The following is a 70,259-nucleotide window of genomic DNA, read 5'->3' on the forward strand; positions in this document are numbered from 1 at the left end:
CATGGCTCAGTGCTGCCATCAGTAAATGCCAGTAATGTACTGGCATTTACCTATGAGAAGTTTGGGATGATATCCCTCAATTCCAAGAGATCCTTCCTCACTATTCTAAGGGAAGCTGCCTTTGCCTTATGGCAGGGCAGGCCAAGGTAAGTCTGTGTCCCATTGGATCCCAAGGAAACTTGTACATGGCCTGTGCTGCTTACCTGGACTCCCCAATGCTGGACAGAACTCCCATGAGGAGAGAAGGCTAGCACCTTGCTTGGTCCAAGTATGGGAAGTAGAGGGACTGTCTGTCAAGGGTACCATGCTTACCAGGAAGTATTGCTTTAGAGACACTTGTAGGTCCTTCTCTGATAGATGCTTGAACTGAGAAAAACCCCACAGACTGGCCCCATATTACTTTCCTTTCTGTCTATCAATATGATAAAACATTGACAAAAACTTTGGGGGGAAAGGGTTTTTTTTTTTTTTGCATTTCAAGTTCCAGTTCCCATCCTTTACAGAGCAAAGTCAGAGCAGGGGCAGAGGCAAGAACAGTCAAAGGCCAGCTTCGACATCCAGGGTAAACTGAGGCAAGGCGTAGAGTTGGCGATTGATCACTCAGCAGGTTTCTCTCTGAGGAAACAAAGCTTGATTCTCTGAGGCTGGTGAGAAACTCTCTGGGGCTGTGCTCTCTGGGGGCTGGTGGAAAGGGTGAGGGAACATGTACACACACACACACACACACACACACACATGCACACACACACACATACACACACACACACACACATACACACACACACACACACACACATACACATACACACACACATACACACACACACACACACACACACACACACACACACACACACACACACACAGCATATTTGGTGAATGAAACAAAGCTCCAAGCAACTTTATTTTTTCCTCTTAGCCTTTTCATACCACCTAAGACAAAAATTGTCTATGGAAGAAAAAAGATTAGCTCATAGCCACAAGTGACATATTCTATAGAAACAATCACCATAAGAACATATTCTTTAAGAGCAGACTAAAATCATTACACAAAAGGAAATCACAATAGGATTATTGCTTATGTATTCTTCTTTGAAACTTATACTTACCTAAACATCTTCCATCTATCTTTCTCTCATTGTAAACCAAAACAATAATTCTTTTGTCATTAACAAAGTTTAAGCAAGTCAGCCTATAGTAGCAAGTTTTTGCCTCTGTGTAGCTGATGACAATTTGTATTTATGAAGAAACAGATCATCATCTATCTTACATCTTATTTTTGAAGCCTTGTTCAGCTAAACTGGCTAATGTTCTATTCTCTGTTCTTCACTCAGAATTATTTACTCTTTACTCATAACCCCATCTTTCCATGGTGCACACTGATCCCTGTGGTCACAGCCACAGACCACAAGATCCAGGAACTCTGTGGTCACATCCACAGACCACAAGATCCAGGAACTCAAACCCAACCTAGAATGAATCTTTCTTTGATTATTAACTTGTTCCAAGCCTATTTTTTCTTCCAACTACAAATACATGTTCGTAACGCATGAAAGCTTACTGGACTCCTTTTCTAACCTATACAGCTGTAACTTTAAAGTTTTAAAAGCCTACGTCAAAAAAAATGCTGAAGCAGATACAGGAGAGAGGATGTTCTGCTAAAGTAAGCGCGTGAAGGGACACGTGATGAAGGATTCCTTGCTAACAACACGCATGTATTGGTCCACTTTACATTGTGTAGCTGAGCCGCTGATGTAGCAATGATGTAATGATGTCAGCTGAGACAGACTCACACGGAGTTTTGCTAAGTCAGACTCATGGGCTGAGGTAAGCGGTGGAGGACACATGATGTTTGGAGGGAGTATAAGTAGAACCCAATGGACAGTGATGGAGGCTGAGCTTGGCTTGATGATAGAGCTAGTTGTACAACGCTCGTTCTTGCATCTTCACATCTTCACTAATCTTGGCTTCTCTGAGAGAGGCACAGCCAAGAACTTCTGGTGTTCCCATTGGCTCAGGTCCCTCCTGCTGACTCCTGCTGACTCCGCTGAGGCCTGGCTGTTTCTGCTAGGTCTTGCCACCACTGCTGCTATCCTGACATTACTGAACTGGACTGCTGGTATATCCCCGAAGTGTATATGAGTGGATGGAGCTGCCACTGCTAACCTGTGAACATAACTGCCAATTTCCAGACAACACAATCCTTTCCTTTCCACTACCTCTGTTAGGTGGTGGGCTAAAAGGGGGATTAAAGCATTTAAGAACCATTATTAAAAGTAGACTTTGGGGGCTGGTGAGATGGCTCAGTGGGTAAGAGCACCCGACTGCTCTTCCAAAAGTCAGGAGTTCAAATCCCAGCAACCACATGGTGGCTCACAACCATCCGTAACAAGATCTGACTCCCTCTTGAGTGTCTGAAGACAGCTATAGTGTACTTACATATAATCAATAAATAAATCTTTAAAAAAAAAAAGAAAAAAAAAAAGTAGACTTTGGAAAAATTGAAGTTATACTATCACACCAGACTATAGGCAGTGAGGGTCTCTCCTCACCTAATCACACCATGTTAGATACATTAAGAAAGTAGCAATGCCCACATGAGAAGGCACAGCAGTAGCAAGAGGCAACCCAGAGACAAGCCCCCCACCCCCTCTCTACCCAGGCAGGGTCTCTCCGGGTATATCCATTGCAGCTTTGCAAAATGGGGGCCTATCTCCAGAAAGCTTCCTTGCCTACTCTTGTTCCTCCTGCATGGTGTCCGACAAGGAACCGTGGAAGAAAGTTGCTTCCTGGCTTGCTCTCCATAGTGTACTCAGCCTGCTTTCTTACACAATCGAGGACCACATGCCATGTACAGTGGACTGGGCAGGCACTCCCACTTCAACTGGTAGTCAAGAAAATGCGCCACGGATTTGCTTGCAGGCAGAAATAAGGGAATCCCTCTATGAAGGTTCCCTCTTCGAAGATGATTCTAGGTCTGTCAAGTAAACAACAGAATACAAACAAATACACGAAAACCAAACCCTCACGAGCCTCTAAGCAGGAGTGGACTACATTGGAGCACAAGGAAGAGGGGATGGAGAGAACATTGTAAGGTCCCTCTTCAGGTCTTTACACATTGGGCCTTGCGTTTTCCTTTCCAGCTGTGTCCCTTCATTCATTTGCACCCTTTCCTTGTTCTGCTCTCAGCCTTCCTGTACACCAGTGGTTCTCAACCTGTGGGTCGCAATCCCCACAGGGATATCAGATATCCTGCATATCAGATATCTACACTACGATCAATAACAGCATAACTACAGTTACAAAGCAGGAACAAAACTAATTTTATGGTTGGGGGTTACCACAACATGAGGAACTGTATTAAAGGGTTGTGGCATTAGGAAAGTTGAGAATCACTGGCTTTTACTATAACCGTACATCATGCTCTCCCTTCTCTATCTTCTTCACTCCCTTCCTCTCCAGGTACCTTTGTCCTCTCCTGCCTCTGCCTTCCTTGCAGAGCTGATGGTTCTCAGCAGTGAGGTTCAGGCTGGATGATGACATTCTCTTGTCAAGTGGATCCAGCCAGCCCATCTATACACTGGGTCCATGCAGCATGTGCACACAGCAGGAACTGTGATGTAAACGTAAGTCAGATTCCTCCCACAGTGACTTCCAGTCTAGTTGGGAAGGGAAAGCACAGCCATGAAAAGGAAATGAGCAGTTGACTGCGGTGGTGCACGCTTGCAATCCTATCCTATGGGAGGTAGAACAGTTTTCTACCAAAGACTATATCAATAGATGATACAAAATGGAAGCCAGGGCCTTGCAAATGCTAGGCAAGTCCTCGACCACTGAACTATATCCCCAGGATGCTAAACCAGAATTTTGAACTCTGCAGGATCCCCTCAGAAAAAGAACAGGGGGAAAATATGTTTCCATATTCTTCTAGCCATTTTTGAAGAACTATAAATATCTTAATACCAATTCCAAAGGTTATTGAAATGCCATTCATGATGTATTAGATGCTCATGCAGAGATGGCTGTTTGACACTTACCATGTCAGGAATTTTACACGCCTTGGCTTCTTTTTAAAATTTGTATCTGTATGAGTGCTTTGACTGCATGTATGTCTGCACACCATGTGTATGCAGTATGTAGAGAAGGCAGAAAAGGGAATTAGATCCTCTGGAACTGGGTTACAGACATTTTTGAGCAGCCTAGTATTGGCACTGGGCACCAAACCCAGATCCTGTGTAAGAGCAGCCTGTACCTGTGCCCTCAACTGCTGAGCCACCTCTCCAGCTGTCTCCTGGTTTTCAGCTGTAAAAATGACATTGCTCGTTCTTGACTATTTTAATTTCTGTGGATGTGTGTGTGGGTGCCCACAGAGGAGTCGGATCCTCTGGAGCAGGAGTTTCACACAGGCAGTTGTCAACCTCCAGGTTTGTGCTTAGAACTGAACTTGGCTCCTCTGAGAGAAGCACTCCTTGTGGTTTAGCAATCTCTCCAGCTCTAAATGCTTGAGCTTATACAGTTTTGTTTTGTTTGTTTATTTGTTTTGGTTGGTCTTTTGTTTGTTTATTCCAGATTTTATTTCAGATAATTTCCCATGAATTGTGCTCTTCATTCCAGAGGTTTAAAAAAAATGCCTTTACCAAAAGTGTGCCTTTTTATATGTGCATGAGTGCTTCGTGTATGTCTGTGGGCTACTTGAACGCCCCGTGCTTCTGTAGGCCAGAAGAGGATGTCAGATCCTCCTAGAACTGGAGTAAGAGGTTGTAAGCTGTTATGTGGGTGCTGGGAATTGAACCTGGGTTGTCTACAAGAGCAGCCAGTGCTGTTAACCACTGTGCAACCCCTCCAGCCCCTACCTTAGGTTTTGGTAATTTACCAACAACTTGACTATCAGATATCAATAATAAAAGGCCCTGCTATTTTTTTTTGGTATTAACCTTAAATCATAGTAATTGTTTATATTTGATGTCTTTATGATGATCACACAGCCACATTACCTTCAAATAATGAAACTTCAACCTCTAAGTTCATACCTGTTCATGTACTCTGTCGACCAGGCAGGTTGAGACTTACAAAAAGCTATTGTGTAGATGAGCAGGTAATATCACTGAGTTCGGCTGTTCATGTGGAAGGAGCTTTTGGGAATCAGTTTTTCTTTGTTTTAAGGCATGGTCTCCTGGCAGTAACCCTGCAGCAGGAGGAGTTGCAGTCAGTATGGGAGCATGAAGAAAACAGCTCACCTGTCAGCAGAGCCACTGTGGGTATACCTTTGATAGGCAGAGCCCTGATGGTTGGGTCCTGAAGACTCCTCATTATTGCTAACCTTTACTGCACTAGTTGCTGCCTTGGTCACTCTGGTCTTTTCTTTTTCTTTTCTTTCTTTCTTTCTTTCTTTCTTTCTTTCTTTCTTTCTTTCTTTTCTTTTTTTTTTTTTGCTTTTGCCTTGTATGAATATTCTTGGGGGCGGTTTCTAATTCCCCACTGGGCAATGCAATCACAAAGCATAACAACAGTGATGATTTCCCAAAAAAGCATTACCAGTCAGAGAGTTTAATAATTTAGCATAAGATTTCTGAGAAAAGGGCTGGTGAGATGGCTCAGTGGGTAAGAGCACCCGACTGCTCTTCCAAAGGTCCAGAGTTCAAATCCCAGCAATCACATGGTGGCTCACAACCATCTGTAATGAGATCTGATGCCCTCTTCTGGTGTGTCTGAAGACAGCTACAGTGTACTTACATATAATAAATAAATAAATCTTAAAAAAAAGATTTCTGAGAAAAAAAATTAAAATATGTATGGTTAAAAAGATTAAGGCAAGGTGCTTTTTATGTACAATTAATTAAATCAGGTAAGAGTGTTTTGTCAGCTGCTTTGTAGCAGGGAACATAAAACATTCTTAGTTATTGAATGAAAGGCGTGCTAAGGTTAGGAAGCAAAAACAAGGCAAGTCCAGTTGCTAAGGGCTCATGAGTTTCACTTACAAGGGACAGGCTAATGATCAAAGAAGTAATTGAGTTTCAGTGCCCACTATTTAGATTGAGTTTCTGTGTCCATTTGTAAAATTTGGTTGTTCTAGTTTTATAAGTATAAGTTTGCTGATGAGTTCTGGTGTGCATCTTGAGGACTTAGTGCTGTGCAGCATATAGACTGGATAGATTCTTCTTTTCCTGTCCTAAAGTTCTCTAGACAACTATCCATTTGCTTTGCAAACAATTTATATGAAAACGATATAAGAACAGGTAGAAGGTTAACTGTGTCAGATGAATAAGAATTGTGTTAAGTTAGAATAACATGACGTTGGGCTGGAGAGATGGCTCAGTCGTTAAAAGCTAGGCTCAACAACCAAAAATATAAGAATAACATAACATCTACTTCCTTGCTTGGAACTGCAAACTGCTACCTGTCAGTACAAGATAAACTGGCTGTTAAAAAGATTTGGCTTGCTCAAATTCTGTTAATTTATAATAGAAAAACTATTACTTTAGGACCTAGATGTGTTATGGGGGAAAAATCACATGAGAGGCTGAGTGATCAGATGTAGGATTTAGAATAACTTGTTTTTTAAAAATATAAAACCTGGGGGCTGGAGAGATGGCTCTGTGGTTAAGAGGTCCTGAACTCAATTCCCAGCAATTACATGATGGCTCACAATTATCTGTAATGGGATTTGATGCCCTCTTCTGGCATACAAGTGTACATGTGTGAAGTCTGATTGTGATTTCTGCTGTTAAACATGTTGTTATGCAGAGGGGACTGGGGTCTCAGCCAGATCAAGTGCCCTACATTCTCATCTGGGAAAATTTAGCGCAGGACCCCCCCATCCTGGTTGAAGCCTTGGGTTCAGAGGAACAAGCCGGGCTCCCGAGTCTTGGCTCTCTGCCACTCAGAGAAAAAAAAAAAAAAAAAAAGATAAAAACGGCGGGGGCTGAACTGCAGCCCTTGGCTCCTCCCAGGATCTATCCAGAGATAGAAGAACCTCCAGAATGGCGTAACACCCCACCCCCATATCCCCAACTAGTCCCCTCCCAGATCTCTTAACAGGGTGCCGCTGGAGATGGGGAGGGACCAGCTGCTAGAACCTGAGGCTGGCGAGCTCGGAGCCCAGAGGGACCAGACTCAACCATCGTGCTGCCTTTACGTACTTATGACCCTCCTCCAGCAGACCCTGGACAACTGCAGCCCCTTCAGTACTGGCCTTTTTCCTCCTCTGATCTTTATAATTGGAAGGCAAACCATTCCCCCTTCTCTGAAAACCCCTCTAGCCTTACTAATCTAATGGAATCTCTCATGTTCTCTCATCAGCCTACTTGGGATGATTGTCAGCAGCTTTTACAGGTTCTTTTCACCACAGAGGAGAAGGAAAGGATTCTGCTAGAGGCAAGAAAGAGCGTGCTGGGGGCCAATAGACAGCCGACACAACTTCTGAATGAAATAGATGCAGGCTTCCCTATGACACGTCCTGACTGGGACCCTAACAGGCCTGAAGGTAGGGAGCGGTTGACAGTTCTCCGCTGGGCTCTGGTAGCTGGACTGAGAGGAGCTGGCAGGCGCCCCACCAATTTGGCCAAGGTAAGAGAGATCCTACAAGAGGAAAAGGAGCCCCAAGCAGTGTTTTTAGAGCGCCTCTTAGAAGCATACAGGTGTTACACTAACTTTGACCCTACGTCAGAGGGCCAGTAGGCGGCAGTGGCCATGGCTTTCATCGGGCAATCTGCTTCTGACATTAGCAGAAGGTTACAGCATCTAGAGAGTCTGCAAACATTATCTTTATAAGATCTGGTTAAGGAGGCAGAGAAAGTGTACTATAAGAGAGAGACTGAAGAAGAAAAAAGAGAAAGAGAAAAGAGAGAGGCTGAGGAAAGAGAAAGTAGATGAGATAGAAGGCTGGAAAGAAATTTAACTAGGGTTTTGGCTACAATTGCAGGTGATAAGGAAGTTTATAGAAAAGGTGGAAGAAGTAGGCAGACAGGGTACCTGGGCACCACAGGGGCGTGAAGACCTCAAAACTCCAGAGGACCTTCACGACCACCTCTAGGTAAGGACCAATGTGCATACTGTAAAGAAAAGGGACACTGGGCAAGAGACTGCCCCAAGAAAGAGACAGATACCAGACCGCCCAAGGTCCTTACCCTAGAGGATGAGGACTAGTGGAGCCGGGGCTCAGACCCCCTCCCCGAGCCTAGGGTAACCCTAACTGTGGAGGGGACCCCCACGGATTTCCTTGTTGATACCAGAGCAGAGTTTTCAGTCCTGAAAGAGCCACTGGGGAAATTGAGGAACAAAAAAATAAAACTGTAGTAATTGGGGCTACTGGTCAGAAACCATACTCTTAGACCACTGATAAGAAAGTTGATTCAAGAAGCCAAGTAACTCATTCCTTCCTCGTCATTCCTGAATGCCCCACCCCACTGTTAGGGAGAGACTTACTATCAAAAGTAAAAGCCCAAATAAGCTTCTCTTTGGAAGGAACTCCAATCTCTTGGCAAGCCCCTATCTCTATAATTTTAGCTTTAAAATTAGAAGAAGAATATAGATTACATGAGCCTCAAGCCCCATCAAGAAAAGTACTAGAAGGGACCTGGTTAGAGAGATATCCTCAAGCCTGGGCAGAGACTGGGGGTATGAGAGAGACAAAGATGGTGCCCCCCATCGTTGTGACGCTGAAAACTGGTGCAACTCCTATTGATCCTTTTGATCCCTCGAAAGGTAAGGTCTAGGTCCTTGCTCAACATAGAAGCCTCAGAAGTTTCCAGCCCTTTGCAACCCTTAAGGGATCAACATTTCAGAGTAGGAACATGAGGCAGGATAGAAAGGGACAATTATAGGGACATAGGAAAGAAACCCCTCCCCCTGGAGTCTGACTGAAGCCTCTCTCCAGTTGAGAAGAACTGCAGCACAATTAATAACTTGCTGTAAAAGTTGTCAACATTAATAATAATATTCCTGGGCTGGTGAGATGGCTCAGCGGGTAAGAGCACTAACTGCTCTTCTGGAGGTCATGAGCTCAAATCCCAGCAACCACATGGTGGCTCACAACCATCTGTAATGAGAAACAAATAATAATAATAAAAAGAAAATTCCTTTATATCTAGATATGTTAAGATAGCAATGAACCAGGTTTAAGGCCTAAATGTGTAGGGCCTTGAGTAGGGACTGAACATTTTCTAGAAATCTCAAATAAGACAATTAACATTCAGAGTGAAAATCGCCTACCTAGACTTTTACCTTACCACTGTAATCTGGATGACAATCCCCCCAGATATGTTATCATTTATGTTTCTTGCAACCTTTAAAGATAGCAACTTCAAACCCTACTGTACCCTAGCTTTATGCTGACTTGACTCAGGCTGGAGTCATTAGAGAGCCTCAATTGAGAAAAATGTCTCTGCAAGACTGAACTGTAGGCAAGCCCGTAGGGCATTTTATTAGTGATTTATGGGGAGGAGACAGCCTATCATGGATGGTGCCACCATGGGCTGGTAGTCTTGGGTTCAATAAGGGAATGGGCTGAGCAGGCCATGGAGAGTAACCCAGGAAGTAGCACTCCTCCAATGGACTTGGTATCAGCCCCTGCCTCCTGCCCTCACTGCTTTTGATGAACTGTTATATGGAACTGTGAGTGGAATAAAACCTTTCCTCTTCAAGTAACCTTTGGTCAGGGTGTCTCATAAAACCAACAGTAACCCTAAGACACCTACCAAAATCTTATATATGACTATTGTAACAGAAAAAAGAAGACTCTTTGAGAAGTCTACACCCACACTCTCAGATGTGTCTTCGTTTCTTCAGAGTGCCTCTATTTTTCTCTTAACCCTCATGTTTATGCCTATATCAAATTATCTTTATTAAACCCTTACTTTACTTCATAAAAATAAAAATGACTTTAGATTTTTTAAAATTTTTTATTATGCATTTCATAACATGCGCATAGTATATAATATGCTGCATAGCCTTCTAACAGGAACAGATGACCATAGCTGAGTAATTTCTTTTAATCAGCCAGGAAAATGCTTCCTTAGTCAATGTTTTCCAGGCCCTGTAAAACAGTATGAAAAGGAGAATGTGAGGATTCTGTTCCCATCAAAATGTAGCATGCTGTTTAATTTCCAGTGTCACAGAATGGCATTCTGTTATTAAAACAAGCGATTTCACATCCCACAATTCTCTAACTGCAACAACAGAAACTAAATTGACTTCATAATCATTAAAGAATGGCCACTAAATGACGTCGCCCCCGACCCCAGACAGGTTCTTACTCCATAGGCCTGGTTGGCCTCAAACTCAGAGATTTACTTGCCTCTGCCCCTAGAATGTTAGGATTAAAGGTGTGTGACACTACATCATGTCTCGTGTTTTTGTTGTTGTTGTTGTTGCTTTTTGACAAGGTCTCATATAATCAAAGTTGGCCTTAAACTCCCTATGTACCAAAGGTGAACTCCTGCCTCCACCTCCCAAATGCTAGGATTATGGGATGCACCACTGTACCTGTTCGTTTCCTGACAGCAGCAAACATATTATTATATATGAAAAGACCTTCCCTTCACTCTAACTGGAACTACAGTCAAGTAATTATTTACCTCCTGGGCCCTCATACACAGCCCCTACCATGGATCAGAGGGCCAAACAGTAAACTGTCTCACACAACAGCACTGAACACAAGGTGAACACCGAATCAGTCAACGTCTTCAGAAGGTGATGAAATAGAGAAGAAGTAAGAACCAAAGAAGTTAGAAACTGTTAGATTCTGTCTCAAGAAGACAAAAATCACTTCCTTAAGTCAGTCAAGTAGCAGCAGAGCCAAAGTATCCTAACTCCAAAACCTTTGCCCGTAAACATCCAAAGATCTAAAGTGGACATAGTATTGCACATCTGTAATCCTAATCCCAGTGAGTATTCAGGAGGCAAGTTTTCGGCTACTAGAGGCAAGGGCAGGAAGTTTGCTCTGAGTTCAAGGCTGCTGTAGGCTACACAGCAAGCTCCAGACCAGCCAGGCTTATGTAACAAGTGCCTGCCTTCAAACAAAAGCAATAGTCCCCTCTCCAAAAAACCTCACTCACAACCAAAAGCTTAAGACTCTACTAGAGATAAGTAATGGCATTCCTTCCAGGTATGAAAATACCATAGGGTAAATGAAAGCATGGAACAGCGAGGCACAGGCTTTTTACAAGGCAGCTACTTAATCTCCCCTCATGTACATGAGATGGATTCTCACACAGCACCGAACTGAGCCCCATGCTCTATCCATGTTTTCCTATCTAGAAAACGAGCACAAAATTTACCTAGGTTCACTGTGGGGTATCCATGAGGTAGGAGCAGCTATTAAGTGATTTATGAAACTTAAAGAATTATGAGGGTGAGAGGCAGAGAAATGGCTTTGCATGCAGACTTGTCAACCTGAGTTTGATTCCCAGATCCTACAAGGGTTCCCAGATCCAGAAGTGACTGCCTTCAGATTGTCCTCTGTCCTCTGACCTCCACGCATAGCCTGCACTCACCAACTCAAACCACACACAAACATATCAAACTACATTAATTCTTTTTTATGCTTTGTTTGATGAGACAGTATCTTACTACGTGGCCCAAGTTAGCCTCAAACTCACAGATTCCCCCTGCCTTAGCCTTCCAGGGGTTAGCATTACAAGCACACGCTGCCAAGGCAGCTCTATCACTTCTCTAAATAAGGCACTCCCACAAGCTGTCTTCTGACCTCCACATTTGTACCATGGAGCCTGCATAGAACTAAAGACAAATTTAAAAATAAATAAGTTCCTAGGCCTGCTAGTGCACACATTTCATTCCAGCACTCAGGAGCCAGAGGTAGGCCAATTTATGACTTCAAGGCCAGCTTAGTCTACATAGCGGATTCCAGGCAAGCAAAGGCTAAATATTAAGACCCTGTCTCAATTACAAATCAACCAACCAAGTAAATAAATGGGTGTGCCCTCCATATGCACATGCATGAACAAGTGCACACACACATGTATGCATGCACACCACATACACTGAGCATCTATCTATATATGTATGTATGTGTATATATATATATATATATATATATATATAAAGTTTGTATACCACACTAGTAAAAACCATGCAAAGTAAATGAGCCCTGTATGACCTTAGGCAAGGCATTACCAGAAGCCACCACAATTCTTTTAGTCATCTTACCTTGGACACATAGTAGCGATTGACTCCAGAGATACGTCTATCGCGTTCCATCAGATACCACTGGTACTGAACACGAGCAACTCGTTTTTCCTTTAAATAAAGGACAAGGCAGTTTATAAATATAAGTGACCCAGTAAAAAGATATACCCCACAATTTTTCTTAAATGACATACTAGAGGCTGAAGAGATAGCTCAGAGGGGAAGGGTACCTGCCTGCTATTCTTGGGTGCTCAACTGGCTTCCCAGCACCAAGTTGGTTGGATTTTATTTGGGGGGGGGAGGGGTCATAACTGCAAGTCCAGGAGAGATTCAATACCCTCTTCTACTCTTCATGGGTGCACACAGACAGCAGCAGACACATACATAGATAGTAAATCTTGACAAAGTTAAAACAAAAGCTAAATGACTAATACAAAGCCAAAATCTCCTAAATGAAACCAGACCATGATGGCAACTGACTTCTCAGCCTTCTCCCTTTTTGAGTTGGGGGAGGGGACCAACACCACTGATTTTTTTCCTTTATCCTCCTCCCCCTCTCAACTACTTCTTTTTTTTTTTTTTTTTTTTTGAGACGGGGCTTCACTGTAGTAGTACCAGCTTTCCTGGACTTGACTGCTCTTTGCTCCTGCAGTGGACTGGATTCGTGGCACCCACTTCTGCTGCCTCCTAGCCTCCTTTAACTACTAGTTCCAAGAGACCCGGGGACCTCTCTTGATCTCCGCGGGCTCCTGCACTCAAAGGCACAAATACATCCACCAAAATCAATTAAACAGTGTCCGCAAGGAGATGAACGATGGGAAGGAGCGGGGACATGACTAACACCTTTCTCCCTCTGCCTAGGAACCAGGGCCCAACTCTTGTCATCTACCTTGCTAACTGCCGAATAGATTTTGCCTTTTGGGCCACTCCTCCTCAGCCCTCAAACTGGCTATGTTTTACTAAAGTTAAAAGGTGGAATCCCAAGTCTCCGCGTTCAGGCAACATTAAGAGGAGGATCCCCCTTAGATGGCTTCTTCTTCACAGAGCGAAGGCGCATCCAAACGGCCACCGTCCCCCACCATAAATGGCCCCCGTCCCCCACCGTCCCCCACCCGCGGCCGAGTCGGCCGCCTTACCTTGCCCCCGTTGGTGAATTTGTGGATGTACGCAGTGGACACCCCGGGGATGACCAAGCACACCCCCATAATGGCGAGGCCAGGGAGAATCTCGAACCACATCTCCGCACCGTTACTCGCACGCCAACCCGTCACCGGCTCCTCAGAGGTGACCCGGCTTTACCTCTCTTCCGGCAGCACGCGGGAGGGGCGGTGCCCCGTACGGCTCCGGAGGAGGAAGCGACGGTGGCTGTGGGGGCCCAAAAGTGACTGGCGTTCGCGGTCCAGCAAGCGTTCCCGGACAGGATTCTTTCTGTCGTCCTACTCCTCCTATCTGATCCGCTGCATCAGAGACCACCACGGAGTGTGACGACGCGAAGCGGTCCCGGACGTCGCGGCAGTTTCAGAACTTGGGGATCTCTAAATGGCGGAGCAACTTTCTCCCGGGAATTCTACCCGTCAGGTGTGCACGTTCCTCTTCAAAAAGCCTGGGCGGAAAGGAGCGGCGGGCCGCCGAAAGCGCCGGCTCTGTGATGCAGGCTCCGGGGACAGCTGCAGCAGCAGTGATGAAGGCAGCTCTGTGGTCCGCCCGGAGAAGAAGCAAGCGACCCACAATCCGATGATCCAGAAGACGCGTGGCAGCGCTAAACAGAAGGCAACCTATGGCGGCTTGAGTAGCGAGGACGAGAATGAACCGGAGGGTCTCGGCGTCGTCTACAAGTCTACCCGTTCGGCAAAACCCGTGGGGCCCGAGGATATGGGGGCGACCGCCGTCTACGAACTGGACACTGAGAAGGATCGAGATGCACAGTCCATCTTTGAGCGGAGCCAGAAGATCCAGGAGGAGCTGAGGGGCAAGGAAGATGACAAGATCTATCGGGGAATCAATAATTATCAGAAGTACGTGAAGCCCAAGGATACATCCATGGGCAATGCTTCCTCCGGGATGGTGAGGAAAGGCCCTATCCGAGCTCCTGAGCATCTACGTGCCACCGTGCGCTGGGATTACCAGCCCGATATCTGTAAGGACTACAAGGAGACTGGTTTCTGCGGCTTCGGGGACAGCTGCAAATTCCTCCATGATCGTTCAGATTACAAGCACGGGTGGCAGATCGAACGTGAGCTTGATGAGGGTCGCTATGGTGTCTATGAGGACGAAAACTACGAAGTGGGAAGCGATGATGAGGAAATACCATTCAAGTGTTTCATCTGTCGCCAGACCTTCCAAAATCCAGTTGTCACCAAGTGTAGGCATTATTTCTGCGAGCGCTGTGCATTGCAGCATTTCCGTACCACCTCACGCTGCTATGTCTGTGACCAGCAGACCAATGGCGTCTTTAATCCAGCCAAAGAACTGATTGCTAAACTGGGAAAGCATCGAGCTGAAGCAGAGGGTGGTGTTTCTGATTCTCTAGAAGACATAGAGGAGAGTCCAGTTTCCATTATTTAGACTTTCCATAATTCTCAGTCTCAAAATAAATGTTTTGTTGTTTCTTAAAATCTTTTCTTTCTTTCTTTCTAAAGGGAAGTGGCAGAGAAGGTAGGCGATGGAGTAGGGCTCCAGAGGAAAAGCTTCAAGATAGGTATTATCTGGAATTCTAGACCTGAAATAACTTCCATGACTATAGCATAGGTCATGTGGATGGGAGAAGTTCATGAACAATGCTAGGATTTACGTAAGGGAACCCAAGTCGGGATGACATCAAGAACTGATTCTATTATATCACATTTGAATAGTTTAGAAATTACTCTGATGCTTTATCTGTTGGTACAAGTGCTGTTTTCAAATGCACATTTGGAGGGCTTGAGTTGGTCCTCGATCTCTTTGAGGGTGTTTCTTGCAGTCTTTGGGAAATTGTCCATGCTCTCTTTGAAGCACCTATAGGTAACCCCCGTTTCCACTGACGATGGAAATGCTCTCTGTCGAGCTGTCCAGTATGCTAGATTCTATTCTCATGTGGCTGTCAGGTACCTGAAATGTGCAGATGGCCACTGAATTGGATGTTGTACTGAACTTGGAGATAGCGAAAAGCCTAATGCTTTATAATCTATAATCTGAAACTATCCCTGTCCTCATAGACTCCAATGGGACTAATCACACCTTGTTAAAATTAGTGTACCTGTATTCACAATTGTTTGGGATCTAGCTTAGTGCTTGGTATATGATAAGAAACTGATAAGAGGCAAACGTTTTAAGATGGGGAATTTAGACCAAATCCCACACTGAAGGAATCTCTAGGTAACGGGGGGATGAAAATGACAAATACATTTGGTTAACATTCCTGAGAGGCAGGGAGGACAGGCCAGAAGACCAGTCAATATTTTAATGGTAAAACTCAGACTGGGTTGATGTAAGAAAACAGGTAAATATAGCCGGGCGTGGTGGCGCACGCCTTTAATCCCAGCACTTGGGAGGCAGAGGCAGGCGGATTTCTGAGTTCGAGGCCAGCCTGGTCTACAAAGTGAGTTCCAGGACAGCCAGAGCTATACAGAGAAACCCTGTCTCGGAAAACCAAAAAAAAAAAAAAAAAAAAGAAAACAGGTAAAAGTATAAGTTGAGTTAAAAGGGGACTTTAGTCATACTTATTAATCTGTTTCAAGGTATTCTTTGAACGGACTTTCTTAAGCACTGTGTTTAGGATAGGGCCTAACATCAGTAAATAAAACAGACACAGGCCCCAACTTCCTAGAGCTGTATAGAGAGCAGCAAACATGGTGAGTATGGGAAAGGAGTGTACTGGGTTGATCTCAGAATTAACCGAAACTCTTGGGTGGTGATAGGGCTCAGTGGGTGGAAACACCTGCTGCCAAACGTGACCAGACCACGGAATTGGACCCACGTTGGGGAGGGACAGAGTTGACTCAGAGGTTGTCTTCTGATCTTCAAGTACACACAGAGAATAAAATAAATAAAATATAAAGGGGAAAATAAGAATGAACCCAGTCCTAGGGCTGGGGGAAGATGGTTCAGTGCAGAGCAACTGCCTGGAATGCTCAAGGTGGGGGAGGAAGAGAATTGAAACCCTGCTGAAGAGTTCACAGACATGACATCACCTTTTCTTAAGATTTATTTGGGGCTGGTGAGATGACTCAGCGGGTAAGAGCACTGATTGCTCTTCCAAAGGTCCTGAGTTCAAATCCCAGCAACCACATAGAGGCTCACAACCACCCGTAATGAGATCTGATGCCCTCTTCTGGTGGGTCTGAAGACATTATTTATAATAATAAATCTTTGAGCAGGAGCCAGTAGGAACTGAGCAAGCAGGGTTGACTGGAGTGAGCAGAGGTCCTAAATTAAATTCCCAACAACCAGATGAAGGCTCACAACCATCTGTACAGCTACAGTGTACTCATATGCAAAGAATAAATAAATCTTTCCTTTGAAAGCTAGAAGAGGGCATTAGATCACCTGAAACTGGAATTAGAGGCAATAATGAGTTCATATGTGATCCTCTGTGTGACTAGCAAGGGCTCTTAACTGCTGAATCATCTCAAGAGCCCCACGAGCTCACATGCTAGACTAGAATAGATTCTGTAGTAAAGAGTACATGGAACTGAGATATATGAGCAGCTTACTAGAAAGGGGGCTTGAGGATGCATAGAAAAGTAACATATAAGAGATGAGCAGAAGAAAACAGTTAAATAGGAAAGAAAAGAGGATATTGGAGGATACTGTAGAGAGAAAAAAAAAACACTCATGCAATGTTGTGTCCGGCCAGCAGACCACAACCTGGGTTCTAGCCTGGAAAGGCATTTTGGAAACCTGGAAGAGAAGAGGGGCTAGGTGGCGAGAGAAAGGAATGTAGCCAAGACAGTTACTCTGATCAAGGCTTAAATTTTATTGTTGCGACACTAGTTATGAAGGAAGGGGGAGGGGACCCGATTCCCGCCGAATAATCTCTGGTCTAGTAGAAAGGTGCACGTGTGTGGCTCCGCAGGTGTGGCAGAACGAATGAGCAGGAAGCTCCACCCCTGAGCAAGCAGGTTTCAGGCTGAGGGAGGGGAGACTACAATGCAAGCCAAAGGAGAAAGAAATAAAAACAACATGGCCAAGAAGATAATTCAATGGGTAAGGGTACTTGCTGTGAAAGCATAAGGGCCGGAGTTCAAATCCCAAGCTCCCAGCTATAAAAAGCTGGCCATGACTGCACATCCTTCAGCTTTGTGGGAACAGAGATGGAAAACCTAGGAAGAATCAAGCACTGGGAGATGACCTGGTGGCTATGAGTGTCTGCAGTTCAAGCCTAAAGACCTGAGTTTGGATCACTGGAACTCATGTAACAACAACAAAAACAACAACAACAACAACAACAACAACGATACCCAAAACATTGTTTATTTTATTTATTTTACAGCAGTGTGTGAAATAATGAAATGGGAGGTGGAGACAGAAGAATACTCCCGAAGCTTAGGAGCCTGCTAAACTGAAGTACATAGAGCAACAAGCAAGAGCTACTCTGCCTCAAAAGCAAGACAGGAAAGCTAAAGAGATAGTTCAGCAGTTAGGAGTGCTTACTATTTCAGATGACCCACATTGGGCAGTTTACAACTGCCTGTAACTCCAGCTCCAGGGGATCAGTGCCCTCTTCTGGCATGCCAGTGTGTAGATCTCTCTCCACAAGTATTGTCAATCGTATGTGCCTCCACACAGAAACATGCGCACACATGTACACACACACACACACACACACACACACACAGAGAGAAATAAATGTCTTTAAAAGATGGAGACTAATGCTTCAGTGTGCCACCCCTCAAACACACACAATAAAATAAATAAATAAATAAATAAATAAATAAATGTAATTTTTGAAAGGCTGAAGAAAGTCAGCAAGATGGCTCAGAAGGTAAAAGACGCTTGAAGTGAAACCTGACTTGGATGCGCCAGTCCTTCTGGTGGAGAGAGAGAGACGTTCACATGAGCACCATAACAAGCCATCCCATCCTCAGCACACAAATAATAAGTAAATGTAGTTTAATTATTTAGTGGTGGTGAGCAATACGGAAAACCACCTGGCGTCAAACTGATGGAAACACACACACACACACACACACACACACACACACAGTAATATGTAGTAAAAATAAAAGCTGGGCATGGATATGTAGAGAAACATTGTCTCAAGAAACAAAAATAAAATAAGCATTTTTTAATTTTTAAAAAATTTTTTTTTTGGCTAGGAAGAGCTCAGTCAGAAAGGTGCTTCAGACACAAGCATAAGAACCTGAATTTGATTCCCCAGAACCCATGTAAAGTGTGGTAGTATTCAATTGTAATCCTAATACTAGGAGGGTAGAGACAGACCCTTGAGGACCCGCAGTCAGTCAGTATAGCCTAATAGGGTGAGCCCCAAGTTCCTGTCAGAGATCCTGTCTTAAAACAACATGGTAGGTGGCTTGTGGGGAACAACAACCAAGGTTAACTTCTGGTCTACCTACCTACACACACACACACACACACACACACACACACACACACACACACAATCATACACTAAGACACATAATAAATATTTAATATTTATTTTATCTATTTATTGCATGTAAAAATATTTTGCCTGTATGTATGTATGTATGTATGTATGTATATATGTATGTATGTGTACCATGTTTATGTAGTACCTGAGAGGCCAGAGAGAGCATTGGATTCCCTTGGACTGAAGTTACTGATGGTTGTTAGCTATCATGTGGATGCTGGGAATTGAATCTGGATCCTCTGGAAGAGGGCTAGTGGTTTTAACCACAGTGCAATCTCTCCAGCCCAAACTAATGTTTTCTTTAAGTTTTTAAACTAGGGCCACTGAGATGTTTTAGTGTGTAAAGGGCCTTCAGTCAAACCTGATGTTCTCGGTTCAATTATTGGAACCTACTTGATGGAAGGAGATGGGTGACTCTTATTGGATGTCATCTGACTTATCAAACTGACGGAAACACACACACACACACACACACACACACACACACATGATTTTTTTAAGTAATGGTAAGATGTCGCAGCAGGTAAATCTTGAGGTCCTGAGTTTCATCCTCCAACCACAAGGCAGAAGGAAAATGTTCATTCTCTAGCCTTGCCCTCTTACTTCCTTGCCCAGGCAAACAAACACATGTGTACGAACACAGCAAAGAAATGTTTTTAAAAAATTATTAAATGTATTTATTTATTGGGGATGTATGGATGCCACATCATTCATATGGAGGTTAGAGCACGTGCCACGGGAGTCCATCCTGACCTTGCATGTGATCCCAGGGGGCAAACATAGGCTATCACTTTTGGTGGCAAAGACCTTTACCCACTGGACCATCTTGTCAGCCAGCCCAGAAAATGGTTTCTTTAAAAGTTGTTTTTTTTTTTAAAGGCCCAGTGAAATATGTAGGGCGTATAGGTCAGTATAGGTAGGTGCCTGCTACCAAGTCTGAACATCAGTGTTTGTTACATGGGGACCTATGTAGTGTGAGGATTGAGCTGATGTGGGTGAAATGTCTTCTAATTACATTGGCTTCATTTACCTGGATATATGAATATGGATGCATACAAAATAAGTAAAAAGACTTCATTAAGAAATAATTATTTATTTTTGTGCTTATGTATTATACACACCATAATACATGTATGGTAACTGCAGAGGCCAGAATAGGGTGTCAGATACCCTGGAACTGAAGTTATACAGATAATTATGAAGTGCCACATGGTTACTGGGATCCCAAAATGGGTGGAGATAGTAGAAAGTAGAAGCATTGTCCCAGTTGATGAAGCTATTAACATTAAGGGTTCATTGGCCCCGGACCCTTTTGCTTCCTTCTGCTCCTCTATATCCTTCTAAGTCTCGTGCTTTACCCTATGGGTTTGAATATAGAGATGTGCTCCAAACCTTACTGCCCTCAGGCCTGTACCAGGGAACTAAGGAAGCCAAGCACAGAGAGGTAATAGCTAGCACGAACAAAGCTCTATATTCCATCTTGACCTTTGCACACTGATGCCCAGTTTAAGTGTGTGGTTGTATTGGAGAAAGGAAAGATATGGAAGTTGACCTTTTGAGATAGGAATAGAGTTTACAGTTCTATACATGCCCTACAGCTGAACTTCCATGTTATCAGAAACAAGGGGAGTTTCCATTTCAAAAACTTGGGGTTGTGTAACAGAGGTGAATATATATATATATATATATATATATATATATATATATGTAAGAGAGCCCCCTCTCAAGGAATGTTCAATAGGAAGTTGTAATCCAATGGGCATAAAAATTAAACTTCTAGAAATTCCTTAAGAAAGATTTTGGCCTTTGGAGAACAGGGAGAACCCTACTATCCAGAAAAAAATGTGTCCTCTCCAGGTCTCTAGATCTTTGGGTTCTAACAAAACTCTTCTATCCATGCCAAATCCCCAACCAACTCTCCCAAAGAAACTATTTCACTTAACACACCTTGAACCAGAGTCCTGCTCTTCCTTGAACCAGTCTTCCTGCTGTCCTGAGAAGCTGAGTGTGGGGCAACGGGCTACGCACAGACGGCCTGGTCTCCAGTCCAGGTCTTGAACCACAGTGGAACCCGATGGGTGGCAATTCCCACTTACATGGGATGGTAGGTGTTCGACCATGTCTCCTGGACCCCTGGCTCCTGTCGAAGTTACTGCCCCCACAGCCCCCACAGCCCCCACAGCCCCCACAGCCCCCACAGGAGAGGCATGGCTATCAGCCACGTAGGAACCGCACCAAGCCTTCCCACATGCAAATAAGGTTTCCCCTAAACTCTCAGTTTAGCCAATGAGAGGTACTTGTTGTCAAACCCTGAATCACCTCAAGAACTGTATATATAAAAAGCCATGCAGGGTTCCTTTGTCTGAGCCTTTTGTTCCAAGAGCTGTATGTAACACTTGGGAAGAGATCTTCTCTCCGGAAGAGCCACCTGAGGTCCCGCTGCGGTTTAGAGCGGCTCAGAGTTACCAAGCGACCTGGAAGGCGTGGCAGAGACTTCCAACTTCCTGCCTGCGCAGGAACCCTCCCACCCGCCTAGACAGAGATCTCCATGGAAAACCTCTGGTACCCAAGCCCACAGCTGAGGGATTCTCATCCTTGTTTTCCACTCTTAACAAAGTCCATCACTTAGTTAATAATTATTCCCAGCTGGAAATAAGCCAGGATTTCTGCTTATGTTATGGTGTGTGTGGGGGTGGTTTTTTTATTTCTTAAGATTTATTTATTATATGTACGCTCAGACACACCAGAAGAGGGCATCAGATCTCTTTACGGATGGTTGTGAGCCACCATGTGGTTGCTGGGATTTGAACTCTGGACCTTTGGAAGAGCAGTCAGTGCTCTTAACCACTGAGCCATCTCTTCAGCCCCAATGGTGGGGGGTAGTTAGCCTCCATCCCCACTCTACATAGGGATGGGAATTAACCAACCTGTTAGTCTATTGGCTGACAAAACTCACTGTGACCAGGAGCAACCCAAATTAATGTCAAAGGACTTTAAAAAAAAAAAGGCTGGAACTTGTCTAATATACAAAGTCTTTAACCTACACACTTCCTCTTATTTCTGATGCCTGCTATTCTGCCTTGCGGGTTAGCTCATTTGGACAACAGCGATATTTACTGAGCACCTGAGACTACTTTGGTTGGCCATGATTTGACTAAATGTGCCTCTTCTGATGCTTTACAAACTAAGAAACTCCTTTTGTGTACCTTCTGCCTCAGGTGTACCTATATAATGGAGGAAAGGAGAGAATATGTTTTAATATGAATGCTGGACTACAAAGAAAACAATAGCTATGCCTGTCCTCATTCCACTCCTGGCTGGCGTGGCAAAGCCAACTCAATAGCCACAGGTGCCATCAGCTTTCATCCTGAGGCATAACAATTTTAAGGAACAAAGTAGACAGGTTGATCAGGACCTAGAGGTACCAAAAGTTTCTAATTCTCAATGAGAATAACAGTTAGATCTCTTGCAGAAGTGGTCCCACAATATCAGGGGCTTAGACTTATTTCTTAGGACACAAATGATGGTTTGGGAGAAACTTTATGTTTCTATGCTAATTGAGCAGGAGTAATTGGAAAAAAAACTTGCCATATTTGGGGAACACCTCCGAAAGATATTGGTACAAAGGCATGAATCAGATAATTGGTACCATTTCTCTTGGTCCCCTGGCTAACTGCTCTGCTATCAGCACTGACTGGACCTTTAATTCTCATTCTAATTGGAGTATGTTGGGGTCCTTTATCTTAAATCCCATGGCCAATTATGTACAACAAAGGAATAATTCAGTCAAATTAATGGTTCTTAGTACCTACCACACCTCTTTAGGTTGAGTTCATGATTTGACTCATTTACTAAGACCAGTGGGGAATGTAATAGGCTCCCGGGCCTTAACACAATTGAATTCTTTCAGACTATAAAACTCAGCACGTAGACAGTACTACCTGCCAAAATAAAAAGAAGACCTAACTCATCGAAGTCTGTAGCTCTGGGAAAGTCTCTAAATGGGCTGACCTTGGTTTTGGCTTCTGTAGTTCTGCTTATGGCTGTTCTTGTTAACTAAAATATGTCAAAGCCAAGACACGGTTTTTGTATTCAAAAGCTTATCCTGAGAAAGGCTCAGTGCTACACTGGGGTCCTGAACACCCAGTGTAGCAGTCTGCCAGAGAATAAAGACTTCCTGTTGTTTTAAATCCATATTCGATAGTCTTCTCTGGTGGGTACCCCAAAACACCAGTAAAATAAGCAAATCAATGTAATAAAAATATGAAAGAAAAACTGACCCACTTGATCCAGAAGCATAGCTCCTGGAGGTTAGGCGTAGAAGGCCAGCTTGGGTAACACAGAAAGAGTGTGACAAGAAAAAAATTAATAACAAAACTGCATTCTGACATTTCTGCTGCCAGTGTGTCAATTGCATACAAATGCCAGCTCCGACACAGTGTTAAATCCACCTGCTTCAGCTTCAAAGTGAAAACACACCCACTTCTGCACCTCTGATTGGCGTAGTTTTTTTTTTCCCTACCAGTTTAATGAGAGCCCATGTTTCTTATATTGTCATCAAGGAGAAAGAGGAACATGCAGGCAGGTACAAGCACAAAAGTTTAGTCCTAAGGAAGCTCAGATCTGAGAAAAAGAGCCATGTAAATCTAACACAGATGTAATCTCGCGTGTGTTATAGGGACATTCAGTTTCAATTAGCTTTTACTCTTTACGTCGTGACTATGAAACTGCCCAGGAAAGGACACCTAAAGGACAGGCAGGAATCTGGATTGTGGAAACAGAGGTTGACAGAATGGAGGTTAGGGGAAATTTATTTATTTATTTATATATTTATTTATTTATTGAGTGCTAAACTAAGTGTGCCCAACTTGCAGCCCATAAGCTGCATGCATCCCAAGAAAGCTACCAACACATTAGTAGATGACGTCAGGTTACGACGTCAGCACTTTGCATTTACCAGGCCCAGTTGGCCTTGAACTTGCTATGAAGTGGAGGCTGGCCTGAAATACATGAGCCTCCCATATTTCCCTCTCAAGTTCTGGATGCCAGGCTTGTGCCACTTTGTCTAGCTTTAGGGAGACTCTATCTGTGTACACTTGCATTAGGAGCTCCTTTATGGTTTATAGCAAGAATGAGTTAAGAGCTGCACAATCAGCTTAGTGGTAGAGCTCTTGTCTAGCAAGGGCAAGGCCAAGGACATAGTCCTCAGGCATGCCAGGCCTACTGGCATAAAGTTTCTTTCTTTCTTTCTTTCTTTCTTTCTTTCTTTCTTCTTCGTTTTTGTAGAAACACAGTTTTAATTTAATTTTTTTTCATTTATTATTTTCTTTATATACATTTCAAATGCTATCCCAAAAGTCCCCCATACCCTCCCCCCCCACTCCCCTACCCACTCACTCCCACTTTTTGGCCCTGGCATTCCTCTGTACTGGGGCATATAAAGTTTGCAAGTCCAATGGGCCTCTCTTTCCACTGATGGCCGACTAGGCCATCTTTTGATACATATGCAGCTAGAGTCAAGAGCTCCGGGGTACTGGTTAGTTCATAATGTTGTTCTACCTATAGGGTTGCAGATCCCTTTAGCTCCTTGGGTACTTTCTCTAGCTCCTCCATTGGGGGCCCTGTGATCCATCCAATAGCTGACTGTGAGCATCCACTTCTGTGTTTGCTAGGCCCTGGCCTAGTCTCACAAGAGACAGCTATATCACGGTCCTTGCAACAAACGCTTGCTAGTGTATGCAATGGTTTCGTCATTTGGAGGCCAATTATGGGATGGATCCCTGGATATGGCAGTCTCTAGATGGTCCATCCTTTTGTCTCAGCTCCAAACTGTGTCTCTGTAACTCATAAAGTTTCTTATATAACATTGCAAGAGCTGTTGAATGTAGTACCCCATGAATGTAATCCCAGCACTCTGGAACTGGAGACAGGAAGAACTGGAGTTCAAGGCCAGTCAAAGTAATACGAGACAGTCTCAAACAAACAAACAAACAAACAAAAAAACCAAACAAAACCAAAAACCATCAAAGGACATTTACATTCTCAAAACTTGAACTTCATACTTTAAAAACCACAGCAGTCTCCCCAAATACTTATGGTTTTAAATCTTCCCAGAATAATGTGCTGGTTAAGTTCATTGATTTTTTGTTTGTTTGTTTTGTTTTAGCCTACTAGACACAAATTATAGTCATCTGGGAAGAGAGAACTTAATTGGAAAAAAAGGCCCAATAAGTTTGGCTTATAGGTAATATTGTGGGAGAATTTTGCAAACTTCAAAGTTTGAAGCGGGGGAGCCCAGCCCACCGTGGGCAATACAATCCCTAGGCAGGTGGTTCTTTATGGCGTAAGAAATCAGGCTGAGCAAGCTATGGGGAGCCAGGCAGTAAACAGCACTCCTTCATGGTTTCTGCTTCAGTCCCTCAATGAACTATGACTCAGGATTTGTAAGTCATACCAACCAGTTCCTCCACAACTTGCTTTTGGTCATGATCTTTATCACAGCGATAGAAATCAGCCAAGACAACTTCTTAACCAATATAGACTCATGAGTCCTAAAAGTCTGCTAGGATACTGGCAGATTTCTTCTCAAATAATGAATTGGACCTCATTCTATACAAAGGACTTTGATAATGTTAGGTCACTACATGAATAGAAAGTCTTTAAACTCTTAGGTCAGGCTATTTGGCCATGTGAGAGGATCTGTGTCTATTAGGAATTAAAAATATGGTAGGATAAAAAAAGAAATGAAATTGTATGGGTAAGGAGGTGGGAGGGCTTGGGAGGAACTGACGGAGGGGAAAGAATATAGAGAGGATTTATTGTATGAAAGGTTTTTTTTTTTTTTGCTTTTTTAAGATAAAAATTGTTTTGTTAAGAAAAAATGTGATAGGAGGGGCTGGGGTTGTGGTTTAGTGGTTAAAAGCAGTGGGTACTCTTGTATAAGAACAGGGTTTGATTCCCAGAACAGGCATGATGGCTCACAACTCCCTGTAACTCCCGTTCCAGGGCATCTGATGCCCTCTTCTGGCCTCCTCTGATACCAGGCATATAAGCGGTGCAGAGTCATACGTTCAGTCAGAGCACTCATGCACTTAAAAACAAATAAGCGACAGGAACCAAGTTCCCCAGTGGCTTTGAAGGGACAGGGCCAAGGTTGCCAGGAGTCTGTAGAGCACCAGCCCACAGACACAAACAGGGTAGAGTGAGAAAGCTGAGGGAGAAGTTCCAGGCCTTGAACTCTGTGGGTTGACTGACTCCTGAAGGAAAGGACAGCCATGTGGAGGCAGAAAGGACCTGGCATGCCCCCGCCCCCCGGCCCTCAGGCCTGGCTCCTTAAGGCTGATCCTCCATTCTTCTGGAAGAGTGGTTTGGGAAACGTGTGTGAACTCACCTGTTACCTGTGCTGGCACCTCCCCTCTCCTGGGAGCTCCTAGGATGACTTTCCTTAGGTCCAGATGAGCCACTTACCTTCTCTGTAAATACTTCTCTAATAAGAAGCCAACTATTTTCTTTAAGCTTATTCCGTCCAGGGAGAGCGAGCACTGCCGTGGCTTTCCTTACTGGCTGGCCACTGCCCGGCTGAGAACCCAAGGGAGAGACCTAGAAAACAGCCCCGGCAGGCTTTGCCCTTTAACTGCCTTGTCATAGGACCCAGGCAGGGATGAGGCCAATAATTTTGTGCTTTACATCCTGTGGTATGTGTGTGTGAGTATGTGTGTGTCTTGTAAAGAATGTAACGGACTTAGTTCAGGTACTCTTGAAGGTTGTCTTGCTGGCCCCGTGGTGGTTGCTAATGGACACACATTTCATTATTTACCTATGGTGCATCAACCACTGCTGACCAACCAAAAATGTTTTTAAAAAATTCAAATAAAAATTACTGGAGCTTGTGGGAATAAGTAGTCTTATTGACCAAAATAAATCCAGGACAAAATACAGTGGTAAGATCAGACAATTAATAAAGAAAGGGGGATAGCAAAGAAACTGGAGAAAGTGTGTTTGAAAGCAAAAGCGAAACAAATGTATCAAGAATGTCTTTTAAAAAGTGCCCGACTTCTCTGCGTGACAGCTGTCAAGTTCAAAGGTCAAACCCAAGGCTAGCACCAAGTTCTTCTAGTCTTGTGTTTTTAGAATACAGATTCTATGAGCTGAAGAGATGACTCAACAGGTAAAGGCACTTGATGCCAAGGCTGAGGACTTGAGTTCAATCCCCAGGACCCACACATGGTAGACAGAATCAGTTCTCACAAATTGTCTTCTGACCTCCACACAGCCTCTGCTGCATGTCCACACTCACACACGTGCCCACAAAATAAGTAAAAAGGCAAGTCTGAGTATAACCCCTATTGTTACTACCACAGCATGCCCCATATCTCAAACTGGGCCAAGCCACTTGGTGGAAAGAGGCATCAGATCCCCAACTCCTGCTACGTTAGCACGTGCACACACAGATACACAGGCTGAAGTGGTTAATCCCAAAACTAAAGAAAATTTCCCCGCAGAAAATGGAGAAACTAAAATCAATGCAAATCCAACTTCTGATAGGAAAGAGAAGGAAGCTATGTTTGATGAGCCACTTGCCATGTCTGTCAGTGGTCCCTGTCTTCCTTATTGTCCAATATCCAGAGGGCTATTTTAATTACTTATAACAGAGCAAGACAGTATAGAAGATCCTCTGTCTTGTATTCTTCTTCTTTTCTAGAATTATTAATTTTATGTATATGAGCACACTGTCCCTGTCATCACACACATTAGAAGAAGGCATCGGATCCCATTACAGATGGTTGTGAGCCACCATGTGGTTGCTGGGAATTGAACTCAGAACCTATTGGCAGAGCAGTCAGTGCTCTTAACCTCTGAGCCATCTCTCCAGCCCGTCTTGTACTCTTGCTGAGGCCACTTTAGGTTTGACTAGCATTTGATCTCCTTGATGGAAAGTACCATGGAAAATTACCCAACTCTATTCTGGGTAATCCCATGGTCAAGATTCCCCAGCTTCTGTTAAACTGCCCGCTTGTGCAGAGCACCCGTGCTCCAGATAACTGAATTTTTTAAAACTTCTGTTAAACTTCTTGCTTGTACACAACATGCCTTGCCCCCTCCAGCTAACTGCTTATTTTAGCTTCTGTTAAACTGCTTGCTTGTGTAGAACCCCACTTCCTGCCCCTTCCAGCTAACTGCTTGTCTTAGCTTCTGTTAAACTGCCTTCTCCAGATAACTGCTCATTCTTGTTTCCGTTAAACTTTTTCCTTGTGCAGAACTCCACTTCTGTCCCCTCCAGCTAACTGCTTATTTTAGCTTCTGTTAAACTGCTTGCTTGTGATACCCCCCCGCACCCCTGAAGCTCCTGAGCAAGATATCAAGATATGGTTTTTACCTTCAAAAAACCCTTACCATGAACACTAAACATTTTACTTCAATCTCAAATATCTGAGTGTATCCCAGCAAGATTGAATAAAGGCTTTCAATCAGCTATAAAGTATGCATGAGTAGTCATCCCTGGTTCCCAGTAACAGTAATTGTGTTTTTTAAGTATTTCTAGAAACATTTTTAAAAGGTTTATTTATTTATCTTATGTACATGAGTACACTGTCCCTGTCATCAAATACCCCAGAAGAGGCATCAGATCCCCATTACAGATGGTTGTGAGCCACCATGTGGTTGCTGGGATTTGAACTCAGGACCTCTGGAAGAACAGTCAGTGCTCTTAGCCGCTGAGCCATCTCTCCAGCCCAACAATTTTTAAAAGGAAGGAATCCCAGATAGTGCCATTTAAAAATGTAAATAATATGTTACTTTTTAATAAAAAATTTATGTGTATATGTGTGTGTGTCTACGTGAATGAATGCCACATGTATTTGGTTGCCCTTGGGGGCCAAAAGAGGGTATGGGATCCTTTGGAGCTGGAGTTACAGTTAACCAACTATAACAGGTTGTGAGCTGCCTGCCATGGGTGTTGAAAACCAAATTCAGGTCCTCTGTAAAAGCCCATGTGCTCTTAATCACTGAGCCATTGCTTCAACGCCCCAATCCAATTCCCCCATGTACTTGTGTGTGTGTATGTATGAATTAAATATCAATATGTAGCCTTGGATTGGATGGAATTGGTTGTATAGACCAGGCTGGCCTCAAACTCATAGAAAGATAAGGCTATCTCTGTCCCCTGAGTACTGGGATTAAAGTGTGGGCAACCATGATTAATGGTTTTTTTAAAGATGCAAGACCATCCCATTTTTTTTCTTTTGAGACAGCATCTCTCTATGTAGCCCTGGTTGGCCTGACATTCACTCAGTAGAGCAAGGTGGCCTTAAACTCACATAGATCTGCCTGCCTTTGCCTGTCTTATATTAGGATTAAAGGCAAATCCCCCCCCCCCCGCCCTGCTCCCCACCTCACCCACTCCCACTTCCTGGCCCTAGCATTCCCCTGTACTGGGGCATATGATCTTTGCAATACCAAGGGCCTCTCCTCCCATTGTCAGCCATCCTCTGCTACATGGTAACTATTTTAGGGAAGTTCAGAAACGCCCTCTATTCAATTAAGTTGTGGAACAAGCTTACAGCCTTGTCTCTCCCCTGCCATGTTTGCTTTTGCCCACCCCCTTTGAGACACTTCCCTCTAGCCTAGTTTAAAAAGGACCTTGAATTCTTGTTTCTCCTGCTTCCACTTCCAAAGTGATGCAATTATATGCATAAGTCACAATGTTAGACAGTTTTTTTCTTTAAAGATAGGGTCTCATATATCCTGGGCTGGTGTAGAACTGGCTTTTGTAGCATATGATGACATCAAACTTTTGGCTCATTTGTTTCCACCTCCTGACTTCTGGGTATTGCTTGTGTGTACAACCATACTGAGTTTCTGCTGGGGATTGAACCTAGGGTTGTGTGCACATTGGGCACTCTACCAACTGAGCCTGACTCCATCCTCTTTGAGAGAGAGAGGGTCTCTCTTTCTCCCTCTCATCATTTGGAATTGTGGGGATGTTGCATATGGCATAATGTGCCCCGTGATGGAAATGGTACGAAGTGGAGCAGCCTCCTGGTTGAAAATCCCATCTACAGACTGCAGTAGATAGACAAGAGGGTCAGGTTGGACATTCATTTTTCAAGACAGTGTCTCACTGTGTAGCCCTGCCTATCCTGAAACTCACTATTTAGGGAGGACTGGCCACAAACTCACAGAAACCTGCCTGTCCCTGTCTTCTGATTGTTGGGAATAAAAACAGTTATTTGTGTATGCTTGTGTGCATGCACACATGCTACAGCAAATGTGTGGAGGCAAGGGAACAGCTGGCTGGAGTAGGACCTCTCCACTAGCCGCGTCCCAGGAATTAACTCAAGTAGTCAGGACTACTGACAAGTCCTTTACCCAATGAGCCATTTTGTCGATCCCAGGTTGGCTATTAAACAAGTTTTTCTAGAGGATGTCCAAGAGTCATTCATCCTCCAAAACTTGTTGAACTAAATATATATATATATAAAAGGTTTGATATGTGGAGCCCACAGCTTCTGACCTGAGTAGCTGTAACAGAACAGTTACTGAGCTCCTTAACATGGCTTTCAGGCTTTCAGACTTCAGACTATAGAGTTTAGGAACATATTATGTGTGTGTGTGTGTGTGTGTGTGTGTGTGTGTGTGTGTGAGAGAGAGAGAGAGAGAGAGAAAGAGAGAGAGAGACAGACAGAGAGAGACAGAGAGACAGAGAGAGAGAGAGAACCAATGCATGTGCTTCCTGGTGCCAAAGGAGGCCAGAAGAGGGCCTGGGCCGCACTGGAGTTGGAATTACGGGTGTCTGTGAGCTGTCAGAAGCTGGGAATTGAACTTGGATCCTCTGCAAGAGGAACAAGCACTTGTAACCTCGAAGCCTTCACTCTAGCCTCAGCTTAGGAATAGCTAAGCTACCTAATCAAACTGGGCCAAAATTCACTAATACCCACCACCAGATCGGCAGTTTCTTCCCATAACCACACACAACACACACTATGGAGGAAACCTAATAAACACAGCACACAGTGCTACGGTACAGGTAGGGCGATAAATCTGGGGACCTCAGAAAGGAGTATTGATTGCTGTGTATTCCTAGTCCAGTCTGGGAAACATAGTGAATACATTGGAGGCTAGGGCTACAGTAACAAGCCTGCCTCAAACAAAACAGAGGGGGGAAAAAAGCCCAAAACAGCACCAGAAATGTCTGGGAAAAGAGTTCAAATTGTGCCCTATCTCCAAGGTATGTAGTTGAGCCATTCATTTTACTGCTATCCTTTATTCTAGTTGTGCGCATGTGTGGGAGCGTATATGTGTGCAACAGTGTAGAAGCCCTTGGAGTTCAAAGGCATCAGATTTTCTGGAGAGTTGCAAGGGGCCATGAGCCACATGACATTAGTACTTTGAACCAGAGTTCTCTGCAATATAACTTGCTCATAAGTACGAAACCATTTCTCTAGTCCTAACTTTTTCTTTTTTTTAATGATTGTATGTGTTCTGACTGCATACTGTGAAGGTCAGAGGACAACTTTCTTGGAGTTTTCTCTCTCCTTTTATTCTGGAATTGAACTCAGGGTTTTATGCTTTTATAGCAAGCACCTATATCCTCTGAGCCACCAGCTCCTAGATTGTTCTTTGTTCCAATTTTTGAAAAATTTCCAATTTGTTAATGTTTTACCAACAACCACGCCAATTATTTTGGCAGTGTCTTAAGATGACATAACTATTTTAGAAAAATTAAAATCTAGGCTTAGGACTATTCATACTATATTACTCTAGGCTAAAAATAGGACAGTCAGGTACTTTGACTTTTGAGATATCTTCATCAGAGCTAAATATGTGTTTAATTGCTTATATACTGTGTTTGGGTAAATTGTCCTTTTATCGCAAGGCCACAACCTAAATTTGTTCAATTTGCTAAGTTGGTATGCTTTAATCCAAAAATGCATATATGGATTTCTTGCCTGTGTGGATGGACCATATGCACAGGGAAACCGGAAGAGTATCAAATCTGAAACCGGAGGTAAAGGTCGTTGGGAGCCATCATGTACGTTCTGGAGTTTGAATCTGGATCCTCTTGACTGTTGAGTTATCTCTCCCAACCTGTTTTAAAAAATGATTATTGGAATCACAAAGTTAAGCCTTGGGTACTGAACTTACTTCCACCCACCCAGAAGTATTCCTAAGCAACAACACTGCTACACACAGTTACATTTTATTTACTCTTACACAGTAAACAGGAGGAGCGGGTTGGTTCCTTGTCTTTTTCTTTTCCCATTAGTAGTTTACAATTCTTTTGGTGAGATTCCCATTAGAAGTTTACTCAATTTTGTTTATTACCCCCAAATGCCAATTTTAATATTCACTTTGCAAATATCAGATAGGGAATAAAATGGGAAGCTAGCTTATTCCTTTTTCAACTCCTCCCAAAATTTATTAAATTTCACAAACATGGGGCAGGTAACAAGGAGAAAACTGTGAAACGTCTTTTTGCACCTTTTAGAATGACTGCTTGAGCAGCTCCTCTTCCGGTTCACTGTGCCCAACGGATTCAGCTTCGGGTTCAACACTTGTGGGCATTCCAACTTCGTTTCTGAGGGGAATAAAACAACACATGTTCAAGATTTTGTGATAGGTATAATGAAATATAGTCAACTGGTGGTGACCCTCCTTTCTCTGTGCTAGGACCCTAAGAGCTGGGGACACTGAAGCTCAGCAAAGATGATAGGGCCCACCAAATGGGTCTCCTACAGGGAGCCTGTGACTATGGAGGGAAGGGAAGGAAACCCAAGGGGTCCCCAGACTTCAAGCCCCCTAGAGCAAGTGGTTTACCTCACAAAGATGTTGGGGAACTGAGTGCATTGGAACACGTGGTCCAGATCTTCAAGTTTCAGCTGGCTGAAGGCTCTACAGATCATGCTTATGTCAGCATCGTCCTGCAAATGCTGGGTCCTGGTTTCTGCAGGTAGAGTTGGCTGGTCCTGGTCACCATAGCCCTTGTGTTTGCCTTCGTTTTTGGCTCCGGGCGCTCCTGTACCCACAAAACTACTGTCTTCTCCTGTCGCTCTTCCCAAGTCAGATTTAGGCCAAAATTGGTCACCACCATCATTTCCTCCCTCAACATTGATCATAGGTGGCATCACTTCTGAAAAGGATAAAGAGAGAAGATGCCAAGAGGCAGATAGAAAAACCTAAAGGCATTCAGACCCCTGGCATCCAAAGGCTGCCAGCAAGGAGTAGTAGCACTTGTGGCGGTCTCTACTCTCTTATCCACTTGTGTACCTCACAAAACTTTCTTTTGCCTTGGGGGGGTATACCCTCTGAAATCCCCCAGAGGTTTCTTTGGGGAGGCGTGCCCACCAATTTCTCTATAGCAGCCCAAGTACCAACCTTTAGCTCTTTCCGAAGACACATCAATTCCGAGGCTCTGGTAGCTGATGTCCTGGTGTTCAAACTTGCGGGGATGGTCCATTTTAAAGGTGTCTTTGAAACTTTAGGCGCTTAGAGCTCTATCGGGGAGTTTAGTCTGAAAGATGACAGTTGGGCCGTCCTCTCGCTGCGCCACCACCAACGGTTCTGCCCCAAGCTTTGAGAGGCCAGCACAAGGGGCTTGTAGCGACTATGACGTCCACGGGCTGATGATTGGACAGCTGTGACATGTATGACGATGGAGATTGGATAAGTTGCAGGAGCACTACACTGGTGATTGGACAGGCTAGACCATGCCTAAGGTTTGTGACTGGATGGGCTGTGATGATTTGGAGCTGCAGATTGGACTAAGGGATCCTGTCCCTGGGCTTTGAATGGCTGTGACAGGCAGGACAGTGGGGGATTGGACAGGCTAGGAGACACATAAAGTTTGTGATTGTATGTGCTGTGATGCTTTTGATGCTGCAGTTTCGATTGTCTAGAGGTCTTCTGTTCTTAGGGATCGGATCGGTGGGGAGGCACATTCACACAACCCTAGAGATTGGAGGGCTAGAATGTGCATATGTGTGATGTTGGGGACTGCGCAGATTGCAAAGGGCACGCACGCTGTTGTGGGGATTGAGTGACACGCTTCCGGGTGTGGTTTTTCGGAGGGAAAACCTGTGTCTTGTGGGGGAAGGGGCAGAAGAGCGAGACTAAGGATGAAATCTCACGAGAGCCTCTGAGCTCGCTGAGAAAAGCCCAGCCTTCAAGGTGCGCGTGTGCATGCGCATTTATGGTGTGATGCCTTCCCGCCTCGAGCTACGTAGAACTGGAAGATCGAGTTTCTCCAAGCTCAGCTCTCTTGGAAGAAAGGATTTGCCTCAGGGTTCTGGCCCATTCTCTCCCAAAGTGTCTAAGTTGTAAATAAGAGGAGACAACCAGGGGGCTGGTGAGGTGGCTCAGAGGTTTAGAGCACTGGCTGCTCTTCCAGAGGTCCTGAGTTCAATTCCCAGCAACCACATGGTGGCTCATAACCATCTATAGGGGGAACTGATGCCCTCTTCAGGCAGGCAGTTGTAAATGTAGCAGAACATACATACATTAAATAAATGAAAAATTAAAAAAAAGAAGAAGAAGAAGAAGAAAAAAAGAGGAGACAACCAGGCAGCAGTTTACAAGCTAAGAGTTTGCCCAACCACATATGAGAAGCTGAGGGCACAAAGCAAGGCAAGGTGTCCAGGAAAAATTACACCCAGACTAGCAGCTGCAGGGAGAAGCAAGCAAGCAGTTCAAAGCCAAGAGCATGCACTTAGCTGGGGTATTTTGACCGTGAGAGTTTCTAGAACTGGGTTGGGGACTTCTCCAGAGGACTTTTCACTGGTAGAAAAGGGGGGCAGGGGGGCAGTTCCAGGTTAAACCAGCAATGGAGCCGGCTGATGGAGGAAGCTTTGCTTTGGCACAGTAATCAGATAAGAAGTGCACAGACATTACAACAGTGAATTGAATCTGGGAAGTGAGAAAACACATCCTCCTCAACGACCATTTCCTAATTTTTTTTTCTTTCAAAACAGGAATGTGGGTGACAGGAAGTCCTTAGGTAACAATAGAAGTAACAAAAAAGGAGAATAAGTATTTGAAACTAGAATGCCCAAATCTACTTCTTTGCTGAAATTTTAGTATTAACACCCAAATGAGACACTATCCTTCACCAACCACTGAGGCTGTTAAACAAAACAACAGTTGCTGGGAAGGACAGGATAGGATGTGCAGAAAATATAACCTTGTGTATTACCTGTGACTTTAAAACATGCCCTGGCTCCTGTGAAAAACATGAACAAAAGCCCCAACAACCTATAGATTTGCAGTCCAATCTGCCCATTTCACTTATGGGTAAACACTCAGATGAACTGGGAGCAGAGCCTACACAGACCCTTGGAAACCACATTCACAGCAGCATTGGTCATAGTAGCTGGCAATGAATGTACCCTTGTGCCCTTTGGTGAGTGAGCTGCTGAAAAGTGAAATATAACTATACAGGATGGAATATTTATTATTTATGAGGTGTATTATTATGTTATTATATACATTATTTATAATGTGATACATATATGGGAATGTTCATCATTGATGCTTAAAAAAGAATGAAATCCTGGGTTCTATCTTCAGCAGTGCACACTACAAATCAAAACAAAAGCTTCTGAAATGAAACAAAGCACTTTTTTTTGTTTGTTTCTTGAAACAGGAGTTTTGCTATATACCCCAGGCTGGCCACATCTTCTGGATTCTCATGTGTCCACGTGCCTATTTGTAGGAGTCTAGGCTTGCAGCATTATTCCTGTCTCATTACATTATAGCTGAATCTTGCTGCAAGAATGAAAAAAAAAAGATTCAAGTAAAGTAGTCTGTTTCCGAGATACAAGTTTAGAAAGACCTCAAGTAATGTGAGGTTCTGCTCTGGGAAGGAGGAGACAGTATGGCTTCTGGATCGGAGCTGTGAAACACGAGAGAACTGGATGGGATGGAGTCTAGTGTCCTCTTCAAGCAGCAGGACCCTTGCCAGAGTAGCTGTCAGTGCCCTGTGTGCCACATAAAGGGAAGGCAGGGAAGAGAAGTGGAAAGGGCCTAGATATACTTGGGTTAGCTGCTGCTTCTGCTCTTGCGAATAACCACATAGGAAGTTTCTTTCCGAATTCAGGTTTGAAATGAAACTCTCAGCTTCATCCGAATCAGCTTTGTCTGGAAAATTACTGTCTTTCCCTAGCGACTTGTCCTGCCTCTCTCGTCCATGGTCAGGGGTGGGGTAAGGTACATCTTACCTCTCACACTAGGGTTTGGTCCTGAGATATACAGCACTGTCACCTCAAGGAAGGAGGACTTTGTCATCCTGTTTAAAGGACAGTTTCTGATAATGGAAACCGGAATTTTTACAGAAGACACATGAATAAACATGTCGAGAATTCACCTCTTTATTGAAAGCACAAGTGCTGAGGGGATATGGCTGAAACAATAGGTTGGTGGGGGGGGAGGTGGGGGGGTGCAGGAGGGGGGGATAGCCTCTGCATCTGGCTCCCAGGCAAGGGCTAACCTTGAGGCCTCTCCACAATCTTCAGGGAAAGGTGATGTGCTTATCAGGAGGAGGAACACCTCTGAGCCTTTGTTTATGAATTATGATATTTCCTATATTCTGCTCTTCTCCTTTGAAACCAATTCTACAACAGGAGAAAAAGAAATCAGCTTACTCTATAGTAACTAATTAGAGGAGAAAAAAGAAATAAAAAACCACCCCTTTTTTCAGTCAGAAGACCCTTTTTCCTCACTGTTCGAATTTTGCGAGGGGACAATACCCCCAGCAGTACAAAATAGTCCCTAGGCAAATGTCCAAATGCCACATGCCCTCTCCCCCTCTCTATCCTCCTGCACACTGAAAGACATTAGCAGCAGCATTTTTAGGCAGATGCAGCAGCATGCAGCAGGGAATTAGAATGCTGGGTGCCTTGATTTGTGTGGCTTCACTAGGCAATTCAAAACAGCAAGAGGATCAGGCATTTGGATTCTATGCGTTCCCCATTCCCACAGTCTCTGTTTAACCCATCAGCTTTATGAGTGCTAGGCCCTGCCTGCAAGCACTGAAATTGTCCTTGTAAGGACTGAGTTTGTATTTAATTTTTAGTACTTCGAATCATTTAGTCATGGAGCCCCTGGCTACACTAATTTCAATGACTTATGTATTTACAACCCCAGTGGGATGTCTCCACAGAGACAATCTACTTAAAGGATAGCCATGTTAAAAGGAGTTGTACACGATAGATACTTACTTATTTATATATCTCATTGATCTGTATATAACTGATAGAAGTATGTGCACATATAACACATATGTACTTTTATAACTTAAACACATAATTTATCTATTGGTTAAGTGTGTGTGATATGTATGCATTTAGGGATTGGAAGTAGCTTAGTGGTCACCTTCGTTCCTTTAGGAAGTTGTGTTCCATCTTGAAATGAGTCATTTCTGTATGCGAAGGCTATCTTATTTCCCCCCTTTCCTTTATCTACAGTGATCACAAAGTTCTAAAGTCAAATTGACAGGGCTAGAGAGATGCTTCACTAGGAAAGAACACCTGCTGCTTGTACAAAGGTGTTTGCTTCCAAGTACCCACAGTGGCTCCCAACTTCCTGGAACTCCAGCTCAAGAGGATGTAATGTTCTCTTCTGGTCCCCAGCACCCACAGATATGTCAGATACATGGACATACATATATGTAAAGAAATTAAAAAAGTAACAACAGTCTTTAAAAGGGTAATTTGGGGGCTGGAGAGAGATGACTCAGCAGTTAAAAGTGCTGGTTGGTTTTCTAAAGGACCTGGATTTGATTCCCAGGGCCCATATGATGGCTCATAGGCATCTGGAACTCCAGTTTCAGGTGACCTGATTTCCTATTCGGGCCTCTGGGGGCACAAAACATGTGCTTCACAGACGTAATCACAGGCAAAACAAGCCATGCACATAAAATATAACAACAATAACAATAATTTTTTAAAGGTAGTTTTGAAATAGTGTGAAGTCAAAACAAACAAGCAAACAAACAAAAAAGCCAAGACAAGAACAACAAAACCCCTCAGCAACTTCCTGGACAGAGCAGAGCCATCCTAGACCTGAAGCAAGTTCTAGAACGGCTGTTCTGTCAAGTCGCCTTGTCTTTACTCACCTGCACTTTGGCTTCACACACACACAGACACACTGCCAGCCGTTTTCTGAAGGGAAAAATGGCAAAGGTTCAGCCTTTGACATCTCAGAATGGAATAAATTGTGCATAGGATACTTCACATTTGTTTTTTAAATGTTTGTACCACCTTTCTACTTTCTGCAACATTCACCTTGAAGATTTTGAGGCTTAAAAACAGTCTACCAGTGATTGTATTTCATCAACACACCATTAACAGGCACAAAAGTCAGGCACATCCCTAGTAACTAACTTGAAAAACAGTAATATAGACAGAAAAAAAGGAGGGAGGCTCCTAAGACTGGGTGTGCAGATGAAGGAATGGGCCAAAAACAAAAAACCCAAGGACAACAACAACAACAACAGAAACCCAGCAAAATCTCACAAGAAAAACTTGTGTGACACTCTTTGTCAGGACAGGAGGATAAACTCAAACAAAAGAAGATGGATTGATGGAAAGCATTCAGGGATTTCTGATATTCATTCAGTTAACATATGGGGTATCAAACCTGCAAAAGAGTGCTATGTTACATTTATTTATTTGCTCTGCCAGGGCCAGGGTGCACCTGTGGAGGTCAGAGGACAGCTAATGGACCGTAGTTCTCTTCTGTTGTGTTTATGCTAGTGAATTTGGGCTCTCGGGCTTAATGTCAAGTGCTTTTATCCACAAAGAAAATGCAGGAGAAAAACCAACACAAGGCAAGGTAGAGTATGTCTGAGATTCTTGCATAAATGGACTCATAGAGACTGGGCTGGCCTGGAACTCCTGATATAAAGGAGGACAATGCTGCACTTCTGATCTATCTGTCTTAATCTCCCAATTACTGAGGTTTCAGATGTTTTTTTTTTTTCTGTTTTGAGACAGTATATTACTCTGTAGCCTAGGCTATCCTGGAACTCACCACTGTAGTCACATTGGTCCATCCAGTGTCTCATCTATAGGCAGACATCCCATGTTCAATACTGAATCTTGTTTTATGGAGAATATTTTTTGGAGGGGCAGACATTTTAATGGGATGCCAAAGGAAAGTGATTGAGAGAAATGTGCCAACATCTATAATTGTGCAATTTAAGAAACACGTGATGTACAGATGTACCAAAACTTTGGTTTTTAAAAAACATGTAAGCCGGGCATGGTGGTGGTGCATGGCTTTAATTCCAGCACTTGGGAGGCAGAGTCAGGCAAATTTCTGAGTTTGAGGCCAGCCTGGTCTACAAAGTGAGTTCCAGGACAGCCAGGGCTATACAGAGAAACCCTGTCTCGAAAAATGAAAAAACAAAACAAAACAAAACAAAACCCACAAAAACAAACAAACATAACAAAAAACCCCCAAAAAACCCCAAACCATGTATATTTCATGTGTGTGAATGTTTTGCCTGTATGTATGTATGTATGTATGTGTCTCATATTCCTGACTCTTGCCCAAGGAAGTCAGAAGAGAGATTAGATGCCTTGGAACAGGAGTTACAGATGGGTGTAACCTGCCATGTGGTTGCTGGGAATTAAACCTGGATCCTCTGCAAGAGCAACAAGTGCTCTTAACTGCTAAGCCATCTTGCCAGCCCCGGGTGTATGAACATTTTAGACGAAGGCACAATGTCACTCCATACTATCCCAAGTACACCAGGCTTCTCACATCATTTTTAAAAAATACCTTATATCAACAGACACTGCCCAGTTTGACAGAATTAAATATTATCCGAACATTTCTTTACTCTCACTTTTACTAACTCCTACCTGTCACCCCAGAACCCTAGTGCTGGAGGATGGGGTCTGACAGCCTGGATTTTGTAAGTGACTTTAATTTCAACATGGCAAGAGAGAGGCACAGGAAAAAGGACCTGCTGGCAAACCTTGTGCTCTGAGTTTGACGCTGGGAGCCACGTGGGATAGAGAGAACTTATTCCCCAGTTTTCCTGGTACCCAGAACATACAATGTGGCAAACACACAACCAAATACATGAATAAAAAGAAAACGTAATAAATCATTTTCAACGGAGCAAAAGGGGCACCAGGAGGAAATGCATAAACAATTCTGGATCACAGGCGCCCAGCGACCAGGACAGCAAGGCGGCCTATCTGCTCACCTGTCTTGTGCACTGATGTACTGAGTGCGCTGGAAAAGAAGCTCCAGCTGCTGCAGCTGCCAGCGGGAGAACCTGTTGCTGAGGCCACATTTGCCCTTCGGCGGTGGCCCAGGCTGCGCAACCCGGGCGTCTCTCATACTCCAGAAAACCGGCTGCTGAAGCTGCTGTGCATTCTCCCAGTCATGGCCTTCTCGGGTACAGGGAACCATGAAGCCTGCAGCACCAGCAGCAGGCCCATCTTGTCTACTGAATGCTGAGGCGGCTGCTGCTACTCCAGACCCAGGCTGGCCCGGTCCACTCTCTCCCTCGTTTCTTCCTTCTCCAGCCAGCAAGGCCATCACACCTTAAGTGGGGAAACGGAAAAACCAGGCGTCAGGGCCTAGGCTGGTGCGGAGGTGTCATGGAGTCAGGCCAAAGCCTGTGGCGCACAGCTCCAGTTCAGTCCTATAAGGGACGCTCCTCCCCTTGTGTATATCGTCAACCCACCCTTCCCTAAACTCACTGACCATTCGCATTTTCCTCATCCTCAGGTATTATACGAAGCAGGTGATAGATGCTTTGGTGCTCCATGTTCCGAAAGCCGTCGGAGCAGCTTGCAGCTTGTGTGTCTGTAGAGTCTGGACTGGAGCCCCCCAGCGCAGAAAAGCTGACCAGCTCAACCTGGAAGGCCTATCTTCCGGTCTGGTTAGTACAGCGTCCAGTCATGCGCACACAGTCCTGACTTCCGGTTACCCTCCTGTTGCTATGGGCTGAGACCCTGAGGTGCAAAACTGAGGGCAGATTAGAGCTGCAATGAGCAGGAATTATTTGAAGGAAATCACGGCCCTTGGGCAAGTCGGGTATAGAAGGAGCTTCCACTTTGCATCTTAGTTGAATCCTCCGGTCTTGCTTAATTATCTTCCTAGGAAAGGGATGGCAGTTCACTGAGGGAACCCATTTGCGGGGAGTAAGAAAAGATCCCCACGCGCCTTTAATCCCAGCACTCGAGACACAGAGGCAGGCGGATTTCTGAGTTTGAGGCCAGCCTGGTCTACAGAGTGAGTTCCAGGACAGCCAGGGCTACACAGAGAAACCCTGTCTCGAAAAACAAAACAAAAACAAAACAAAACAAAAAAAAAACAAAAGAAAAGAAAGAAAAGATCCCCCAGTAGCTCCGGAGGCCTTGCGGAAATGTGTGGACAATACCGCTTGGTCTACTTCTCCACATTGCGTCCCTGGTCCATGTTAAGCTAATGACCGGATGTTAAGCTAATGAGTCTATCTGGGAGGTTCTTCCTTAGGGCTTTCACAGAAAGTGAAGTTCACGTAGTGTATTGTGCTTCCACATTGGCCTTTACAGGAGCTTGGGCAGAATTACAGGCCCTGTTGGCTCAGCAGACAGAGCAGAGGACTCACCTTCGCCAGGGCTACTGGGTGCGGGATGGAGGTGGGGTGTAGCGGGGATGGGACATGAGACTTTAGTAGCACTTTGATAAGTACTGGTAAAAACTGTGAGAAATTTCATACGTGTGTTAAACTTCCTCATATTTGTTTAGAACACACACGCACACACTGAAAAGGCAAAGTGTCAAGAGCTGGCTTTTATGCCTTGGTCTCCATCCCAGAACTGTCAGTCAAGCAGCCCCTTCACTGACCTGTGGCTAGTCTGATCCCGTGGCAGCCACATTTCCCCAACTCATCTGTTCTGAGACTAAAAGGGCGCTTAAAAAACTAGTTTATCTCCAGTAGTTCCCATGTCTGAGCTGGCAATATTTGGGAACCCTGATGCTGGAGTAAGATTTTTTCTCCCAGAAAAAGAGTACCTCACAGTTTTGATAACTGCTTGTGTACTAAAACACACACACACACACACACACACACACACACTTTTTCTTTTCTGGCCTTTGCCTTTACCTAAATCCTGAAACTGTTTTTGGCAAGGTGCTGGGATCATGAGAGTTTTTCTCTCTAGTATGACCACGGTCATAGAGACACTGATTTCTGGGCAGGGGACGTAGCTTAGATGACAGTGCCCTTGTGCCACATAAGTAATATCATGGCTTAGAGACCCTGAACTCCATGAAGTTGGCATAATGTTTTCCAGTAACCTGGGAGTGTGGGGAGCTGGGTACATGGAAGCAAAGGCATTAAAATCAGAGCTTTAGAGTCTTCTTCTTGGCTGCAGGATGTGTTTGAGATCAATTTGAAACATTTGAGACTCTTTTGGAGGGGGGTGGGTGGGAAGACATCTATTTCCTTTGCCAAATTCTGATACCTCTAATTTTTTTCTGTAAAATGGTGAACAATGGGCCCGATTTAATTTTAATCTTTTTATTAAAAAAACAAAACAAAACAAAAACGGTGGCTGTTTCAAATGTGTAAAATTTACATATTACATCTCCATAGAAATGTAAGTAAGCTGTATATGCATCAGTGGTATGGCATACCTTTAGATGTTGTTTTGACTTTTTGATACAGGGTCTATCTATGTAGTTCTGACTGTACTGGAAATGTTGTAGCTTGTCAAAAGACCCTCACTCACACACAGACCACAGAGACCGTCATTGTTGCAAAACGCATGAGGATTTTATTTATTTAACATGTTGGCGAACCCCCTCTCAGCACGCAGGTTGGAAGAGAGACCCAGAACAAAGAAACAACACAGTTTTTATAACTTTGTAAGGGCCAGATATAGGCACCAGCGTAGTCTGGCTTATTTTAATTGGTGTAGCCAATAACCTTTTTAGGCATTGGTTGGTTTGTATAGGGTGACTCTCATTTTGTCTGTCTTTGAGGTTTTTAGTGTGAGGCAGGGCAGGGGAATTGTTAATCTTGTTTTGGAAGCTTAATAATTTTGACCGTTAAAACTATGTTTCTATATTTGTTTAGTCAGCCAGCTTTTTATTTGACTCTGGACTTGGCCTGCTAGTACAGTTTGGAAAGTCTTTTTGAAGGGGGAAGGTACAGGGTAGTCTTGAATTTATTTTGGATATTACAGAACTTACTATAAAGATTATATTTGGGAATACATATATATATTCCCAAATATAATCGGTTATGTTCATATAATGATACTATTTGTATGGTTTTAGGGCTGACTGGACAAGCAGTTGATGTGCTCCCCCTGGGGAGGACCATCTTTCTTACTCACAGCTTTATTCGATCGTCTGAAGTTATTTGTGTAGGTTAAGACCTCCTGGGCTTTTCCCTGTGAAGTTTGACATGCTTGTTTGTGTCCTCCTTGTTCAGCTCATATTTAGGGAGGCATGTTGGTGAGACTTTATGGGTACAGCTTCTGATGTTACTAGGAGACATAGTCCCACAATGAACTTTCGGATCCTCTTACTCTTACAGTGTTTCTGTCCCCTCTTCCACAATATTCCCTAAGCCTTAGATGTAGGAGTGTTTTATTGATGGACCCACTGGGACTGGGTTCCACAACACTTCATTTGATTAGTTTTGGTTTTCTGTAGTGGTCTCCAACACCTCTCTGTGTGTATAAAGACACATGTTTCTAGATTGTTGTTAGTGATTGTGCTGGTTTGGTAAATTAGTGGTTGCAGATTCACTTCCAATAACCCTGAATAGTTAGCTAGGTTTCTAGTACTAGGCAAGGGCTTCCTCCCACTGAGTGCATCTTAAGTACAATTTGTTTCTGACAAGGTATGCATGCCACTACTTCATCCTTAGGGTTACTATGCCATGTTGGACCTTGATGTGGTTTATAGGCATCATAGTTGAGTAGAACAGTGGATTGCCTCCCTCTGTTGTAAGTTTGCATGAAACCTTCTGGTACAATGAAATTTAGTTCTTAGGAAGTGAGTTTTTAGGTCAGTTCCACCTCAGGGGTCTCTGGGCCTGTGTCTGACGTGCTTGGTGTCTTCAGCAGTAGATACCTGCTACCTTTGGTGGGATAACCAAGGGTAACATCAGTAGGCTGCATGGTTTGGGATTCTCTTGGATAGCCCTCTTCAACAACTCAAAAGAGAGTTTTCTCATGTCTTGGATTGGGGTTTTTGTTAGATAGTTTTTGGCTCTGTGCTTTAAGGTGGTAATTTTTTAAAATGTGCTCAGACATATGCTTGTAGTCATGCTAAGTAGAAGTATAATTCGTTTACAGGGCAGGCTTGATTAAACTTTCTGTATATGTTTTCAAGGTTAAATCTGAAGCAAGTAATTAAAATCAAGTAAAGCTCTTTTTTTGTTTTGTTTTTAAATAGGTATGCTTAAAAGATTATGGTTCTCAAAACCTCTAAGAGACCCACTGAATATGATATTTAAAGTGTTTAATGAAAAAGCTTCCCCGGATAGAATTACAAGCTCCTAAAGTGACCCCCAAGTTCTTCAAAGATGATGGGCCACAGACAACTAGACCTGGATTGTGGTAATGCTAACCACTGGGCAAAGAACTGCCCTATGCCTTGCCTGATGCCAGGGCTCTTCCCAAACTCTGGACACTGTTCAGTTGACTGCCCTACTATGCCTCACCAGTGTAGGTCAGTTTTCCTAAGTTCTTTAGCCACAGGAATGTCTCTCGAATCTTGTTGGTGTGACAGCCAAAGGCCAATGCTGCCCTGTGTGACCTATGACCTTTGCCCCTTGTGACCACCATGGGGTTGGAGGGGTCCTAGGGTAATGGCCCAGGTGGCAGGTAAGTCTTTGTCATTTTAATTGATACAGAGGCAATTTAGATTATACTTCCTGTTCTAATTTATCCTTGTCAGATCTCTGATAGTTATTGTACTGGCTGGTTTTGTGTCAACTTGACACAAGCTGGAGTTACCACAGAGAAGGGAGCCTCCCTTGAGGAAATGCCTCCATGAGATCCAGCTGTAAGACATTTTCTTAAGTAGTGATCAAGGTGGGAGAGCCCATTGTGGGTGGTGCCATCCCTGGGCTGATAGTCCTGGGTTCTGTAAGAAAGCAGGTTGAGCAAGCCAGGGGAAGCAAGCCAGTAAGCAGCACCCTCCATGGCCTCTGCATCAGCTCCTGCCTCCAAGTTGCTGCCCTCTGTGAATTCCTGTCCTGTCTTCCTTTGGTGGTGAATAGCAACAAGGAAGTGTAAGCTGAATAAACCCTTTCCTCTCCAACTTGCTTTTTGGTCATGATATTTTGTGCAGGAATACAAACACTGACTAAGACAGTTTATTGATGGCCAACTGTAGCGTTGTCAGTTTAACAGAAGCAAGGAAACCGGCTCCTTCCTCCTCCCAAAGATCACAGCTACCCAGCCAATCCATTTTATATGTAAAAGCCACACTCACAGTTTACCTTGCTGGCAGACCTCACACTGAAAGAGATAAAAATCACAAAACAGGTTCCAGTGTAACTTTTTACCCTTCTTTATTTAAAGGAACTTGCTTTGCAATAACTACCCTCTAACTGCCTGTGTCTCAAGGTAAATGATTGCTTAGAAAAAGAAAAGGTTTGAAGTTTGTTTAAGTTGTGAGGGTCTAAAGAATCTAAAGTATATAAATGCAAGATGCAGAGGTCTGAGGATGTGAAAGCTTAAGTTGTAAGGGTCTAAGAAGGTGGTTTAAGGGGTGTAAATGCAAGTTTTAAAGGCCTAAGGGTCTAAGGAGGGGATTTAAATATGTGAAAAATGAGAAATGTTTCAGATTTCTTTCCCTGTTTATGCTATCGTTATAGTAAGACTTCAAATTTTCAGAGTTTCAACGAGAAGCAACATGAACGTGAAGTGGGAATTTCTGGCTGTGTCATGTGTTGCAGACTCATGTGATGTTTTGATGAAGCAAGACCTGTGTGAGGACACGTGATGTTTGGAGTATTTGAGTATTTGAGTGATATTTGTAAGTATGACCCAACAGACAGTGATAAGGTACTTGCATAGCTAGTTGTGCATCACTTCATTGGTCTTGCATCTTCGCAGATCTTCACTGCCTTGTGAGGGGCACGGCAGAGAACTCCTGGCTTTCTGGCTGGTTTTGGTCACTCCTGCTGACTCATACTAATTCAGTGGAGGTCTGGCTGTTTCTGCTGGTCGTGCCTCCTCTGCTGATTTGTGTTTGGTGACACTCTTTTTAAACTGTACTGATAGTATCCTGGCACAACCAAACTGGATTGCTGGTATCCTGACAATGGAGATTGTAATTGCCCCAAAGAACTACTTCTAAACAGGTCCACATCACTTTCTCCTATTTGCCATCATTTCCTCCCTATCTTTGGATGGTGGGCTAGAAAGGGGGGTGTCAAAGCATTAGAGAACCCTTATTAAAGTAGGTTTTAAAAAAACTAAGCCATGGATCACAGGGCCCCAATGGAGGAGCTAGAGAAAGCACCCAAGGAACTAAAGGGAACTGCAACCCTATAGGTGGAACAACAATATGAACTAACCAGTACCCCGGAGCTCTTGTCTCTAGCTACATATGTATCAAAAGATGGCCTAGTTGGCCATCACTGGAAAGAGAGGCCCATTGGACTTGCAAACTTTATATGCCCCAGTACAGGGGAATGCTAGGGCCAAAAAGGGGGAGTGGGTGGGTAGGGGAGTAGGGGGGTGGGTATGGGGTACTTTTGGAATAGAATTGGAAATGTAAATGAGGAAAATACCTAATTAAAAAAACCTAAGCCTACATCAATGGGATTCTGGTGCCTCCTCCTCCTCCTCCTCCTCCTTCTTCTTCTTGATTTACTTATTATTATAAATAGGTACACTGTAGCTGACTTCAGATGCATCAGAAGAGGGCATCAGATCTCATTACGGTGGTTGTGAGCCATCGTGTGGTTGCTGGGATTTGAACTCAGGACCTTCGGAAAAGAAGTCAGTGCTCTTACCCGCTGAGCCAGCTCTCCAGCCCTATCAATGGGATCCTGATAAGCTATTAATTTAGCCCTGATAAAGCACACGCTACTATTATTATCATAGTCACAAGCTCAAAAATTTAAAATTCCTTTATTTGTTTTCTAAGTATAGATTTAAAAGTGCTTCTCATTGTCATGAAAGTATCTATGTCCAATCTAAATATCCAGCCCTCTGAACTAAAGAAAAAGTATGCTTTTAACTCAAAAACCATAGCTTTTGCTATGACTCAGTCATAAGTCTAGCTGTTTACAGACAATTAGCTGCTTTTTTTCTACAATGAGAATTTCAGTACAGATTACAAACAATGGTAATGCTAATATATTTAAAACTTTTCTCTCTTTTGTGAACCTAAAAAAAAATCATGTGGGATTAGGGAGTCATGACACAGGCCAAATAAACTGCAGATCCACAGTGTCTGTAACCAGCTTAAGCTCTCCCCTGTGTCCCCCCCCCCCCCGCAGCTGCTTAACCCTGAGGGTGGGCTTGCCCTTCCTCTGGTCTTGAGACTTCTTTTCTCCCTCCAACTAGGACCACAGACCTGGAAGTTTGAATGTACATTCAAAGATTTTCTATAAAGATACTTAACATTACATTCTATCCCTAGTCTATATCTGTTCTAACAGATTTCCAATCAACTACAGACTGGAAACTGCTTCAAAACTGCCTGCAACACTCCAGCCTCAGGTGGTCCTTCAGAACCATCTAGCAAAAGAGATGGGCCTGAATCCTCTCTCCATTTCCATGCTTTGACTAACATTCCAGCCTTGTTGGGCCCTGACAATGATGTTCTATTTTCAGCTGAGAAGCAGATACAGAAGCGATTATGTTACCCCTCATAATCACCAAAAAGGTAGGAATTTCAGGTCTAAAAGGAACCCAGGACAAATGACTATCTGTGGTGTCTATTAGCATACCAAGGCTCATATTGTTATCCAGGCTTCCTCAGTTTCATAACTACCTGTGGCTGTTCTCAACTCTTCTTACCCTGTTCTTTTCAGCTCACCTCACCCTATTCCCTACCCTAAACTTCTCCAGCTTGTGTGCTTCCCTCATCCAGATTCTCCCTTTCTTTTTTTTTTTAAATTTATTTATTTATTATCTGTAAGTACACTGTAGCTGTCTTCAGACAGAAGAGCGTGCTAGATCTCATTATGGATGGTTGTGAGCCACCATGTGGTTGCTGGGATTTGAACTCAGGACCTTCGGAAGAGCAGTCGGGGCTCTTAACCGCTGAGCCATCTCACCAACCCCAGGTTCTTCTTTTCATGTAACTCCTGCCATTTTGTCCATACACTCTCTTGGCTTTTTGCTCATTCTCTTGTCTTCCTTTCTTAGTCTTCCACTTTCACTTTTTCCCCATCCACTCCTCTCTCATGACCAAGTTCACTCTGTTGGCCATATTTAGTCTACTACTTTCTCTCTCTGCTCTGTACTCTTCCAGATGCCCTGGCTCTACTCTTCCCTCATATCTACAATAAAAACCTTCCTCTCAATCATACCATGGAGTGGTCACGTCCACTTTATACACTCACTATCCATTTGCATTTGCTTTCACTCTTTGAATGTTCAACTCCCAATAGGAGTATATTTTAAACTTATTTATTTATCTTTTTGTTGTCATTGTTGTTTTTAATTTAATTCAGAAACATGGCCTCTCTGGCAAGGAATCACATTCAAATACCTTCTTCTTTTTTCATTTTTTATTGGTTATTTTATTTATTTACATTTCAAATGTTATCCCCCTTCCCAGATTCCCCTCCACAAGCCCCCTATTCTCTCCTCCCTCCCACTGCTTCTATGAGGGTGCTTGCCCACCCACCCACCCACTCCTGTCTCAGCAGCCTAGCATTCCCCTATCCTGGTCCTGCCAGAGCCTGACCACAACAGATGTGGATATACAAAACCAAACATTGGACTGAGTGCGGGAGACCCCAGTGGGAAAATTAGGGCAAGGACTGTAGGAGCTGAAGGAGTCTGCAATCCCATAGGAAGAACAACAATATCCACCAACCATACCCCCCAAGTATGTTCCATTTCAATTTAACCTAAGCGATTGTGAGCTCAGATGAGCAACTTTTAGCCTGCTAATATATGTTGTTTCCCACCCAAACATATGTTTGTAATTCTTAATGTGCCCAGAGTAAAGAATATACTATACTCCACCCATAGAGAAGACCAACACACTAATGTGGGGCCCAAATGAAGACAACTTCTGCACACACTCATTTTGCTAGACATATTTAGACAAGCTGTGATTACTGTCAAGTTTTTACTTTCTAACAGCCTCAAGTGGAGGGGGACTGGTCCTTTCATATGGGTGCTCAGGGTCTGGATTCAGATTTCTGCTATTTATACAGCATGTGTTTTACCTACTGACCCTTCTCACGAACCACAAGAGAATCCACCTAGGAAAGATGAGAAGTTACCAAAACCTTTTCTAAAGGGACTGAGTGTGAAGTAAGAGCACTGAGATTCTAAGTAAATGGCAAATTAAAGGTAGAGATATAAATAAGATATAGATTAGATATTATATATTGTAATCATTAATTAACATCCATATATCATATAAACAAATTATTCTTTTCAAATGATATCTATAACAAAATTGTTAGATTACATGGAGTTTATTTTTTTGTGGAAAAATAATTTTTATTTATTTATTTTTTGACCCTGTTATAACTGTCTCATATGAGGTTATGCCAGTGCCTGGCAAATACAGAAGTGGATGCTCACAGTCATCTATAAGATGGAACACAGGGCCCCCAATGTAAAAGCTGGAGAAAGCATCCAAGGAGCTGAAGGGGTCTACAACCCTATAGGTGGAACAACAATATGAACTAACCAGTACCCCAGAGCTCTTGACTCCTGCTGCATATGTATCAAAAGATGGCCTAGTCGGCCATCACTGGAAAGAGAGGCCCATTGGACTTGCAAACTTTATATGCCCCAATACAGGGGAATGCCAGGGCCAAGAAGTGGGAGTGGGTGGGTAGGGGAGCAGGGTGGAGGGAGGGTATAGGGAACTTTCAGGATAGCATTTGAAATGTATATAAAGAAAATATCTAATTTTAAAAAAAGAGAAAAAGAGTTTGAAGGCTTGGTGGTTAAGAGCACTGACCACTCTTACAGAGGTCCTAAGTTCAATTCTCAATAAGCACATCATGGCTCACAAACATCTGTAATGGGATCAGATGGCCTCTTCTGGTGTGCCTGAAGACATCTATAGTGTACTCATATACATAAAATAAATGATTCTTTGAAAAAAAAACAAATACCTTCTAGGTCTATATAATCCTGAAAGAATGTAGACAAACCTTGAATTACATTATGATCTAGCTGGAATACAGACACTCTTTAGTATACCTAATTCCTAACAATGAAGGTAAGGTTAGTTTATAGAAGGAAGTACCCAAGTTTGAAAGTGATGTCTAATTGAAGGGCAGACAATGTGATGAATCAGAGGAAGATTTGAAAGAATGAGAACAGAATAGAATAGAATAGAATAGAAGAGAGAGAGAGAGAGAGAGAGAGAGAGAGAGAGAGAGAGAGAGAGAGAGTTGAGGAGTTGAGATTGGTGCAGTGGAGTTGAGTCAGTTCAATGCAGTTCAAAGTGCAATAATACAGTTGAATCAGTTCAGTAGGTGCAGTGCAGTGCAGTGTAGGGGAGCTGAGTCCAGTCAGTTGAGGCAGTTGAATTCAGTTAGTCAGTTCATTAAAGTTGAGTCCATGCAGTTCAGTGCAGATCAGCAGTGGCAGTTGAAGCCAGAGAATGAGAAGGAGCCAGAAGAACAAATTGCCAGAGCTAGTTTGAGGCCAAGCAGAGAAATTCAGTGAGAAGCAAAATAAACAAGTTTGAATCAGTCAGCTTGGAGAGGAGTTTGGGCCCGAACAGCTGAGTTGAATAAGCCAGCCAGAGATCAGAAAGAACTAGAAAGAGTGAGTTTATTCAGCAGTAAGCCTCAGAGGTTGGAACATTCTAGGCCTAGATTAGATTGGAGGCAAGAAGCGTCCAGAACTAGGCCTTGGGATAGTTAGAGCAGAGAAAGAAGTGCTCTGGGCTCAGCCCAAGTAGTGTAATTTGCACAGCCTATGGGTATGGATTTCAACTCATCCTCCCATCTGAGGAAATGAAAGATAGTTTTACAACTTTTTATTGATTCTTTGTGAATTTCACATCATGAACCCTAATTCCACTCATCTCCTTGACCCCCTGTATCTGCCCTTGACTCTTGCAACCTCCCTGCCACCAAAGAAAAATGAACAAACAAAAGTTTTTCTGTGGAAGCTGTACATACCCTTTTGTCCAAACAGCTAGCTTTCTTTCTTTCTTTCTTTCTTTCTTTCTTTCTTTCTTTCTTTCTTTCTTTCTTTCTTTCTTTCTTTCTTTCTTTCTTTCTTTCTTTCTCTCTTTCTTTCTTTCTCTTTCTTTCTTTCTCTGTCTTTCTCTTTCTTTCTTTCTTTCTTTCTTTCTTTCTCTCTCTCTTTCTTTCTTTCTTTCTTTCTTTCTTTCTTTCTTCTTCTTCCTCCTCCTCCTCCTCCTCCTCCTCCTCCTCCTCTTCTTCTTCTTCTTCTTCTTCTTCTTCTTCTTCTTCTTCTTCTTCTTCTTCTTCTTCTTCTTCTTCTTCTTCTTCCTTCTTCTTCTTCTTCTTCTTCTTCTTCTTCTTCTTCTTCTTCTTCTTCTTCTTCTTCTTCTTCTTCTTCTTCTTCTTCTTCTTCTTCTACAAATACTCATTGCTGTGCGTTATTGGTATTGTTTGAGACATTTAGCTTCTGGTACATAATCAATACTGGATCCTAACTGAGGCTCCTCTCTGATATCTTTTTATTGTCCCATGTAGTGAAGGTTTTGCAGCTTTGGTTCTGCCCTTGGGGTATACGTTGGGGTGGGCCAACTCAAAGCCCTGGATCTCGGCCTGGGTGTTGGCTGAGTTGGCCAGCAGTCCTACACACACACCACCTAGGCTAGCTCTCCAGCACTGGCCAGGTGGGGCCAGCTCATCTGAGTGCAGTAGCTGGCAAGGGATAGCGATAGCTCCCAAGCTCTCAAGTCTCCAGGGCCAGATCTACTGTGCTGCTCCGCCAAGGTTTAGGGCCCACTTTCCCAAGTGCTGCAGCTGGGATAGGGCAGAGCCACCTTTCCTGCATTCACATCCACAGGGCCATCTTTTTTACACTGCCCAGGCTAAGGGTGGGGCCAGATCTCCTTCATTGGGGAAGGGGGTAGGACAAGGAGGACATTTCTTCTGTACCTGTGACACTGCAAGGCCAACGAGGGGTGGAGCTATGCATAGCCCTTAGATGTCAACATGGCCCCATGCAGCAACCCAGACCAAGGACTTCTGAATGGCCTTTGGTGGTAACATGGGCCATGGACATTGATGTTGACCCCTGCTGCAGTAGGACCATGAACCCAGACATGGTCCTTGACGGCAGCACAGGCCAGGACCTTACCATGGTCTCAGGTGACATCTTAGAGTGCTCACATCATGTTGGTCATCACTCCAGTTCTACCTCTCTTCATTGTGCACACACTATTCTGCTTCTCTTTCTATCTTTCCATCACTTACTCATCTTAGTGGAGTCCTGGGCCTCTGGGTGTCTTTCGCGTGGTACTGGGTAGGGGTTGTCCTGTTTATCTATTTTTCTTATTTTATTAATCTTTTGAAATGTCATACAGAATATTTTGATCATACCTCCCTAACCCCTCCTAGATACATCCCTTTACTTACCCAGCCATTTTTTTTAAAAACAAAATACACTATGTGCAGTTTGTGCTGCATGAATATGAACATTCTTAGAAGTATGTCCTCCCCTTGGAGCATGGTCTACCTCATCAGTAGGCACATCTTTAAGAAGACTGTCTTTCCTTTTCCCAGCAACTATTTTTTTAAAAAAAATTTTAATTAGGTATTTTCCTCATTTACATTTCCAATGTTATCCCAAAAGTCCCCCATACCCTCCACCCCCCACTCCCCTACCCACCCACTCCCACTTCTTGGCCCTGGCGTTCCCCTGTATTGAGGCATATAAAGTTTGCACGACCAATGGGCCTCTCTTTCCACTGATGGCCATGGGCTATCCTCCCTTCTCCCCTCCTCCCCCTGTCCCCCTTTTTAGTTCCCACACATGCCTGCATTTTTTGTAGACAGGATAAATTTTGAGTCGAAAGTTTTTTTTAATTAGTTATTTATTTCATTTACATTTCCAATGCTATCCCAAAAGTCCCCCATACCCTCCCACCCACTCCCCTACCCACCCACTCCCACATTTTGGCCCTGGCGTTCCCCTGTACTGGGGCATATAAAGTTTGCAAGTCCAATGGGCCTCTCTTTCCAGTGATGGCCGAGTAGGCCATCTTTTGATACATATGCAGCTAGAGTCAAGATCTCCGGGGTACTGGTTAATTCATAATGTTGATCCACCTATAGGGTTGCAGATCCCTTTAGCTCCTTGGGTACTTTCTCTAGCTCCTCCATTGGGAGCCCTGTGATCCATCCAATAGCTGACTGTGAGCATCCACTTCTGTGTTTGCTAGGCCCCGGCCTAGTCTCACAAGAGACAGCTATATTTGTGTCCTTTCAGCAAAATCTTGCTAGTGTATGCAATGGTGTCAGTGTTTGGAAGCTGATTATGGGATGGAACCCTGGCTATGGAAGGCTCTAGATGGTCCATCCTTCTGACACAGCTCCAAACTTTGTCTCTGTAACTCCTTCCATGGGTGTTTTGTTCCCAATTCTAAGAAGGGGTAAGGTGTCCACACTTTGGTCTTCGTTCTTCTTGAGTTTCATGTGTTTAGCAAATTGTATCTTATATCTTGGGTATCCTAGGTTTGGGGCTAATATCCACTTATCAGTGAGTACATATTGTGTGAGTTCCTTTGTGATTGGGTTACTTCACTCAGGATGATACCCTCCAGGTCCATCCATTTGCTTAGGAATTTCATAAATTCATTCTTTTTAATAGCTGAGTAGTACTCCATTGTGTAAATGTACCACATTTTCTGTATCCATTCTAGAGGGACTTTCTTAGACCCTCCAGCTATCTAAATATACAGAGGCTTTTTAAAAAATATTTTAAAGCTTAGGACTTTTAGCTAGGGCAGTCTCTCAGCCAGATACCTAGCTTAACCTGACTAATCCTGGCACTATCCTTCCACATGGCTAGCTCAACTTCTCTGCTTTGCTCTGGTCTGTCTGTTCACCAAAATGTTCACTGGCAAATCTGCAGCTCATCTTCTCCCAGCATCCCTCTCTCTCGGAAGTTCTGCCCTCCACTTCCTGCCCAGCTATTCCCCATCAGCTTTTAATTACAACCAGTCAGATACAATTCTAGATAGTCTCTAGGTTAGTGAGGAAGAATGAATATTCACAAAATATGAGACTGGTGATGGGCCATAGAAATAACAGTACCAAGATCCAGCTAGCATTTAGCTCTTTGCCAGCACAGAATTAACAACTGAAGATAACAGAGATATACCTTCACACAATGTACCCCAACACAGGTTAGTATCAGCATGATTACTCTGTGTGTGACTCAATGATGGGATGTCTTAAACATCAGGGTCTTACTATCACATCTGGCAGATAACTGTGACTGTTTGAATGAAAATAACCGCAATATGCTCAAGTATTTGAAGAACTTGGTTTCTAGCTGGTGGTACTGTTTAGGGAGGTCATGATGAAATGTAACCTTGCTGGAGGAAGTATATAGCTGGGGCCAGGCTTTGAGATTTTATAGCCTCACTTCACTTCAGGTTTACTCCTGCACTTTGTTCCCAGTTAAGGATGTTTGTTATCTCTTGGCTTCTCTATCCTGCTTCTATGCCTAGTACTTGCTGCCATATCTTCCTGCATGATGAAGTCTTATCTTTCTGAATCCCTAAGTCAAAAGCAATTCTTCCTCTTATAAGATACTTTTTGTAATGATAGTTTACCATAGTAACAGAAAAATAACTAAATCAGGAGTTGGTACCAGAGTGTGGACTATTGCCAGGAAGAATCTGACTTTTTTTTTTTTTTTTTGGAATGTGGAAGACTTTGGAGTTTTGGACTAAAACATGGTTGAATGTTGTAAACAGAGCCTAGGGAGGTATCCCAGTAGGATCCTGGAAGACTCCTACTGGAGTTGGGGGCAATGTGACCATGACGGCTTGAATCAAGAGGGGAAAATGTGAGCAACTGAGCTAGAGGACATTCTTGTGATATTTTGGCAAAGAATCTGGCTGCCTTCTGCTCATCTTAAGAACTTGCCCAAGGCTAAACTGAAGAGTAATGGACCAATCAAAGGTAAGTTCAAGAAAGCATAATATTGAATCTGTAATGTGGTTATTAGTAATAATACATTTGTAAGTCTACAATGAAAAACAAGTGGGGCAGAAAGAACAACAAGATGTATAGTTTGGAGAACAGAAAACTAGGAAGCTTAATATTACATCCAAGGCTTGTGCTGAGAGCCTACAATCATCGAGCTTAGCAAAGTTAATGTGAGGCCTGCTCCTTTCCACTTGTGCAATAGGGACGATACCCTCAGGGTAAGACTTCTTGTAATTAAGCTTCAAACTTAGGAACTAAAAAAGACACTAAGGAGTCTTCTGCTTTTGGAAAGCAAACAAAAGCTGCTGTAAATGTGATTCAGGAGGAGAGTCTATCCCAAGCTGGCAGCTGAACTTGGTGTTACTGTACAGAACATGGCACTAACTTTCTAGTGGGCTTTCCAGTTCAAGAAATGGGACCCCAGGATCTCTCTTCTTTCATTTTAAAGTAGGAAGTAGTGTATTTACTGGATTAATATCTGAAAGCCAGAGTCCCAAATCTCCCAAGGATGACGCTTTAATACATTATGTTTCTTATGCATGGTTATATATATTCTGGTTGGGTATTTTTAAATTACTAGGCAGTGGCCACTAGAATGGGGAGGTAGGGGTAAAGAAAAGAAAAGAAACTACAGGGGTGATAAGGTCAGTGTCAGGTCCAAAGGACACGACTCCCCTCAGTCCTGGGACCTGTTCTCCTCTACCAAAGGAGTTATTTGCTTATCACTGTCAGAAAGGGACATATGATTATTGTCGTGCCTAATATCATACCAAAATTTATGCTGTCCTTGGGCTTCCTCAGTTTCACAACCTCCTATGGCTCTTCTAAAGCTCTTCTAACTCCATGCCCTACCCTAAACTTCTCCAACTCAAAGGCTTCTGTCCCACAGCTTCTTGTTCCTATTACTTTGGCCATGTGCTCTCTATGTCCTCTACTTCTCTCTTGGTCCCTCTAGCCTTTCTTTCTTGGTCTCCTTTGCCTTCACTTTCTTTCTCTTCCTCACTCACTACCTCCTCTTTCCTTTAATGACCTAGTTCAGTCTGCCAGTCATGTTTAATCTATTTTCTCTCTGTTCTGTACTCTTCCAGATGCCTCTGGCTGTACTATCCCTCATATCTACAATAAAAACCTCCCCCCCAATCACCTTGCAGTGGTCATGTCCTCAGTTTGTTTGGTCAGTTCACATGTACATATGAATGTACTGGTTAGCTGTTTGTACATAAGGACATTGACCAGGCCTCATGGGTATTTTCTATTGTCTGTTCTCCTTGCTCTCTAGATTTTCCCCTCTTCTACACTGGTGCTTTTTGGGGTCCAGGAGTTAACTCACAAACCACACATACATCAATCTCAGTCAGACAGATATAGTTTATTGACCATTTTCCCCAGGACTGATTGATCAGGGCTACAAACCAAACTCGGGAGCCAACTGTGACCACAAATGTTTTCCAGGGCCAGTTTATAAAGGCAAAAACCACAATGAACTCATGTATACGTGCAGGACGGGCTGCCTGGTGGTCGGCTCGGACTCAAGGTATTTTGGCTAGGTAAACAAAACAGTTGTAACTGACCTTAATTCTGATTGTTCCTAAGTGAAGCTTATGGTTGTGGAATTTCTTAAGATTAACAAACCTCGGAACATAATAATAAACCTCAGACCATAACAGGGTTGACCCTGCTCTGAGTCAAGCTATTTTTCTGTGTCAGTAACAATATGAAATGGCTGGCAGGCACTGAACAAAATGGCTACAGCTATGTGGGGAGCAGGCTTCAACAGTGCTCAAGTCCATCTCAGAGTAAAAAAAGAACATTACCTTAGTTTAGGGGTCTATATTTCCATGGATTCTACGGGGCTGGAGATAAATCTTTTGATTAGGGAAACTATGACAACTAAAATCATGCAGGCTCTTGGAATCCAAAGCATAACAACTATGACACACTTGAATCCCCCAAAGATGAAAAACATCCCCAGATCATTTATCTGGGTTCAAGTCACATTGAGTCTAGATCAGATCATGCACAACCTTCATCTGATTGGTGGTTTCTTCTATGACATTTCCTTCATCATCTATTTGTATACGATAGTTGCTAAGGTTGAATTTTCCACAAGCTTCTTCTTTGTTGTTTGGTTAGGATATTAAGGGTCTTTGCAGTTTTATTAGTTATAATTTCAGTAGCAGCTTATACTCTTGATAATTAATTTAGCATACAGATAGATAAACCAGCAGGATCCAGTCTATGCCTAGTGTCTGGACCATAATAATGGATTATATGTTCATAGGGCCATTTGTTAGCTTTACAGTCAACAATTTGTAAGGGAAGTTTCTTTGGTTCATATATATATATATGTATGTATAATTTCAAAGTTCTCTTCTCTGGCAAATGAAAGTAGGAAGAAGGAGGGCTGGATGCATCTTAACACACAAAATCTGGACCAGATTAGAGGAAATACAGCATAAGCTGTTCTCCTACAATCTAATATAGTCTACCTGAAGCTTACCATTTGATGTTCATACTACAGTGTCCCATGCCTGTCAGAGGTGAGAGAAATCAGACAAAAGGTGGATAAAGGTTAATTTTAATCCAGCAACATAGCTGATCTGATAATATCCAAATATACCTTCTAAGTCTTTATGATCCAGCTGGAATGCAAACATGCCCTTAGTACAAACCTTTGATCCCTCTGGATGGAATTCTTTAGTACACACATTTAATCCCAAACAATTATGTCTCTTTGAGGGGCAGACAAAGTGATGAATCAGAGAAAGATTTGACAGAATGAATCAGCTATAGGGTATGTCCAACTCCCAGGAGAAAAGCTATTTAAAAGTAGTTCGGGGGAGTCAGTCGGGAGTCGGTTCAGTCAGTTCAGAGTTGGGAGTCAGTGCAATGAGTACAGTATAGTACAGTTGAGTTGATTTGTGAGTTTGTGCAGTTTAGTGCAGGTCAGCAGAGGCAGTTGAGGTCAGAGAATAAGAAGGAACCAGAAGATTAGAACCAGTTACCAGAGTTAATTTGAGGCCAAGCAAAACAATTCAGTGAAAAGCTGAGAGAAGCCAGATCGAAACAGTCAGCTTGGAGAGGAGTTTGAGCCAGGACAGTTGCATTGAACCAGCCATCCAGAGTTCAGAAAGAACTAGAAAGGGTGAATTTAGTAGTAAGTCCTCAAGTTGAGAATTACATCTGGCAAAGAAAAGTTACTTTTACAAGTGGGAGTTTTGTTCTGAATGGTTTAGAGATCCCCACCACTGAGTTTTTTGGGGGCTTTCATTATACAGTCTTTGGCCTAAGCGTGTTAGACACTATGTGAGGCTTCCAACAGAAGCACTGAACTTCTTTTCCCACGGGGGAAATGTAATTTTTTCCAATAACTGAGGTTTTAAGAAAACATGTTCTGGTAGCAGGATGGGAAGCACCCTTTTTCCCCCCATAAACTTCAAGAGGATCAGACTCTCTAGCTTCCCATCTCATTGATATCCTCTATTAGACTCTCTACATACTTAACAAGAAGAAACTTTAAAAGCCTGTACTGCTTTCTGCCAGAGTTAGAAACAGGTTTCTGGTTATGGAAGAGATTAAATGAGTAGATTGCTATTTGTTTCTTCATAGAAGAACTAGAAAACTTGGTATGACATGGCTTTGTGGATAACAGGAACCCCTTTGAAACAGAACATTGTCGTTCAAAGGCATGTGTGTGTGTGCGTGCCGCGTGCGTTCGTGCACATAAGTATTTCAGCCTGCCACTCTTTTTTTAAAATATTTTTTTATTACGTATTTTTCTCAATTACATTTCCAATACTATCCCAAAAGTCCCCCATACCCTCTCCCCCACTCCCCTACCCACCACTCCCACTTCTTGGCCCTGGCGTTCCCCTGTACTGAAGCATTTAAAGTTTGCAAGACCAATGGGCCTCTCTTTCCAATGATGGCCGATTAGGCTCTCTTCTGATACATATGCAGTTAGAGACACAAGTTCTGGGGGCGGGGGGGGGTACTGGTTAGTTCATATTGTTGTTCCACCTATAGGGTTGCAGATCCCTTTAGCTCCTTGGGTACTTTCTCTAGCTCCTCCATTGGGAGCCCTGTGATCCATCCAATAGCTGACTGTGAGCATCCACTTCTGTGTTTGCTAGGCCCCGGCCTAGTCTCACAAGAGACAGCTATATTTGGGTCCTTTCAGCAAAATCTTGCTAGTATATGCAATGGTGTCAGTGTTTGGAAGCTGATTATGGAATGGAACCCTGGATATGGCAGTCTCTAGATGGTCCATCCTTTCACTTACCATGGGTCTTTTAAGTTGTGAATAATGAAATAGCCAGGGTTACAGGTCCCCAATTAACAGCTCTGTTGTGGCAGTTCCCCTTGGAAGGACCACCACTTAGTTTGCTTTCTGCCAAGAGGCCTAAATCGCTGATGTTTCGTTAGAATGGTAGGTTTTGGAAGAGGGGATCACAGCCAAAGCTCCATTTAGTCTGTTTTCTTATTCCCAGGACATTTAACTGCATAATTTAACACAGGGTTTTTGGACCTCAATTATGATGTTGCATGAGTCAAAAAGTATTGACATTGATTGTTTTAAATTAGTGATCCTTATTTTTTGGCTCACTCAACCTCTGCCTGGATGGTTACTTTTTAAATTATGTGTATTGAGGCTGGAGAAATGGATCTGTGGTTAAGAGCACTGGTTGTTCTTCCAGAGGATCTGGGGTTAATTACCAACACCTACTTGGAGGCTTATAACAATAGTAAGTAACTCCAATTCCAAGGGGATCCAGTGTCTTTCTGTGGTCTCTAATGGGCATTGAATATACATGGTGTACAAAAATACATGCATACAAATACCCATACACATATATTTTTTTTAAAAAAATTAAAAACGTATATAGGTGTTGTGGTGGTTTGAATAAGAATGGATCCTATAGGTTTGTGTATTTGGCAGCCCTAGTTGGTGAGCTGCTTGGAAAGGATAGTAAGTATGTCCTTGTTGGAGGAAGCGTGCCACTCGGGATGAGCTTTGAGTGGCTTTGCAGTTTCAAAAGCCCATACCAGGCTCGGTGTCTTGCTCTCTGTCTGTTGCTTATAGATCAGGATATAAAGTTCTCAGTCATTGCTCCAGTGCTGTGTTTGTATGCTTCCCATCATGATAATGGACTAACCCCCGAAACTGTAAGCTAGCTCCAAATTAAATACTCTCTTTTATTACAGCTGCCTTGGTCATGGTGTCTCTTCACAGCAACAGAACAGTAACTGAGGAACGTATGTGTTTGCATGCATGTATATTTGTTCACAACATGCATTTCCTGGTATTGGTGGAAGCCAGAAGAGGGCACCAGATCCCTTGGGATTGGACAGATGTTTGTGAGCCATAATTTGGGTGATAGAAGTCAAGCCTGGATTGTCTGGAAGAGTAGCCAGCATTCTTAACTGCTGAGGCATCTCACCAGCCCATGGAGCATAGATAGATTTTGATAAATGGATACAATAAAGTAGGATCCACATAGCCCCTTGACCTGATCAAGTTATATGAATACAGTGGTCACCACTAGAAGAGGTCCTTGAAACACAAAAAGGGACCAGATTAGGGCCAGTGGACAGAGACTATACATCCTATATCAAAGAGAGGAAACTGCTCTAACAGAAACCCTCTTCACTACAAATCCAGTTATCTGGAGCTGTTTCAACTCAATGTATAGCAAAAGTTAAGAGCAATAGATAAAGACAAAGGGTTGCAGAGCGTTACAATGGGACAAAACCAGGACACATAATTAACACTCATCAGTACCTTAATGTGCCTCCACACATGGGCTGGCCAGCTTCGGGTGTGACCACCAGCACAGAGCTGTAGGTATCTGCTTTTGTCAGGTCCTCTGGTCTTGCTGAGTCATCAGATGCCACAGCCTGGTCTCTCCAGAGGGTCAGCTTGCATGGTATTGATGTGTCAGGAACGCATTCCCAGCCACCAGGAAATGAGTTTCACTCTGCTAGGATGGACTCAAAAGATCACGTCTGTACCTTTAGTGCAGCAAGGGTGAATAAAACGACAGTGAGCACACCTTTCCAGAGGGGTTTCAGGGGCCATGCATTCTATTTTCTACCATACTGCAGCTCCTGCTTTAAAGGAGAGGGCATCTCTTGTGACGCTCACAGGCGGCTGTTCTCAGTCACTATGATGTATAGTAATCAAGGCTGAGTCAAGGGCCTGTATTTGTTGTTTTAAAATGATACCTTAGGGCTCTCCATATGCCTAAATATGGATCAAACAATGGGAGGAGGGTACCCATAAAGGATTTAATAAAGGCAGAACCGTTTCTGTTTGGCAGGGGTACATATTACTCTTAGTGAGGGGAATGAACACTAACAGTTAATTCCAGTGTGAGTCTTTTGAAACAGTTTTCTTAGCTGTCATTTCAGTGTTCAGTTCGTACATTCCATCTTCCTGGAGCAGCTGTTCCATTTCAGCCATAACTGCTGGTCTGTTATCTGACCCTTTGGTGAAAGAAACGCCAAAGCGAGGGAAGATCTCCATTAAGAGAAGTTGGACCTCCAGGTATCTTTTCGTGTGTGTGTGCAGATAGAGAAAGCTTCCACCCAGCTTTTGAAAGATTACACAAAGGCTAGCAGATTGCAGCCTTAGACGCAAAGCATTTCAATGAAGTCCACAATTATATTTCACTAGGCATTATCAGTTACAAAGAAAATCAACTACCCATGCTTTAAAAGACATTCTAAATATCCAGAAATGAGGTCAACCTGGACAAAAGGAGGGTTTCTGGTGGTTAAATAAAAGTTTGCATTCCTCAGGAACTTGTGAAACTGGTTTCCATATGCCAAAAGGAATCATTTCTCTCATGTCTGGTAGAAGGAACATAAGATCATCCGTGGTACCTGTGAGCATCAAAGGGTATTTTCGTTGACTTCATTTAACATCATTTTTTCCCTTAACATCTTTTTATGTATGTATGTATGTATGTATGTATGTATGTATGTATGCATATATATATGTACACACACACAATCATACATACCTAGAAGTTTCCTAATATATATATATATATATATATATATATATATATATATATATATATATGTAGTGGGTTTTTTTAATGACTTTATAGAAATTTCTTCTGTGTTAATTACCCGTTCCCACTCTCCTCTAACCATTTACAGTGGTGCATTTCATTTCAAATTTCATAATAACTTCTCTTCCTCAACTACAGACTCTCACTAGTTTCCTGACATCTATGGGTTGCCAAATGGAACATACATATTTCAAGATTCAAAGGTAACATTTGTAAATGAGAAAGCGTGTAACATCTACCTTTCTGCATCTGGATTTTCTCACTCAGAGTAATTGTTTCCAACTCTATTCATTTGCTTATGAATCTCAGACTTTCACTTTTCTTTAGGGCTGAGTAATATTCCGATGTTCCTACATTCATTACCCATTTATAAACCCATGGACAGCTAGGCTATCTCCATCCCTTGGCTATTGTAATACAACAGTGAACATGGATGAGCAAGAATCTTTGCTGTCAGATATATGCCCCTTGAGTATATGGCAAACAGTGGTATAGCTGGATCATGTGGTAGATCTATTTCTAGCTTTTTTTTTTTTTTTTTGTAAAGCAACACTGATTTCATTAGTGACCACACTAGTTTGTAAGTGCTCATCTTTCCCCTCACCCACACTGGCATTTGTCTTCATATTGTTTGTTTTTGTTTTTGTCATTTTGACATCGATCAGCGTATGACTGTTCCATAGAGCCAGAATGATGAAAACAATAAGACACTGGGTGGCTATTTATTTATTTATTTATTTATTTATTTTTAAAGTCACATTCAGTTTTCAGGACCTTTTTTTTTTTTAATTTTTTGTTTTTTGGAGAAACACTGATGTTTGCCCAGTTTCTGAAGCCATGAGAATTATACATGAGAAAATACCTCAAAGAGTGTCACCCACCTTCTGCTCTGGAGAGGAGGGATGGTGTGTTTCTCGGGCTGCAGGGGTAGGACACAAAAGAGAAGGAAGTGCTCTTGCAGCCTGAATGGGATGTGGCTTCTAGTGGCTGTGAAGCACCCACACTGGAAGTCACTTCTAGTGTCCTAGCTGCTTCATACAGTGGGAGAGCTGCAGGGAGAATTGGGAAGACTTGATGCCTGCTTCCCTTGAATTTTTGACTGCCCTCTTGGGAAGTTTCTGTCAAAGCCCAAGGTTAGAGCCTGATTCCAAGGTTTAACCCTGTTTGGAAAAAATTTTTTTCCTCACTAAGGACTTGTCTTCCCTTCCTTCCACATTTGTGGTCTCACAAGTAGAGAGGGCAGGAGTGAGGGCAGCATGATAGTGGGACAGAAAGGAATGTGTGAGTCAGAGCAAAACCAAGCAAGGTACTTGGGAAACATGCGTTATTATGTACATGGGACATAATGACGTTGACTTAGTGATGTCATTTTATGGAAAGATACCTTGTCATCCTGTTTCAAGGACAGCTCTTTGGTAACTTTACAAGTTTCATACTAATTTGTAAAAACAAATGCAGCAAAGGTGCAGAGACTTCACTTCTTTATTAGAAATACAGATGCTGCGGACATAAAACCGTAGGTGGCAGCAACAACTTGTCACTATCCAGCTCCGGCACACGGATGGTTCTCTAGTTCTCCTGCATAGTCTTCAGAGGCACGTCGGAGCATTTATAGCTTCTGCTGCCTCCGATATGGTTCTTGTCTTCCCTTAAGCCAATTCTACAACAAGCCAGAAAAAAAATGGTTCGGTATCATAATGAGAATTATACCTCAGAAACCACATCATGTAATATTAGTTGCCCTCTATACTTTACGTCAATAGAGTTTATATTAATATCAGAAGACCCTGGTGTCTCACTCTGTAATTCTGTGAGGTGCTGAAGACCTGGTACAGAGTGCAGGGCTTGCCTAGAATGTGGGAGCCCGACTTGTGTGGCCTTTGAAGTGCAAAATAGTTCCCGGACATTGGACCAAACATTGCACACCAGGTGTCTGTCTCTACTGTAGAGCCCTCTGCAGATACTTATCAGCATTTTTGGGCAGATGCAGCAGCATGGTCCTGAGAGTTATCATGACGGGTGTCCGTATCTGCTTGGCTTCACTAGGCACCTCCAAACAGCAGGAGGACTGGATTCTATGATTTCCCCATGCCCACAGTCTCTGTTTAACCAAGTTTACATCAGCTTTCTGTGTGCCTGGCTCTGACTGAGAACTAACCGTTTGTGGTGCACTTAAATTGCTCCTATAAGGTTAGAATTTATGCTTAGTTTTCACTATTTCAATTCTTTAGGATCAGGGTTATCTCCAGTAATATGATTCTTATTTATATAATTTATATTTCATAACCCCAGTGGGATGTCTCATAATTGATATCCCGAAGATATCAATGTTTTAAAGAATTTCATATATATGTATATATGTGAGTTTGAATATCAATTTTATTAATACAAGTATTAATGCATAGAGAGTATATGGTACAATATATATTTGTAGTTTATATGCAAGATACATCTATATCTGATCTGTGTGTGTGTGTGTTCTGTGTTCCTTTGAGAAGCTGTGCTCTGTGTTAAAATGAGCCATTTCAAGTTGGTTGGGGTCTCTTATTCAATTATATACTCAGAAAGAACATAAGGCTCAAAAGTCATTATAAGGAGGCTGTAGAGAAGAGTTAAGAGCACTTGATGCTCTTGTAGGGGAAGAACCAAGTTTGGTTCCTAGCCCATGCATAACCACTCCTAAATCCAGGGAATTTCATATCCTCTTCTCTCTCTGAGAACACCTGCACACATGCTCCATGCACACACAGGCAAATCTATATACGTGAATGAAAATTATAAAAAGATTTTAAAAATTTCATTTTGAAACATAGCACTTAAAACACCACCACCAGCAGCACCAGGACCACCACCACCACTTTGCGCCTAGGTTAAAAGTATCCAAGATAAGAATCAAGTTCTACAATGGCTCTCCTGTCAAAATGTCTTCTTCTCCTTACCATAACTCTGGCTTCACTCACACCTATCCATCTTGCCAGATGTCTTCTGGGGGAAAAATAGCAGATATTCAGTATTGGGCATTTTGAAAGAAATGAAAAGCTCCAGCAAAGAGAAGGAGAACATCCTTGTGACAAAGAGACTGCATACAGAATGGTGGAAAAACCTTTGCCAACTATAATTCTGTCAAAGTGTTGGTGTCTAGAATATACAAAGAACCTTAAAAACTAAATGGCAGGAAAACATGCACCCAGTTAAACATTTCAGCTTGAATTAGACAGGGAGTACTCACAAGGGCCCTGTGTATATGAATTCATCCCCTGTGACTACTTATAAAAGCCCTGCACAGAAAAAGGCTAGCCAAAACGCTAAGGCGAATAGGAGAAAGCCTTGGGAATGTCCATTCAAATGGTAAGGGTGACCATTGACTTCAGCTGGGGGAAGGAGAGTCACTTTGCTGCCATGGTAACATCATGAAGATGTTATGCATGCTCCAGTAATGGTCTTACATCAGTATACACACAGGCAGCAAAAAGGAGACTAAGTAGATGTTAAAAACATAAAATAGGAAGAGAGAAGTAGAGAGGAACAGGGCAGGGGTAATTGGAGCAAAGAAAATGTGAGGGTGTATTTGAGCTGCTGCATTATAAGCAAGGATGCAATGCTCAGACAGTAAAATTAGATAAAATGTAAATCAATTCGGCCGCTCACTGTATGACAGGATAGTAGATGAATGAGAATTGTTAAGCTGAAACGAATGCCCTATATTTTTTTTGACACATAAACTCATGTCTCAGGAAATTACCTTATTGAGACATAACCTTGTTAAAGAAAAACTTCTGTATACACTCAGTAACTAAAGATGGTTTGGAAAAGCTGAGCAGCCTGCCTCTCTCTGCCAGTGCTCACATTACAGGCACTGCGGCATTGAGCCTCCATGCTTGCTCCTTCAGTGCTCCAGGTAAACCATGGGTGGCTTTATACATGTTAGGTAAGACTCTGCAAACTGAGCTACATCTCCAGCAATAAACATATGTCGTCACTATTTTTCCAGACTGGAGAGATAAATTCTCCAGTACTTGACACTGACAAGAGCAATGCCAGGATTTAGAGCAAAGAGGAAAGAAAATCTAGGAAAGAGAAACATGTAGGCTTTGTTGTGAGGTAGTTATCAGAGCTGTCCAAGGAGAACTGCAGCACCAGGAGTCCACTCCAAACAAGGGACAGTGTGGAAAAATGATAGTGGTGCAGGGCCTTCTATTTGGGTGGATGAGGTGAAGAACTCTGTGTGTAGGATCAGGAACGGAGGCAACATTTGCAATATATATATATACATATACTCACACACACACATCCCCACACACATAATTGACCAGACCATGGGAAAATATGGCTGCCTTACGATGAGTCTGACTACATTCCAATGTAGGATCTGTTTGAATGACAGTTCCAGGACGTGTGTGTGTGTGTGTGTGTGTGTGTGTGTGTGTGTCCAAGACAAATGTGAGGAAGTTCAGCACAGGTAGGACAATTCTCACGGCTTTTACAAGCACTTATCAAAGCCTGAGAGTAATTCTAACTCCTCCCCAGAAACCCTGGCGAAGGTGAGTCCTCTGTGCTCTCTGTAGAGCCAGCAGGGCCTGCAATTCTGCCCAAGCTCCCGTAAAGGCCGTCCTGGAAGCAGGATACACTACGTGAACTTCACTTTCTGTGAAAGCCCTAAGGAAGAACCTCCCACATAGAATCATTAGCTTATATCCGGTCTCAGCCATGGATCAGGGATGCAATGTGGAGAAATAGACGAAGCGGTATTGTCCACACATTTCCGCAAGGCCTCCGGAGGTACAGAGGTATCTTTTCTTACTCCCCGCAAATGGGTTTCCTCAGTGAACTGCCATCTCTTCCTTAGGAAGTTAATTAAACAAGGCAGGAGGACTCAGCGAAGATGCAAAGTGGAAGCCCCTAATATACCTGACTTGCAAAGAGGAACCATCATTTCCTTCTAATAATTCCTGCTCTGTTAACCTTTCCACTGTCCTGAGTTTTGCAGCGTGGACTTCAGTCGCAGCAACAGGAGTACAACCAGAAGGCAGGACACACTACCATAATTGGATATATGCTAATATTGAAGATGGGGACCGGAGGTGTGGCGGCAGACCATTGGTGGCTTAGAAGCTCTACTTCCGGAATTGTTGGGGGGTGTAACAGTGAATAAGGACTTCCACGGCTTTACAGACATGGAGCGACAAAGCGTCAATTACAAGCTTGATGTGGGACCTGAGGAGGATGAGGAAAATGCGAATGGTCAGTGAGTTTAGGGAAGGGTGGGTTGACGATATCCACAAGGGGAGGAGCATCCCATATAGAATTGAACTGGAGCTGTGCGCCACAGGCTTTGGCCTGACTCCATGACACCTCCGCACCAGCCTAGGCCCTGAGGCCTGGTTTTTCGTTTCCCCACTTAAGGTGTAAAGACTCTGATGGTCTTGCTGGCTGGAGAGGGAAGAAATGAGGGAGAGAGTGGACGGGGCCTGCCTGGGTCGGGAGCCTCAGCAGCGGAAGGATACAGAGCAGGAGAAATAAGTGCAGGTGGGCCTGCTGCGCCAGTAGCCGACCTCATGGATAACAGCAACCAAGAGGACCTTGGTGCCACTGGCTGTGACCAGGAGAAGGAGAAGCAGCCAGAGGAGCCAGTCCCTGATTCCATGGGAGATTTGGAAAATGTAAAGCGTGTGTCCGGGCCGTGGTCCACTGTTAATCCTGTGAGAGTGTTGGTGCCCGAATTCCGCCACGGTTGGCAACAGAGCTTCAATGTGCTGCAACTACAAGAGCTGGAGAGCATCTTCCAGTGCAATCACTACATCAGCACTAAGGAGGCGTGAGTACATTGCCTAGCTTGCATCAGTTGGATGGGGGAATGAAGTTATGCACAGAGAGTTTCTCCTCCTTCCTGGTCCCCCTTTTGCCCACCTTTTATATTCAATTTTTTATTTTATTTTTGGATGTACTTTTTTTTAAGTCTCTCTCTCTCTCTCTCTGTGTGTGTGTGTGTGTTTGTGTGTGTATTTGTATGCACAGGCATGTTGTGCTGTGCTTGTGTGTGCATGTTAACAAGACTGCATATCTGGAGGCTAGAAGACAACTTGTGGGAGTTGTTTCTTGTTTGCATCCTGTGAGCCCTGGGTTTTGAACTCAGGCATGCAAGTTAGCACCTTTATCATCCAGCAACATTAGTGAATGCCAGGCCAGCTTCAGCTGCAGAATGAAAGGCTATCTTTAAGCTATTAAAATAAACAAATAAAGTCAACAAAGCAAAAACAAAACCAAACAAACCACCAGCAGCAGCAGGCTGAATGAGAACGAGGCAGTACATGTCTGTAAGCCCCGTTCTTGGCCGGTAGATCCCAAGTTCAAAGTTATCTCAATTATGTAATGAGCCCCATGCCAGGCCCTTTTCCATTAGGCCATTTGTGTTGTGATTGACAGCATACTCCACCACATTTTTTCTGTTTGGTTGGTTGGTTGGTTGTTCCCCGCAGGGGTGGAGGAGGTGTGTTCAGAGTCCCTCTTCTGATATTTGATCCAAGATCTCACTGTGTAAGACGGCTTCCCTGGAACTTGCAGGGAGCTTGGGCCTCATATTTCAATCATGTTTGGAATCCAGGAATGTGTGGTCAGTGTGGTGAGGTTTTCTAATACTCATTTCCTGTCTGCTGTGGCTTCTAATATTTCCTTACCCATAGTGGAAGATGGCTCAGCAGAAAAAGGCATTTACTATGAGACCCTGAGTGCCAATCTGAGGATACACACAGAAGATCACTCCCTCATGCTGTCCTCTTACATCCGCACGTGCAATAGGGACATGCACACACTAAATAATAAATTTAAAAAAGAAATGTGATATTTGATTTTTCTGGTAATAATCAATTGGAGTCCCTCATTCTTAACTGAATATTAAAAATTTTTGGATGCTTTCCATTAAGATTCTTAGTTGCAGTTTCCTTTTATCCTGACAGAACACTTTGTTTTTCCTGTTGGCATTTGTTTTGTAGTTTTTGTCATGTTTTCAGTTGTTTTGTTTGAGATAGCATCTCCTGTACCACTGTCGCCATTGTTAGGAACATTTCTTTTGAAGGTTTTACTGTCTTCATTAGTGCTTTAAAACTTGCTTATTACAGACATGCTTGGGTTTGCATATATCTATTAATACTAACTTGGCAATCAAATACTACCTGTATCATTTGCTCTAAGCACCTCAAAATTTTCAGGGTGAATATCAGAGAAAATATGACTTGAGACAAACCATTCAAAACAATGATAAAATATCCCTCTCCAATTTTATTCCACATATCCATAATTCTGAATGCTGAATGTCTTTTTATTTTACCTGTAGAAATCGCCTGGCAAGATCCATGGGAGTGAGTGAAGCCACAGTGCAGGTCAGTCCCCACACAAAAGCTGTTTGGTAGGACAGCCATTCTCAAACCTACTGCATCTATAGGTCCTTCTGGTTCTCTCAGTGCAATTGTGTTGCCTTTGATAACATGTCCAAACCATGTTTGAAAATTACATTTTTATGATTTATCTCTAGTTTTTTTTTACTATAAATAATTTTTATTTGTTTGCATTTTTTGCATGGCTAATGTTCCAGTTTGCTAGTAGAGTGGGTTTACACAGTTGAAGAGATAAACTTCCTTTGATTACAGGTGGACAAATCAAACAGAAAGGAATAAGAGTGTATAATGTTACATACATGTGAGTATCAGAGAGACTTTCTGTAGCCTTGAAACATGGAACAGAACCAGGAGTAAATCATCCCCAAAAGGAAATTTAATTGAGATGAATAAATATAAAAAGGAGGGAGAACGGGAGGGGGTGGGGAGAAAATACTTAAAAATAAATAAGGTAGTGAGGTATTTCTAAGTGGGAATACAGAAAAGAAAGTGTCAGATTTAATGTTACACATCACATACTGTGGATGATGTCGGATTTACTGCTTAGTGTCCATATCTCTAGTTTTTTTAAATGTATGTTTGGGAGCGTGTGTATGTGTCGCACGGTCATGCCATATGTGTGTGGTTGATCCAGGAAACCAGCAGAGGGCATATATTTCACATATACGGAAGAACAAGTATTTATAAGCAGCACAAATGGTCCTAGGAGCTAAACTCAATTCCTCTACAAG

General features: G+C 43.2%; 5 protein-coding genes across 8 annotated transcripts in view; 2 read left to right on the forward strand and 3 right to left on the reverse strand.

Annotated features, from left to right (window-relative positions):
- Nucleotides 1-9,879: 9,879 nt before the first annotated feature.
- Ndufa1 (NADH:ubiquinone oxidoreductase subunit A1) lies at nt 9,880-13,530 on the reverse strand. Its single transcript, NM_019443.2, has 3 exons — nt 13,281-13,530; nt 12,166-12,255; nt 9,880-10,033 (listed from the first exon to the last, which is right to left on the reverse strand). The coding sequence occupies exons 1-3, from the start codon at nt 13,380-13,382 to the stop codon at nt 10,013-10,015; spliced, it is 213 nt and encodes a 70-aa protein (NP_062316.1). The 5' UTR covers nt 13,383-13,530; the 3' UTR covers nt 9,880-10,012.
- Nucleotides 13,514-14,759, forward strand: Rnf113a1 (ring finger protein 113A1). Its single transcript, NM_153503.2, has one exon. It carries the CDS (start codon nt 13,684-13,686, stop codon nt 14,707-14,709), a length of 1,026 nt encoding a protein of 341 aa, NP_705723.1. The 5' UTR covers nt 13,514-13,683; the 3' UTR covers nt 14,710-14,759.
- Nucleotides 14,760-30,793: 16,034 nt separating this feature from the next.
- On the reverse strand, nt 30,794-33,333 carry Gm9 (predicted gene 9). Its single transcript, NM_001033234.2, has 4 exons — nt 33,110-33,333; nt 32,552-32,864; nt 32,216-32,312; nt 30,794-31,822 (listed from the first exon to the last, which is right to left on the reverse strand). Exons 1-3 carry the CDS (start codon nt 33,189-33,191, stop codon nt 32,219-32,221), a joined length of 489 nt encoding a protein of 162 aa, NP_001028406.1. The 5' UTR covers nt 33,192-33,333; the 3' UTR covers nt 30,794-31,822; nt 32,216-32,218.
- A 2,762-nt stretch (nt 33,334-36,095) lies between these two features.
- Rhox1 (reproductive homeobox 1) lies at nt 36,096-44,550 on the reverse strand. Of its 3 annotated transcripts, NM_001025084.2 has the most exons (5): nt 44,412-44,550; nt 40,451-40,561; nt 39,945-40,287; nt 37,842-37,887; nt 36,096-36,339 (listed from the first exon to the last, which is right to left on the reverse strand). In NM_001025084.2, exons 1-5 carry the CDS (start codon nt 44,533-44,535, stop codon nt 36,289-36,291), a joined length of 675 nt encoding a protein of 224 aa, NP_001020255.2. In that variant the 5' UTR covers nt 44,536-44,550; the 3' UTR covers nt 36,096-36,288. The 3 variants fall into 3 exon arrangements, with proteins under 3 accessions (NP_001020255.2, XP_006541450.1, XP_011249273.1); XM_006541387.2 differs by lacking the exon at nt 44,412-44,550 and having other exon boundaries at nt 40,451-40,639; XM_011250971.1 differs by lacking the exons at nt 37,842-37,887; nt 44,412-44,550 and having other exon boundaries at nt 36,160-36,339; nt 40,451-40,639.
- A 22,733-nt stretch (nt 44,551-67,283) lies between these two features.
- Rhox2a (reproductive homeobox 2A) overlaps nt 67,284-70,259 on the forward strand; it is a 4,699-nt gene continuing 1,723 nt past the window's right edge. The window contains exons 1-4 of one of the 2 annotated variants that reach the window (NM_001310503.1): nt 67,284-67,378; nt 67,541-67,952; nt 69,468-69,513; nt 69,781-69,829. In NM_001310503.1, the coding sequence (NP_001297432.1) occupies nt 67,312-67,378; nt 67,541-67,952; nt 69,468-69,513; nt 69,781-69,807 (552 nt within the window). In that variant the 5' untranslated portion in view covers nt 67,284-67,311 and the 3' untranslated portion in view covers nt 69,808-69,829. The remainder of the gene's footprint in view (nt 67,379-67,540; nt 67,953-69,467; nt 69,514-69,780; nt 69,830-70,259) is intronic. The other variant, NM_029203.2, reaches the window with a different exon arrangement.

The sequence above is a fragment of the Mus musculus genome, chromosome X (genome assembly GCF_000001635.26).
Source record: "Mus musculus strain C57BL/6J chromosome X, GRCm38.p6 C57BL/6J".
NCBI lineage: Eukaryota > Metazoa > Chordata > Mammalia > Rodentia > Muridae > Mus > Mus musculus.

What these genes read in the sequence shown, in the direction of transcription:
- Ndufa1 (NM_019443.2), bottom strand. Translation starts at nt 13,382, where the DNA reads ATGTGGTTCGAGATTCTCCCTGGCCTCGCCATTATGGGGGTGTGCTTG. An exon ending in AATTCACCAACGGGGGCAAG is followed by an intron (nt 12,256 to 13,280) that starts GTAAGGCGGCCG and finishes CTTTATTTAAAG; the next exon opens with GAAAAACGAGTTGCTCGTGT. An exon ending in ATCGCTACTATGTGTCCAAG is followed by an intron (nt 10,034 to 12,165) that starts GTAAGATGACTA and finishes ACTGTTTTACAG; the next exon opens with GGCCTGGAAAACATTGACTA.
- Rnf113a1 (NM_153503.2), top strand. Translation starts at nt 13,684, where the DNA reads ATGGCGGAGCAACTTTCTCCCGGGAATTCTACCCGTCAGGTGTGCACG.
- Gm9 (NM_001033234.2), bottom strand. Translation starts at nt 33,191, where the DNA reads ATGGACCATCCCCGCAAGTTTGAACACCAGGACATCAGCTACCAGAGC. An exon ending in GTCTTCGGAAAGAGCTAAAG is followed by an intron (nt 32,865 to 33,109) that starts GTTGGTACTTGG and finishes TATCCTTTTCAG; the next exon opens with AAGTGATGCCACCTATGATC. An exon ending in TTCCCCAACATCTTTGTGAG is followed by an intron (nt 32,313 to 32,551) that starts GTAAACCACTTG and finishes TATTCCCCTCAG; the next exon opens with AAACGAAGTTGGAATGCCCA.
- Rhox1 (NM_001025084.2), bottom strand. Translation starts at nt 44,535, where the DNA reads ATGGTGGTCACAAGGGGCAAAGGTCATAGGTCACACAGGGCAGCATTG. An exon ending in AGGAAAACTGACCTACACTG is followed by an intron (nt 40,562 to 44,411) that starts GTGAGGCATAGT and finishes GCTCCAGTCCAG; the next exon opens with ACTCTACAGACACACAAGCT. An exon ending in TGTGTGAAGCCAAAGTGCAG is followed by an intron (nt 36,340 to 37,841) that starts GTGAGTAAAGAC and finishes CTCCTGTTGTAG; the next exon opens with AATTGGTTTCAAAGGAGAAG.